The sequence below is a fragment of the Lynx rufus genome, unplaced genomic scaffold (assembly GCF_022079265.1).
Source record: "Lynx rufus isolate CCGP_SWC_20201006 ecotype Redwood Valley unplaced genomic scaffold, mLynRuf1.p SCAF_9, whole genome shotgun sequence".
Taxonomy (NCBI): domain Eukaryota; kingdom Metazoa; phylum Chordata; class Mammalia; order Carnivora; family Felidae; genus Lynx; species Lynx rufus.
The window spans coordinates 66354984-66407025 of record NW_025814897.1 but is presented as its reverse complement, the minus strand read 5'-3'; the positions used below and the strand labels follow the sequence as shown (position 1 = coordinate 66407025).

Below are 52042 nucleotides of genomic sequence, written 5' to 3'. Positions count from 1 at the left end.
CTGGTATCATTTCTGGTGGAGGAAGAGAGGTTATAGGAAACACAAAGGAACAAAACACTAGTAGCCATGCTCTCCATCAATGACCAAAGAGGATTTCACAGGCCAAGAGTCCCCAACTCAAATGCCTTTAGGGTTCAGGCAATTTCCGTGACTGAAATTGAGTGGAAGTGAGGCAGAAGGAAATGGTGATCCCATCTGCAGGGAGCACCTCCCCACTCAGACTGATGATGCTAATATGAGAAAAACCAACAGCTTCGGTGTTGCCAGATCTTCCCTTTTCCAAGAAAAGCCAGAAACCTGGATCATGTGAATTTTTAGACCAGGGCAACCAATTCAAGTTCAAAAACAAAAACAAGACATTGTGTAGCCAAACAGAACACATCTATAGGCTATCCATGGGCTGCCAGTTTGCAAACTCACCCCATACGTTTGCAGCATGTCCATAGAGTAGACAAGTGAAAAAGTTGAGACATCTGCCCTGTGTTGCCAGGGAGAGCAAACATTTCCCTCCCACAGGTGCTTTTTAGACATTTACATTCAGGGCCACATAGCTGGAAAGATGTGATTCCTAGCAACAGCCCAGCAAGAAGAATTACCTGCAAAACACAAGGCACCTACGGAGTGATCTGTTTACTTGGGGCTGTTTAAATGTTGTCCTCTGCTTAAATTTTGAAGACCGACAGGACACACAATTTGCATTTCAATCCTTGCCAGAGCCAAATTGGGTAACAGGGATTAGCCACCAATGTGATCAGTCCTGCTGAACTCCTTTGCTGTGTTCCTAGGCTTTCTAAACTAGGAGCAACCATTCACTTGCAAATGAAAAACTGAGAGAGACTGAGACTGCAAGCCCCAGTGAGATAGGAGTCTTAGGAGAGCTGGAGTCTCATCACAGGGGTCTGGAGATTCCCAGCATCACCCGGCACAGTCGGTGGTCTGCAGGGATCACACAACAAATATTCTCTGGTTTCTTGAAGATTAGAATAAACCCAAGGCCTGTGAATGTCTCTGACTCACAGAAAAGTGTGCTCATTTTCATGGGTCTATTTGTGTATTATTTTAAAATATGTGTGATATGACACATTATAGCAGGAGGAACTTAGGTTAGATATTAAGAACAATTTCCTGACTAACAGGTTCTGAAACATTAGAGCAGGTTACGAATGAGGAAGTAGAGGCTCCATCTCTGCTGGACATTTCCGCTAGGGTAAACGCCTAATTCTGTTGGTCAGATGTTATCACTGAAGTCAGTGGTGTTTGTGTGGTATGTCTTCTCTAGTCTGCTCTTCACTCTTTTTTTTTTTTTTTTTTTTTTGGTAAAGATTTTATTTTTAAGTAATCTTTATACCCAACTTGGGGTTCAAACTCACAACCCTGAGATCAAGACTCACATGTTCTACTGACTGAGGCACGCCCGGCTCTTAACTCTTTTTTTTTTTTTTTTAATGTTTACTTATTTTTGAGAGAGAGAGAGAGCCAGCAGGGGAGGGGCAGAGAGAGAGGGAGACACAGAATCTGAAGCAGGCTCCAGGCTCTGAGCTATCAGCAGAAAGCCCAATGCAGGGCTCAAACCCATCAACCATGAGATCATGACCTGAGCTGAAGTCAGATGCTTAACCGACTGAGCCACCCAGGTGCCCCCCCTGCTCTTCACTCTTAATAAGAGCTGCCATGTATAAAGGGTCAACATGCTCACTGTTGTAAGTCCCTTATCTTCCTAAGTCCTCATAGAAATCCAGTAAGATAAATTATCCCCATTTTACAGATAAGGAAGCTGAACCTCGAGAGATGAAATAACTTGCTGAAGTTCACCCTGGCAGGGCTAGAATTAGAACCTAATTCTGTGGCATGACTTCCAAGCCCAGGCCCTTTCTGTAAGGCCATGTTGCTGCAGGTCCTTTGGCAGAGCACCTATGACTACCTGAGGGGAAAAGAGACCAAAGGCAGGTTCAGGCAAAGAAAATATTATCCAAAACAGTTATGAGAGCACTGCTGAGGTCCAAAGAAGAAGCCAGTGTCAGGAATAAAGATAAGATGCCAACCTAGGAGGAGACAGAGACACAAAGGGGAGGCAAGGTCAGATCCTGGAAGTCAAGGGATATCCTTCTAGAAATGAGTTTGCACTGACTTGGACAGTCTAGGAAGTGAATTAGTGAACAGGGAGTTCCTTTTAAGCAACACCCAGCTTGTGTTGCCAAGCCTGTCAAGCACCAGGCTGGGTGCTGCTGACCCGCCCAGCTCAAATTTTCCTTTGGTGACTCCTGACTTGCTAACAATACCCTTAGACAATTCCCATTCCCACCGTCCCGCCCACTAGCAATTGTCTTTGATGTACAGGAGCTGAAACACTGTTTCCAACAATGACTCTGCAAGGTAGTCAGGTGCTTATGTTCACATTCAGAATACCTGTAACGGTGAAACTTCCCTTCTCTAAAACATTGTCCCTTTTGTTTCTGCCCTGCTAGGGCCCGGGTTCCCTGAATAGCATCATTGCTACAACATAAGAGAGGGCAGGCTGAAAATTAGTGGGCCCCTACAACCCCGATATATGAACGTTAAGCCACACTGCCTTTCCTACTTAACACTTGTGGCTGAAAAGAGTTTCTCTATTGTAGAATCAGCCAAAGAGCAGCTCCAAGAAAACTCTGGAGAGTTTTCAAGAGATAATCTGGGTCCCTTTTTCGTTCTATTGAAGTATAATGAACATACAGTGTTACATTAGTTTCAGATGTACAACATAGTGATTTGACAATTCTGTACATTCCTCAGTGCTCATCACCAGTGTGGCTACCATCTGTCAACATACAATGTTATTACAATCTTCTTGACTGTGTTTCCCATGCTTTACTTTTCATCTCCGTGACTTATTTATTTTATAACTGGAAGTTTGTACCTCTTTTTTTTTTTTAATGTTTATTTATTTTTGAGAAAGAGAGAGAGACAGAGCACGAGTGGTGGAAGGGGCAGAGAGAGAGGGAGACACAGAATTCGAAGCAGGCTGCAGGCTCTGAGCTGTCAGCCCAGAGCCCGAGGCAGGGCTGGAACTCACAAACTGGGAGACCATTACCTGAGCTGAAGTCGGATGCTCAACTGACTGAGCCACCCAGGCGCCCCTGGAAGTTTGTACCTCTTAAGAGCTTGTTTTCCCAAACTCCAGTTGGCCTTAGCAGCTCCAGACTCTGTGCTCAAATAAGAAATCTAAGGAAATGAGCTTAACCACAGAGACACAGGAGAACAGACTCACTGGGCTGAGCTTCCAGCCTTTCGACTAGAACTCATAGCCACTTCCTTTCATCGAACTCAAAACTTCCTGGAAACTCAGGCCTCCGGGATCAGGAGGCAGGCCCAAACCTACCCTTTGGTCAGTGCCTTTGGGAAGTTTCTTCATTCAGTCTGTGCTTTCCCGAAGCACATTCCTCTGTAATAAGGGCAGGGAGAGAAAAATAAAGAAGAAAATAAACAAACAAACAAACAAACTTTTCTTTTTTCTGACTGGTCTTAGCTTGGCCAGGTCAATAAATCAATGCAAGGACACATCTGCCTGAAATTATTTCTCTCACCCCACTCTCCACTCACTACGGAGAAAACCAGAGCTGTCTTATCTATGATTCCAGTGGAAGGCTAAAGCTCTCCAAAGCCTTCTCAGAGTTTGACCTATGGATTAACAGAATTCTGGGGAATGCTTTGGATTTAGGTTCATTCAGTTATCCCACAATCATTTATTGGGTAGCACCTATTTTCTAGGTGCTGAGTTAGGAGCGGTGAGTACTCCAGAGATGACTACAGCACAGACTCTGCTCTCTAGCTGCTCAGGGTGTGGGGGGAGACAAAGCACGACTTAGATGAGTGTAGATAGAAGGGAGAAAACGCTAAGTGCCACAAGAGAGCGAGAACCACATAATAATCATTACTTATATTTGAATGGGACTTTCTGAAGTCCGTTTCCTTCTATCAACTCATTTGTTCCTCAGCACACCCGTGGAGGACATCTGCTGTGATTCTTGTTCAGTATCCTCTCACTGTCCTGATAAATGTAACCCAACTTCTCACTGGAGAATCTCCATCTACCCACTGTCATCCCGTGTGCTGCTGCCAGGACAACCCCCAATATCTGAGGTAGGACAAATCTCCTGGGTCACAGCCAATCTGAGCATCCAATTCTCCTGGCTGTAGTGACCACCTCAGAGACAGGAAACCTAAGGAAAGCAACAAGAATTTAGTTGGAACTTCCGCAAAAGAAGTTCTCAGGCTTGTCCCCTGCAGTTGAAGCAGGAAGACTCTGGATTCTGGGACTACTGCCAGCCGTTTTGTCACTCTTTGAACTTGAGCCTGAAGGAGGCAGTAAAAGGCAGAGCTGACAGAACAAGAATGGAAATGTCCTGATGATATCATTTGAGCTTTGAATTCACCCATGCCTGAAGCCATCTCTGTCCCTAGACCTATGTAAACCAATAAGTGCACTTTTGTTAGAAGCAATTTGGTTTGGGTTTTCTGTCACTCCAAACAAAGAGTCATAAAAAAGGTTCTAACTCTGTGAGATAAATATTTCCATCTCCATGTTATAAAAGAAAAGTCGAAGGTCACATATGTAAAAAAGGGACAGCTAAGAAGTAGCAGAGCCCTGTCTGGAGCCCACAAGTCCTGATATCAATTTGCAGGACTTTGAAAGACAGGGTGGGGGCGCCTGGGTGGCTCGATCTGTTAAACATCTGACTTCGGTTCAGGTCATGATCTCGCAGTCAGTGAGTTCCAGCCCCACATCGGGCTCTGTGCTAACAGCTCAGAGCCTAGAACCTGCTTCAGATCCTCTGTCACCCTCTCTCTCTGCCCCCTAACTCGCTCATGCTCTCTTTCTCAAAAATAAATAAAACAGAAAGAAAGAAAGAAAGAAAGAAAGAAAGAAAGAAAGAAAAAAGAAAGAAAGTTTGGATTTCACCAGAGCTGATGGCAAAGGTATTATGGGTAAAAGGAGCCTTACATGCAAGATTGTGGATATGAGAAACTCAGGGTAGCTGGACAATAGCAAGTACTTCAATTTCTCAAATGCATGGAGTGTATAAGAAAAGATAACAGAACATATATTTATGAATAGAATGTTTGGGGAACTTGTAATTTATTCTGAAGCTCAAAAATTTCCAAATGACCAGAGAGAGAGAGAATGAGTGGGGAAGGGGCAGAGAGAAAGGGAAACACAGAATCTGAAGCAGGCTCTAGGCTCCGAACTTTCAGCACAGAGCCTGACATGGAGCTCCAACTCATGAACTTGGAGATCATGACCTGAGCTGAAGTTGTACGCTTAACTGATTGAGCCACCCAGGCACCCCTCCAAATTCCACTGTATTAAAGATTGACCTCAAGTGACCAGAACTCAATTTTGGCTAGCTTAGTTGTACAAGATCTTGAGGATGAGGTTTATTGGCCCAGGAGAGAAGACTCAAAAGAACCCAGTGAGGAGAAAACATCAAACTCTTTGCTTTGAGTTCCAAAATGGTAGCTTGAAACCAGGACAAGATCTCTCTGAGACTGAAAGCAAGAAAGGGAAATTCTCAGGAAGCAGAAATCAGAGTCAAAGCTAGCATGGTGAGCAGAATCTGAAGCTGGAACAGAATAGGCCTTACAGATTAAGGATGAGATTTTAACATTGATGTGGCAACAGAAGATGGGGCCTTGTGCCCTGGCAAGTCCTAGACTTGTAACAAAGGTCCTACATGCTCCCCATAGGAAGATAGAAAAAACCTGTTTACCAGCCAGGGGAAGGAGCAAGAAAACTTGCCATTGGCCTGGGTCACAGGGAGAAAAACAATCATCTGTGATAAATTGGAACCCCAGGGCTGTTTCTGCACTAGCATGGGACCTGAACTCACAGGTATATCAGGTCCTGTGCATTATCCATCAGGTGCAGGTCACAAGATGTTGAGCAATATACAAAGAAATTCATACTTAGATAGCATAATAAAATTGGAGAACATCAATTACAAGAAACAAAAATCTATCATCTATGAAAAAGGACAAGAGTACCTACAAAAGACTAGCAAACTGAATGTAGTAAGCTACTTATCAGCGACAGTTATTGCCAGAAGACAAAGAGAGATCTTAAAACTGCTAATCTATTGAGCTGCAAAGGACAACAAGAATGAGAATCAGGAGAGTGCCAGGTAATCAAGCAGAGTGATGTTTTAAGAACCAGGCAGTAAGGCAGCATTATTTACCATAACCAAGACATGGAAACAACTTAAGTGTCCGTCAGTGAATAAATAGATAAAGAAAATGTGATTCACAGACACACATGCATATATATACAATGGAATATTATTCGGCCACATAAAAGGAAATCTGCCATTTGTGACAACATGGATAGATCTTAAGGACATTGTGCTAAGTGAAATAAGGCAGAGAAAGACAAATACTGTGTAATTTCACTTATATGTGGAGTCTAAAAGATAAATAAATAAAAAACTCATAGATACAGAGAACAGAGTGGCTACCAAAGGTGAGGGTTGGAGGAGTGGGCAAAGCGGGTGAAAGTAGTCAAAAGGTACAAACTTCCAGGGGCATCTGGGTGGCTCAGCTCGTTGAGCATCTGACTTCAGCTAAAGCCATGACCTCACAGTCCATGAGTTAGAGCCCTGTGTTGGGCTCAGTGCTGACAGCCCAGAGTCTGGAGCCTGCTTTGGATTCTGTGTCTCCCTCTTTGTCTGCCCCTCCCTGGCTTGTGCTCTGTTTCTCTCTGTCTCTCAAAAATAAATGAATGTTTAAAAAAAAATTTTTTTAGAAAGGTACAAACTTCCAGTTATAAGATAAATAAGCCATGCCGATACAACATAGAGCATGATAACTAATTAACAATACTGCATCATATATTTGAAAGTTGCTAACATAATAGATTTCAAAGGTTCTAATTACAAGGAAAATATTGTAAATATGTGTGGAAATGGATGTTAACTAAAACTATTGTGGTAATCATTTGCAATATATACATATGTCAAATCATTATGTTGCACACCTAAAACTTACATGATGTTATACATCAATTATATCACAATTAAAAAAAAAAAAGGCAGTAACTTATGTCAAAACCAGCCAAATAGTCAAGAACGTTAGGACAGAGAAATGTCCATTAGGGTTGGCAACATAGAGATCGTGAGTGAATCTGACTTAATGGTTTCAATAGAGGGGTAGAGGACAGAAAGCAGGTGTCAGGAGGTTGACGTCAATACAAGGAAGTATATTTATATCTCCAAACCCCCTTTGCTTCAAACCCCTTTGCTTCACATAGCAATGACATTTAAAATGTAAAAAAATTTTTTTTAATTAAAAATAAAAATTATTTTTTAAAAAGACATAGCTAACTCTTACATATCTCCATGAACCAAAAATGGAATAGAAACACAGTACAATGAGTGGGGTGAAGTCTCAGGCTTAGGGATTCTAGGTCTAGAAATTGGACAGTGGCAGCTGGGCAAGAGTTCAGCTTCTGTGGGGATAAAGTGCTCCCCTCAGTGTAGGAGACTGATGCTCACAGCTTGAGACCAGAGGCTGATGTAGGCTCCACAGCTTATTTCAAAAAAAAAAAAAAAAGCTGAAGAAAATAGCTGTCAATTTGTGGGTGCTGACTTTATTTGAGCCCAAGGAGGTAAGGAACAAAGAGAAACTGTCAAGTCGTCTTGTCTACTGGCTCCATAACTAGATCTGCCATATCCCTAATATCCAGGGGTGGAAAATCATGATTAGGGGCCCTGGCTCTGGACTGATGACCAGACAGTCAGATGGAGGCATCCTGGGAAGGGAGGAGAGAAAGTAAGAGAAACAGAGAAAAATCAAACAAAAACAAATACTTTCTCACTCAAAAGCTTACAAATCGTAGTTCCAAAACATATGAAAGAACGAATGGTGAGGAAGCTAGACTTTGAAATTAACAATCCAATCAGACATTTTCTCAAATTTTCTCTGGAAATTTGGAAAAGAGTATAAAAAGACTTTAAAATGGTATGTTGAAAATGTTCAGAGATGAATGTACACCGTTTCAAAAAGGAAAGTGTGAAGCAAAAATAAGCAGAAATGAAACAAATATAAATGATAACCAATTAGAAATCCTTGAAATGAAAAATACCCTAGGAGTGCCTGGCTGTCTCAGTCAGTGGAGCGTGTGACTCTTGATCTTGGGGTCGTGAGTTAGAACCCCACGCTGGGGGTAGAGATTACTTAAAAAATAAAATGAGAAAAGAAGAGAAAAATACCCTAATTGAAATCTAAGAGGCCATAAATGGGAGAAATTGTAGAGTCATCTACTCTCAAAGAGTATATTAGAAAATTGGAAGAGAGAACTGAGGGACTCACTCAGAATGTAGCTTGAGATAAACAAAAAGAAACAACAGTTAAAAATATGAAGGGAGTGCCTGGGTGGCTCAGTCAGTTAAGAGTCTGACTCTTGATTTTGACTCAGGTCATATCTCATGGTTCATAGGATCAGGCCCTGAGTTGGGCTCTGTGCTGACAGCACAGAGCCTTCTTGGGATTCTCTCTATCCCTCTTTCTCTGTCCCCCCACCCCGCAAAATAAATAAATAAACCTTTTTTTTTTTTTTCTTTAATGGAGTATAGGGGCACCTGGATTAAGCATCTGACTCTCGATTTCTGCTCAGGTCATGATCTCAGGGTCATAAGACCGAGCTTCTGCATCAGGTTCTGCACTGAGAAAGAGAATTGAGAGGAATGACAGAAAAAAAACAATATTTGAAGAGAAAATTGCTGAGTTTCTTTTTTTCCAGAATTGAAGAAAAAGTCCTAGGAATGAAAGAAATTTACACTCAGCCAAATTATTATTCACACGTGTTGAGGGAGGGGGAATCTCATCATATAAAAACTAAGAAATGGTGGGGTGCCTGGGTGGCTCAGTCGGTTGAGCATCCGACTTCCGCTCAGGTCATGATCTCGTGGTCTGTGAGTTCGAGCCCCGCGTTGGGCTCTGTGCTGACAGCTCGGAGGCTGGAGCCTGCTTCAGATTCTGTGTCTCCCTCTCTCTCTGCCCCTCCCCTGCTCATGCTCTGTCTCTCTCTTTGTCAAAAATACATAAAACATTTAAAAAAATTAAAAAAATAAAACAAGAAATGTTTGCTACTCACAGGGCCTTACTAGATGAACTACTAGATTTTTATTCTAACACATACATCTGTTCATATGTTAGCATCTCCAAAATCATAATGTGTATTACAATCAACCGGCAACTTTTATTCTTAGTTTTGTTTTCTCTTTAAAATGTCTACATTTTTATTTGCTTAGTTTTCGATGTACTTATCCTAATGTGCCATTGGACATTCGATCAGCTGTGCAAATCTCCTCTCCAGGATATTTATTCCCCTTAGGGAATTTATTCCCCTCCTCTATCTGTTCCATCTACTTGAAGAAGTCTCCCCTGGAGGCTTCTGACTTGCTCCAGGACGTACCGGCTGTTCTCAAAGCCTGTGTCATCATCGTCACCTTAGATTTTCCACTCAACATCATTTTTGAGGTTTCCTTCTCTTCTCTCTTGTGATGAAGACCAGTTCTTCTGGTTCCCATTATTCCTCCCTCTTGGTTTATCTCCTTGTTTTGGTGTAGCTAATTCTCCTGTTATGTCCCAACAGTGCACTGGAAATAACATTTTTTGAGACTTTGCACATCCGAAAATATTTTTTTCCTACCCTCACTTGATAGCTTGGTAGGGTTAGAAATCTAAGTTGGAAATTATTTTTTCCTCAGCGTTTTGAAGGCATTTTCCCATTGCCTCATAGTTTTCCATGAGAAAACTGACAATTCAGAGGCATCCTGATCCATGAGCCTTTGTGGAAAACTGTTCTTTCTGTCTAAAAAGGTTTTGGAAACATCTCCTTGCCCACACTGTTCTAGAATTTCTCCACGGAGTACCAATTTTTATTCATTGATTTCTGGCACCTGGGGATTTCCCTTTCTTGCTCCCAAGCTGTCTTGCTGATATCGTCCTGTCTCGGGGCTTTAAATACCATCTATAATGACAACTAGCAAGTTCTATATCCACACCAGACCTCTCCAAACCTGCATAGTTAGCTGCTCCTTGACATCTTCCTGGGTATGTCCAATAGAAACCTCAAACTTATCATTTCAAATCTGAACTCCTAATATTCCCCCTAAACCTGCCTCTCCCTCAGCCTTCGCTTCTCAATAAATGTCATTTTTCCACGTGCTGAATCTGAAAACCTCAGAGTTACCCTCAACTCTCTGTTGTGGCACACCCGCATTCAGTGCTATCGGCAAATCCTCGCAATCCTACCTTCAAAACATACCCAGAAACCAGTGAATTCTCACCATCTCCATTGCCAACACCTGGTCCAAATCAGCATTGCATCTTGCCTCAATTATTAGTTTTCAATTCAGTGGTATTAGACTGTCACTGTGGTTGCCCCCAGTAAATTACAGCTGCTGTATTCATGTTCTTAAGGGGCCCCTCCCCTCAAATCTGGGCTGGCCCTGAACCCTGCTTTAAATAAGAGAATGTGGGGGCGCCTGGGTGGCTCAGTCTGATAAGCGTCCCACTCTTGATTTTGGCTCAGATCATGACCTGAGCTGAAGTCAGATGAGCCACCTGGCCACCTGGGCACCCCCAGACTTTTACATTTTTAACAGACTGTTAAAAAACAAAAAATGAGAAGAAGAATACATGACAGAGACCATGTGTGACCTGCAATGCCTAAAATATTTACTATCTTGCATGTTACAGAAAATGTTTGCCAACCTCTGCCCAGCACAGTCTGGCCCCTTGATGACTCTGGGTTCATCTCTTCCCCTTGCTCGCCCATCCCTGGCACTCACCTAGCTCCAGGCAGACTGGCCACCTGGTCATTCCTTGCAGTTTCTTGCAGTTACTCCAAACAGCCAGGCACGCCCTTGTCCTGAGGTCTTTGCTCTGCCTTTTTCTCTGTCTGGAATGTTCTTCCCCCAGTTAGCTGTCCAACTCCTCTTCCCTCAGGTCTTTATTTGAATACACCTTCTCAGTGAGGCCTTATCTGACCACCTTATTGAAAATTACTATCCCCCTGAATCCCTAACTCTCTCTGCTTTATTTTTCTCTATATCAGGTCACTGTTGAATATGTATTTTTTACTTTTTGTTGCGCTTATTTTCTATATTCTCCCACTAAAATGTAAATGTGTAGACAGGAATCTTTGCTTTCTTCACTGACGTATTCTCAGTGACTAGAGCTGTTCCTGGTGCATTGTGGGTACTCCATGTGTATTTCTTGCATGTCCTTATGAGTCATAAAAACAATCACATCCCTCTGTTTTCTGCATAGCACTTGTCACCAGCTGCAAATGCCATATGTCGTGGTCTGTCCATGAACTCCATGAAAAGTGGGAAATGCAAAGCAGCGCTCAACAAATATCAAGTGTCCAATGTAGTATTTATTCCATAAATAAATACACATCCCACACAACTTTTTTTTACAACTTTTTTTTAAAGTTTATTTATTTTGAAAGAGAGAGAGAGAACCCCAAAGCAGGCTCCAGGGGAGGGGCAGAAAGGGAAGGAGAAAGAATCCCAAGCAGGCTTCTGCGCTGCCAGCATGGAGCCCGACGCAGGGCTTAATCCCAGGAACTGTGAGACTGTGACCTGAGCCAAAATGAAGAGTCTGACACTTAACTGACAAAGCTACCCAGGAACCCCATCCCACACATCTTTTAAAAGAGTGAATGGGAGGGGCGCCTGGGTGGCTCAGTCGGTTAAGAGTCTCACTTCGGCTCAGGTCATGATCTCGAGGTCCGTGCGTTTGAGCCCCACGTCGGGCTCTGTGCTTACCGCTCAGAGCCTGGAGCCTGTTTCAGATTCTGTCTCCCTCTCTCTCTGACCCTCCCCCATTCATGCTCTGTCTCTCTCTGTCTCAAAAATAAATAAACGTTAAAAAAAAATTTAAAAAAAAAGAGTGAATGGGAAGTAAGGAGGTAGAAACATAGTAAGTTAACAACTTTTTTATTTTACTTTTTTTAAAAATTTATTTATTTATTTTGAGAGACAGAGCATGTGGGGGAGAGACAGGGGCAGGTGCAGAGAGAGAGACAGAGAGAGAACCCCAAAGCAGGCTCCACGCTGTCAGTACAGAGTCCTATGTAGGGCTCAACCTCACAAACCGTGAGACCATGACCTGAGCCAAAATCAAAAGTCAGTCGCTCAACCAACTGAGCCATCCAGGCATCCGAAGTCAACAACTTTTTCAAGAATTTTGCTGTGAATGGAAGTGGAGAAATGGAATGGTGACTGGAAAAGGATATAGGGTCAAGGGAGGGCTACAAATGGGGATAAAAGGAATAATCCAGATTGACACATACATTATTAGCATAGGAAAACGAAGAGGATTAGGGAAACAGTTCTTGAAGAGGTAAGCAACAGGATGCAGAGCCTAGGAGGAGAGGTTGGCTCGTAATGGGCAGAGATCTTTCCTTCCCTTGAACTGACGTGTGGGGGGTGAAATTAAGGGGTGGGTGGGAGATTGGAGATTTGAGAAGAGAAGGCAGAAGAGTGTGGAGACACAGACCTTCCTAGGGAAATGTGAAGGGACAGCCAGGCAGTCATCGAGGGCTCATCTGGGGTCAATAATAATGAATTTCAACAAAAGCAGTCACCCCATTTGTAATTTTTCTTAAGCTGCATCCAGCTACTTGGTTGCAGGTACAGAGAAGACAGTTTCAGTCAGGGTGACTGCAGCAAAGCAGTGATTCTCAGTGCATGGTCCCCAGACCAGCAGTGTCAGAATCATTAAAAGCTGGTAAGAAATGCATATTCCCAGACCTCACCCCAGACCTCCTGATTCAGAAACTCTGCAATAGGGCTCAGCAATCTGTGCTTTTAGAAGCCCTTCAGATGATTCTAATGCTACGCCCAGTCAAGGCTGATCAGCACTGCAATAAAAGGAAAGAAGAATGAGAGAGCTAAGGATTCTTATAAGGGAATAATTATAATGGCAGGCTATAGAGTCTAAATTGTAAAAGAAAATAAGGCATGAGGGGGCTGATCAATAATGATAAAGTGGTGACATCAATGTCTTAAAATATAATAAGATAAATAATTATAATATGGTGGATTTGTGTTCTATTGCTGCCATAGCAAATTACCACAAATTAAGTGGCTGAAAACAACAGCTATGGTGGGACACCTGGGTGGCTCAGTTGGTTAAACATTTGACTCTTGATTTTGGCTTAGGTCATGATCTCACAGTTCATGGGTTTAAGCCCCATATCAGGCTCTGTGCTGAGAGCTCAGAGCCTGGAACCTGCTTCAGATTCTGTGTCTCCCTCTCTCTCTGCCCCTCCCCTGCTAGTGCTCTGTCTCTCTCTCTCTCTCAAAAATAAATAAAAATAAACATTTAAAAAAAATCATCTCTTTAAACAGGAAACCTATAGTAAGGCTTTGTGTCTTCCCCTGCTCTATACATATTTCTGTTAGGTTTGAAGCACCACATTGGAAATGGGATAACTTGGCACATGTTGAGGTGTTCCGATTTAGATATATGTAGAATGGGTCCCAGGAATAATCACAAACTTTATTACTTCTTTCCGTTCCAGACTGCTGTTAAAGAATGGGCTGCTTCAGAGGCAGAATCCTGTGAGAGCAAAGCAAAGAGAAGTTTGGTAGGAAATACTAAGAGTGGAAGCATCTTCTATCATTGGGGTACAAACTCAGGGCAAGGCTCTCTTGCCTTACCTAGCCAGTCAATTTAGATCTAGAATTCAGGTGACATGTGTTTGATGGAAACACATGTGTATTGAAATCGAAAAAATAAAGCCTGGGGACACTTGGGTGACTCAATCAGGTAAGCATCCAACTTCAGCTCAGGTCATGGTCTCACAGTTCATGGGTTCCAGCCCCACATCGAGCTCTGTGCTGGAAGCTCAGAGCCCAGAGCCTGCTTTGGATTCTGGGTATCCTTCTCTCTCTGCACCTCCCCAACTTGTACTCTGTCTCTCTCTCTCTCAAAAATAAATAAACATTGGGGTGCCTGGGTGGCTCATTCAGTTGAGCATTGGACTCTTGATTTTGGCTCAAGTCATGATCCCAGAGTTATGAGATCAAGCCCCAAGTTGGGCTCTTTGCTGAGTGTGGAGCCTGCTTGGAATTCTCTCCCTCTCTCCCTCTCTCCCTCTCTCCCTCTGCCCCTCTGCCCTGCTTGCACAAACTCTGTCTTTCTCAAAAAAAAAAAAAAAAAGATACAGTTTACTTTTTATTTTTTTAATGTTTATTTCTGAGAGACAGAGAGACAGACAGAGCGCCAGCAAGGGGAGGGACAGAGAGAGAGGGAGACACAGAATCCAAAGCAGGCTCCAGGCTCTGAGCTGTCAGCACTGAGCCTGACATGGGGCTCAAACTCCTGAATTGGGAGATCATGACCTGAGCCAAAGTTGGATGCTTAACCGACCCAGGGGCCCCAGAGCATTTTATTTTTTTTAATTATATTGGCAGGGCACCTGGGTGGCTCAGTGGGTTAAGTGGCCGACTTCAGGTCATGAACTCGTGGGTTATGAGATCAAGCCCCACGTCGGGCTCTGTACTAACATAGCCTGCTTGGAATTCTCTCTCTCCCTCTCTCTCTCTGCCCCTTCTCCACTGTGCTCTCTCTCTCTCTCTCTCTCTCTCTCTCTCTCTCTCTCTGTATCAAAATAAAAATAAACTTAAAACAAGTTATATTGGCAATGCATATTAAAATTAATATTTTTATGTTCCAAATTCTGAGTATATTGGGTTAAATAAGATGCCTCTATGAAAGAAAAAGATACAAGTAACATTAATTTGTTAAGTCTTGGTAAAGCCTTTCTTGGTATGTTTCCCAGAAATTGAAAAGTGAATGAGTTTAACTGGGTAACAAATCCTTTTGAAAGTCAGGTGGTTTCCAATTCCTTAGCTTTCAACAAAACTGAAAATTGAGTTATTAGCTGATAGGTTATTAAAATTAATTTTTGATAATAGGTTGCCATGTGATTTTTGGCACATAACTCAGAAGGGGCACAAATAATCGAGAAAGACTGCAATAATAAAACCCTTTCCATTCTCATTTACTTATTATTTTATTTATTTTGAGAGAGAGAGACAGGGCAAGCAGGGGAGGGGCAGGGAGAGAGGGAGACAAAGAATCTGAAGCAGGCTCCAGGCTCTGAGCTGTCAGTACAGAGCCTGATGTGGGGCTTGAACTCACTAACCACAAGATCATGACCTGAGCTGAAGTAGGATGCTCTCAACCAACTGAGCCACCCAGGGACCACTCATTTACTTATTTATGTAAACAAGGTAATATTTAACCACCAATATATGGGCTAATAAAAACACAGGCCCAAGAGAGACATTTTCACTAAAATTTTGTTTTCTTGTTAATAATTATTTATAATTTATAATATATTGCTTTGATCAATTGTGTACTAATAATAATTATAATGCTATTCAGTCCAAAAGAAATTTAGCACCTGTAACCTAATGATCATAGGATATTTTTTTGATTTCAAATCTTATGTATTTTGTTATTACAAACAAGAATAATAAGGTAATCAGTAAAAGACTTTCAAGGATAAGAATATGTTACATCAAGATAAAATATTGTGGGGAGAAAGGCAATGGATTTTACAAACTCAAGAAAAAAATGGCACAAGATAAAATTCCAACTTTAAAGAAGAACTTGTTTGTCTGTTTTTTTAAAAAATGGATAATGGTAGGGGTGACTGGGTGGCTCAGTCGGTTGAGCATCCGACTTTGGCCCAGGTCATGATCCCACCCTTCATGGGTTTGAGCCATGTGTCGGGCTCTGTGCTGACAGCTCAGAGCCTGGATCCTGCTTCAGATTCTGTGTCTCCCTCTCTCTGCCCCCCCACTCTGTCTGTCTCCCAAAATAAACATTAAAAAAAAAATATTAAAAAAAAATGGATAATGGTAGGCACTGAGCTGCCATGGTATTTAGATTCTTTTTTTTTTTTTTTTTTTTAAGTAGGCTCCATGCTCAACATAGCGCTCCAACTCAGGACCCTGAGATCAAGAGTCACATGCTCTGCCAACTGAGCCAACCAGGCACCCTTACGATGGTATTTAGTTTCTATTAGATACATTTTTTATTTAAAAAAATTTTTTTTATATTTATTTATTTTTGAGAGACAGAGCATGAGCAGGGGAGGGGCAGAGAGAGAGAAGGAGACACAGAATCAGAAGCAGGCTCCAGGCTCTGAGCTCTCAGCACAGAGCCCGACATGGGGCTTGAACCCACGAACTGTGAGATCATGACCTGAGCCGAAATTGGACACTTAACCGACTGAGCCACCCAGGCGCTCCTCTATTAGATACATTTTTTAAAGGTTTTATACCAATTTTATTTTATTTAAAAAAAATTTTTTTAATGTTTATTTTTGAGAGAGTCACAGAATGCAGGTGGGGGAGGGGCAGAGAGAGAGAGGTAGACACAGAATCTGAAGCAGACTCCAGAGTCTGAGCTGTCAGCACAGAGCCTGATGCAGGGCTCAAACTCAAGAGCCGTGAGATCATGACCTGAGTCAAAGTAGGATGTCCAACAAACTGAGACACCCAGGCACCCCTGTAATAGCAATTTTATTTTTTTTATTTTTTATTTTTTTTAAAACATTTTTTTTTAACGTTTATTTATTTTTGAGACAGAGAGAGACAGAGCATGAATGGGGGAGGGTCAGAGAGAGGGAGACACAGAATCGGAAACAGGCTCTGAGCTGTCAGCACAGAGCCCGACTCGGGCTCAAACTCACGGACCGTGAGATCATGACCTGAGCCAAAGTCGGCCGCCCAACCGACTGAGCTACCCAGGCGCCCCTGTAATAGCAATTTTAAATGTCAGTATATGAAATAAGCCAGAAATTATTATATCCTTTGAAATTATTCAACCTTATAATACAAATTCTAAAACTGATTTTGGAGAACACAGAAACTCGAAAGTTCAAAGACTGCTGGCTGAAGACAATAGCAGGAAATATCTGGCCTATAGGTGCATCAACGTATCTTTGCTGAATTTAATTAGCAGCAAAGGTAAGACTAGAGGCAGGAGACCAATAGGAAATTGTTACCATAGTCCATTCACTCTGAATATTAATTGATGGCCTGACTGGCCAGTCTGTGCTGGGAGCTGTACTATGCTCCTGACATCAAATAATAACCATGGCCTTGCCTTCAGGAGTTCACAGGCCTGGAGAAAGAGAATGAGGGCTAAACATGGCAGGAATATCGAGGGTGGAGTTCAGCAGACAGGTGTCAGCAATACTGACACTGGCTTATCTGCCATGTCTGTGTTTTTACCCATATTTTCCTTTTTCTTAAGTTTATTTATTTTTGAAAGAGAGAGAGAGAGAGAGAGAATGCATGCAAGCAGTGCAGAGAGAAAGAGAGAGAGAGAGAGAGAGAGAGAAAGAGAGAGAGAGAGAGAGAGAGAGAGAGAGAGAGAGAGAACCACAGCAGCTTCCCAGCTGTCAGCACAGAGCCTGATGTGGGGCTCTTAGATCATGACCTGAGCTGAAATCAAGAGTCCAACTGAGCCACCCAGGTGCCCCAACCACCAATTTTTTAAAAACAAAAATAAGTCCTGCTCATTTTAAGAATTCAAATAACACCAAATATAAAAAGTGAAAGGTCATCTTTGTCCCACACCATCCTTCTTCTGCAACCACAGTTACATAACGGGATGATTTTTATGATAACACACCCCAAGTAGGAAAGGATGTGGAGTAAGTTATGCACACAGGCACATGCTCAGTGTAGGTTAAGGATGAAACTGCTATACTCTTTGTGTGTCCAGTTGCTTCTGGATTCCGGGGCCCAGTGAGCTTTGTGCATAACCCCTGCAGGCAGATTTTTTTCCTGGGGCAGTGCTAACCCTAGTTCCAATTCGTCTCACCCCTTTCTGAAACTTGCATGTTTGAAAACCCTGCTGGTTAACCCAGTTGAATCTCTAAATGGTCTAATTAGTAGGTCTTCCCAGCACCCCCTCCAGGGGCCAGCATGTCCTGTCTCAGAACTTGACAGACCTCAGTTCACAGGAGGTGAGGGAGGGAAGGGAAGGCTGAGTAGGCTCTCAGTCTACACAGCTGCACTACAGAGCTGTTTGGGAAGCTTTGAAGCTCGGAGCCCACATCTGCTGCCCTCTGGGCAGGAAGAGAGCAAGCTGTATTGGCCAGGGGAGCACCAGCCATTCACTTCACTCTTTTTTCACTTTTCTCACTTCTGAGATGTTTGGCAGTTCATACAACAAAGGCAGATGATAAAGTGTGCCTATAGAGTGGAAAAACGTGCAGCCATTAAAAACACAGATTGTGGAAGCGCCTGGGTGGCTCAGTCGGTTAAGCAGCCAGCTTTGGCTCAGGTCATGATCTCCCAGTTCATGAGTTCGAATCCCATGTTGGCCATTTGCTGACAGCTCAGAACCTGGAGCCTGCTTTGGATTCTGTGTCTCCCTCTATCTCTGCCCCTCCCCAGCTCGCACTCTGTCTTTCTCAAAAATAACAACAACAACAACAACAATAAATTTAAAAAAATTAAAAACGCCGATTATGAAGGCAGTAAAATGTTTATGGTATGCTAAGGAAAAGTAGTAAATTGTAAGAACAGTTCTTAATATACAATTACTGTAATTACTATACTGCTACAATCACATAATCCTATGTGTACACATAGGAGAGCTGATATTAGAAACAAAATTAGTTATTGTTGTTAAGCCTATTAGTGGGATTATGAGTGGTTTTGCAGGTTTTTTTCTTCACACACACACACACACACACACACACACACAACTTGCATTCTTTTTTTCCTTAAAAGGAACACGTTTTAACTTCCTGGGCACATCGGCTGAGGAAAATCCCAGCCCAGTGAAGTCAGCACCTAAGTTCCCCCAGAGACTCCGATGCCTGAAGGGAGAGGTCCTGGGCTAAGCATGTGCAGAGGGCTGCCCCAGAGGCCGAAACCAAGTGTAAATGAGACATGTGGTATTTGCATGACTAACCCAGGGAAAAAACCCACCAGAGAGTTATTTCTATTTAAGCACAGAAAAATGCAGAAGTAAATCTCCTTGAACCTAACTTGACTTTAAAAGGAAACCAAACTTGCCCCTGAAGTTTTTGCTAGGTGGGGGGTGGGAAGACCTTTTGTAAGGAGGGAGAGTCAAGTTCAGGCTCCAGCGACCTTCACCAGAGAACCAAACTCTTTCAAGGGGGGGGTCTAGATTCCTAAGTTAGTGCAAACGGTTCTGAGTTCATAAACCCACTGAGCCTTCACTTTAGACCAGCCCTGCTTAACCAAGCTAAGTTTGTGAACTTTGGTAATCATAAAAGCTACAGAACTTCTTCCAGAAAAGTGTACATCAGCCCAAAAATTTGAAACAATTTCAGGGTTTTCATTGATCCCACTCCCCAAAATCCTAAACAATCCTACTTATCCCCCAGATTAAGAACCCCTACTGGGCCCGAGTAAATACGATGTCTCACAAGTATCTAACATGAGCACTATTTTTCAAGCCTGTTAATAGGACTGTAATGAATAAATACAAATTCATTTAAAAGAAATACTGGATTCAGAGAGTTGTTGTTATGTTTTCCAGAGAGACAGTAAATGGGTAGGTCCAGGAGCATGTTGAAAGTGTTCTCCTATCCCAGGTGTCCTTCATCCTGCAGAAAGACTGTCTCTTGCTAGCGGGTCCCCTGCCCCAGGACCCAGGCATTGGAGGGCGTGGGACTCCGGATCTCAACCTTGGAGGATCTGCCAAAGCAGACCCTGGCTTTTCGGGATTTTTTTTTGTCCCACCGAAATGCTGCAGCTGCTGGTTGGTTCACATGTGTTTAAGTTTTATTCTCCAATTATGACCGGGTTTTCCGGACGTGGACTGTCAGCCCGAATCCAAAGAGTTACGGGCGTGGGCCTGAGCTCGAGGTGCAGCCACTGAGGTCGCTGCGGGCGAGCACCCCGGGGTGAGCCGCTAGGGGCCCTGGCGTGGGCGGCACGTCCTGCCCGCGAGCTCCCTCCCCTGGGCGCACCGGGGCGCCGGGCCCTGACCCGGGGAGTTCACCGGCGTCTTGCCGGAGGGGCGCGCAATGCGGGGCAGCAATGGCGCTGGGAGCTCTGGCTCCAGACTCGCCGTGACCTTGCGCTGGACCGCGCGGGGCCCGAGGCTATGCACTCCCTGAACATCCTCGATCTTCGCGGCTGGCGGATTAATGGGAAGAGGCAGGAGAAGGGTGCATAGTGCAGCCCATTCCCCATTGCTGCCAGCTCCAGGACCATCACCCCTCCCGGCTCAGCACTCATTTCCGGAGAAGTTCAAAGACCCTGTCCAATGATTTCGACACTGGCAACCAAACAGGGCTGGTTCTAGGCGCCTGGGGCTGGCTCAGTACGGGGCTCATCTGACAACAGTATCTGGCACACAGTTAAGTGTGTGCATCTGTTGAATAAATCAATTATTTTATTTTTCACGTGTGAACCGTGTCTGCTTCAACAGCACTTCCAACAGCGAGCCCCCTGTTAGGAGTGGGTATAGTCAGTGATGTGCGAAGAAGGGTGAGGAAACAGCTGGGGACGTGGAGGGAAATGTGCGGGCCCAGAGAGCAGCTTCTCAGCGCGCCCGAAAAGTCAGCTTCCACAACCTGTCCCGGCGTTGCGCCTCGGTGCGGCAGACCTCCGCGCAGAAAGTCAGAACAGCAGGCCGCCAGTCCTGGGGTCAGGGGGGTGGAAAGATGCACAGAAGAGAGGCCCAGGGGTGACACTCCTCACTCGACAGCAGGGTACAGGTCCGGCTCTACTGGGTACTAAAGACGTGGGATCGGAGAAGCTCAAGGCCAGGAGTCCTGGTCAGAAGGAAGCCCCAAATCTTCCCGCGGGGTGCAGAGCGACACTTCCACTTGGCTGGAAAGGCAGATACCACAGTGGTGAGCGCCTTTTGCTGACCGGTCTCGGGCTTCCCTGGTCCTGGAGGACAACGTCCGCCTCCAGGGGGCGAAATGTTCCTTCCTTTCTTCCGCGCAGGGGTTGAGATCTAAATTAGAAGCTGAGCTCAACGGAAAAGAATGAGACTGAGCCAACAAAACGTGTATATACATAATCCTGATGGGACAAAGAATAAAGCAGTACCACCAAACACGGCAGTAAGGAAGGATTACTTAGTAAGGAATGAAAATGGGGGGGGGGGGGGGAGGACCTAAGCTCCACATTATGCATCAAAATAAACTCCAAGAGGATTAAAATGCGAAATATTTTAAAGAACATAGAAAACACTACATTAAGTGGGATAAAACAGTTAAGTTTGTGGCTAAACGTCAGCGTTCTCGAGGCTTTGTAACAATAGAAGAAACTTCAAAAGAAAACTAACGTTTACAAACTGAAAACTGGATTTTAAAAAGACAAAAGCTTGAGAAAAAAAAGTTTGCGCCAAATAATAATCAGAAAATGCCAAAAATGTATAAAAGTTTGTTTGAATGTAGAAACAATTAAGATAACAATAAATAGACAAAGAATGTAAATAATGCAATTCACAAGGAGAAATAGAATTAGTACCCAAGAACATGGGGAAATGTTTGTGGTTCTTGACAATCAAAAATTATACATTTAAGGGGCCCCTGGGTGGCTCAGTCGGTTAAGCACCCGACTTCTGCTCAGGTCATGATCCCCCAGTTCATGGGTTCAAGCCAGCCCCACGTTGGGCTCTGTGCTGACAGCTCAGAGCCTGGAGCCTAGTTCAGGTTCTGTTTCACCCTCTCTCTCTGCGCCTCCCCAACTCACACTGTCTCTCTCTCTCTCTCTCTGCCTCTCTCTCTCTGTCTCTCAAAAATAAATAAACATTAAATTTTTTTTAATTTTAAGTTTAAATTTTAAACTTAAAACAACCTGACATTTACTAAAGTAGCAAAGATGTTAAGACTATAATGCATAATATTAGCAAAATGGTAAAATTAAACAAAGTCATGATAGCTTCATACAGTTCTTTTGAACAGCAGTATGATGATCTTCATTCATCCAGCAAATAGCTATTGAGGAGTAATGGAGAACAGACAAGAAACATACACTGCATGAGGTGGTGATCACTTTAAGAAGAAAAACTGCTAGTGATGGGACGTGCTGTTTGAATCTGGTGAGGGTAGACTTCTCTGATAAGATAGCATTTGAACAGAGACGTGAACAAAGCAAAAGAACAAATCTTGTTCATATTTGTGGGAAGAGTGCTCCAGGTTAGAGGGAACAGAAAGTACAAAGCCCCTGAAGCAAGAGCATATGACTGGTAGGACACCATCTGATTCCTTTTCAATCATGCAGAAATACTTGAAATTTTTTTTTTAAATTGGTTTACTTTATATACATATTACAGCAATGATGAATTCATTACACTGAGATGATATATATAGTAACCAACAAAACCTTAGCCTCCATGGAAGCTGACATTACAAAAAGATTGCCTCACCCCCATCCTCTTCCATAAGATACTACTCCTTCATTTTCAGTACACTCAGCACTTTTCTAAATGAAGTATCCAAAGATATGAGTATTGCCACAGTTCATGGAAAAGCTCTTCAAAGTAAAAACAAAACAAGTGTTGTTTTTTTTTTTTTAATGGGTTTATCCTCTGCCCTGAATTCCATACTCAAACATCTGTCTGTCCACTTGACCTCTCCAAACGGATGCCACACTGAAATGTCCAAAACTGACCACCTGTTCTCCATCCCCCCATCACACATACTTCCCCCACACACACCACAAAGAAGACTTTAACAGTCTTCAAGTCTTTGTCTCAGTTAATAGCAAGTTAATTCTTTCATTTGCTCAGACCAAAAACATGGAGTCATCCTTGACTCTTCTTTCCTTTAAAATCAAGTCAGGCCATGTCAGTCCTCTATTTAAACCTGTTCTTGTCTCCATCAGATGTAAAAGCTGAAGTGCTCACCATGCCCTAAAGGTCCAGTCACCTTTTTGACCTTTTCACCTTATACTCACTAGCCTTTCCATCACTCCCATCTTTCAGACCAGCCTCCTTGCTGCTCCTCAAACACACCAGGCGCGTGCCTACCTCAAGCCCTTCGGACTTGTTCCCTCTACCAGGAATGCTTTTCCCCTCCAGACTCTTGTGTGATCAGTGCCTCACTTCCTTCAGATCTTTACTCAGAAGTCAAAGCAACTTTCTCAGTGAGGCAAACATATAAAAAACACCCTGCTTTGGATCTTCCAGTTTATCAGAATCTAAAAATCTATCTATATCTATATCTATATCTATATCTATATCTATATCTATATCTATATCTATATCTATTTCTATATCTATCTGTTTTTTCACTGACATATCCCCAGTGCCCAGAACAGTGCTTGCCACATGATAGGTGCTTGATAAATATTCACTGAATAAATGAGGGGGGAAGGGAAAGAAGATAACAGTGTGGTAAAGATAAGAGACAAGGAGAAACATTAACAGAAAAGTAACTTAGGGATACTGCTTAAGAATACAGGTTGATAGTGCAAAAGATTCTGCAAAATATAAATGAATGCCTGGGTCACCAAGATAAAAGCTATGAGCCATATATTCTCTGACAAAGATTGGCTCCCTCCCTGGCTCCTAGTTTATTTACATCCAGCTCCATCGTCAGAATCACGGTCTTCTGAGGGGTAAGAACACCAGAATCTACACCATGCCCTGCCCCACAGACACACATTGGCCCTGAAAGGTCATGTGGCAGAGCTGATGGGACAAAGGGATGCCCAAGATTTGTAACAGAAAATTCAACTCAAATTAGTTTAAATCCTAAAAGGCCTTTATTGTCTCAGAAGCAACGAGTACTTGACTAATGGTTTGATCCAGAAATTCCCAACATCTTCAGGAGCTTGGACTCTCTTGAGACTCCCTCAGTTCTGCCCTCTGCTGTGTGTTGGCCTTGTCCTTACTCTATTTTTCCTATGGGTACAGAAATGGCTGCAGTTCTTTCAGGTGGTACATCCTTATACCACACCATCCATACAGATTACTGGGCTTCAATCTATTTGGGCCAATGTCTGTCATGTGCCCATCCCAAAGCAACTGCTGTGGCCAGAGAAAAGCCAACAGGCAGAGGAGGGCAGAGTTGGCGTAGGTCCTTCCCTGCACCAGTCAACTGGGCGAGGAGAATGAGGTCTCTCTAACTGGTTAAGGACGTACTGTTGGGGCTGGAGGTGAAGTCAATCCTACCTAGAAAGCGTGGCTCTTCTATAGACAGGAGAAGGTGGCATGGATGAGGGACCTGCCACAAGATCCACAACAAAGGCATATCCATTCAGGGCTGGAGGTGCTGGATACCACTGTCTATTTCTATTCTTACTGGGGTCTAATTACCCATCCCTTCACCAGGGCCAAGCCCTGTAAAGGCTCCCAAATAATGTCACTAAATTTCTTTTGGGAACCTGGTACAAATCCCTAAATAGCACAATATGGAGGTCATTTCAGTCATGGTCTCCTTTGGTTCCTGGTCAATCAGTCGCACTGTGCCCCTTCCCTCCCTGTCATCCCAGGCTAACTCTCCAAATGCAAGTGAGTTCAGTAACCTAGCTTCTCCTGCACTCTTGGGCTGATGCTGCTCCCTGCCCTGCCTGCCACTACCCCCAGCCTCCTGAGCCCATCACCTGGAACCTTTGTTCACCTACAGAAAGGAGCTCCTTCTACTTTCTGCCTTAACTGAAATCTGGCTGAAGATATGGCTTCCCTTGCTGACCTCTTGAGACATCCCAACTCATTCCAATAGCCCACTTTCCATGGGACAAGGATCAGCATCCTTCCACCCCTCACTGCCTCTCCTGGATCACCACTCTTCTTTGAGACTGCCATCTCTTCCTTGGCACCGCCATCTACCTACCTCCAGATATTCACCGAGGACTTGAGCCCCTGGCTCTCAGAGTTCTCGGGGGAAATATTGCCACCATCTTAGATGACTTAGTGTCTCTGCGGATAACACATTCTACATCTTAATTTTAAAGTCTCTGACTCCCTTGTCTTCAACGACCTTTGCCCTTCTTTCCACTTGGGGCACTTATCCCCTTGGCCACACTCTGAGCCTTGTCATCATTTAGAAGTGCTACGCTCTCTGACAAAATCCCATTCTCCAAACATAGTTGCTCTTGCAGCTCTCCTTTCCTTACTTCACTGCCTCATTTGTCTCCTTTCCTTCCAACTTCTTGTCATCACATACCACTGAGCAATAGTGGGGAAAATTTCATCCACCTCTGGACTGGGGCCAGGGTCTCCAGTTTCAGCCCACTCACATTTGGATTCTCTCTTTACTATATCCCTGAAGCTGCTCTTTCCAATGTCACCAGAAACTTCATATTGTTAAGATAGAGGGACACTTCAAGCCTTGTCCTATTAGTCCTCTTCTCTACGTTGACCAGTTCCTCCTCATTCTTGAAATTCTCCTCTCCTGCACTACTGAGACACCAGTCACTCCTCATTTTCTTTTATCTTCTTAGAGGCTCTTTCTCCATCTTCCTCACTAATTCCTTTTCCTCCATCAATCCCATAAATATCGCTGTTCCAGGGTGTTGCCCTGGGTTTACTTCTCTCATTTTACAAATCCTTGTCAGCTTATCTCACAAAGGTTTCAATAACCACTCACTCAAATACCAATGATGCCCAAGTCTACACCTTTGGCCTTGCTCCATAGCTGACTGTCCTTTGGATATTGCTACCAGTGTGCCCCTCAAAGAACCTTAAACTCCACATGTCCAAAATTGAACTTTCTATTCTGTAACCTCAATTCCCCATTCTCTTCACTAAAACATCAGACCCTGTGTGAAATAGCAGAGTCTACATTAAGACCAGCAGGTGCTGCCTCTCCCCTGGACAGAAAAGGAAACTTGAACCATATTCATTATTATGAATTTAAGATGCATTAAAATGTCCCAAACATTCTTTTTAGTCAGGAGGTCGGTAAATATAAAACATGCATAATCCTGAGTTGCTCAACAGTGAATTCTTCTCCCACGAATGATTTCAGAAGGAAACGTTCTGCCGTGGCCAGCTACCCATCTTGGGTCGGCAGTTGACCCAAGTCATGAACTGTGGAAGATGACCTAGGTGAGCAGGTCCAGTGCAATTGTCTGCATGTTCACAAATGAGTTTTGCTTTATAGCAAATATTAACCTTTCTATGAGAAGAGACTGGGTCACACATAAAGCTAAAAATAGATGGACACTCCAGGAAGGTGCCTAGGTTTCTGGGTTTCATAGCCTCTCCTGAACTGTGGATTCTCAGAGTAAGGGACCAGCTTTTACATAAGTGAAGTTTCCTAGAAATGTGGATGCCAGCTCTGGTAATGGAGCTCCCAAAAATGGCTGGAGGGCAAAACAATCCCTATTGACACGATTCCTCTGACAGATGCAGTGTAATCTGAGGTCTGAGGATGAACAAAGTTTTGGACAACATTAATTTAACCTATTTAATTTGTCATCTGTGTGAGAACTCTTGGTGCATTATGCAAGAAACTAAAATCTAACCAACTGCTTTAAGAAAGAAAGAACAGGATCATTGAGTGTTTCAAGCATCAACTAAACTAGAGGAATGGGAGTTTGACCTTGGTCAGATACAACTGGCACTGAAGATTCAACATCTGGTTTTCTTCACACCCTAGGTTCAACTTTCCTCACTACAGACTGGATTCCTTGGTGTGACTGACTGCCAATAGCTCCCAGGCCTCTCTCACATCCCACCTGTCCCCAGCAGACAGGGACTAGACTATTCTCTCTTTGCTCTGAGGAAGGATTCTGGCCTGGCAGAGCCTGCTTGGGATTCTTTCTCCCTCTCTCTCTGCCCCTCCCCTGCTTGCTCTCTCTAATAAATAAATAAACTTAAAAAAGAGAGAGAGAATAGCATCTTTGACAGAGCAGTATTGTGTGGCAGACAGGCAAACAAGCTGTACATTTTAATTATTGCCCAAATCACCTGGCTGCATACGCCCCTTTAGCTCTTAATGGAACCATGTGATGTAATCCTGTTCAGTAGAGGTCAAGTTTTATCAGTAGAATTCTTTCTGGAACTGCTGTGGTGTTACTTTGCACAAAGTGGTTATTAGAAAGTTGATGTTCTCACCATAAGGAACCAGGAAAATGAAGCAGGTCAGGAGGAAATGCTGGGAGTCTGCTGCTGCTGTCATATGTCAGTCTTGACACACCAGGAACCTCACAAAGGGATTAATCCAGGGACCCTAGGATCTTTGGCATACATTTTCCAATCACACAACACCTAGAATATTTATGGCTGCCAGTTTAGAGAAAAACGTTGCACCAGTTAAACTCTTAATTGCAACCAATACCTCAAACTCACCTCAAAATAGCTTACTATTTTGTAAAATTGCAAACTCACCTCAGAATACCTTGGAACCGAACCAGGATTGGCTTCAGGGATTGATACACTGTCAGATCATACTGTCCTCCTTTCTCAGTTCTATTTGCATGTTGATTCACTCTCTTCTCCTATAGATAGGCCTTTTCTAAGCAGTGGAAAGCTTGACCAACATAGCAATTGGAGCATCTGCAAGGTTCCAGGGAAAACTGCATTTGGCTCAGCCCAGATCATATAAATGCCCCTGTATTCAAGGGAGAGGTCTTCATTACCAGAAATGTACAGGGATGATCACTGGACGAACCTTTGCCAGGTAGGTGACTTTTCAATTTGTGTTGACTGCCTATTATCAGATATTTTTAGGTTTATTTTTTTCTGGTTATAAAATAAAGGCTCAGTGTTTAAAATCCATAAAGTTCTGGGGCACCTGGGTGGCTCAGTCCGTTAAGGTTCCGATTTCAGGTCAGATCATGATCTCGCAATTTGTGAGTTCAAGCCCCGCGTCAGGTTCTGTCCTGACAGCTCGGAGCCAGGAGTCTGCTTCTGATTCTGTGTTTCTCTCTCTCTGCCTCTCCACCACTCACACTCTGTCTCTCTCTCTCTCTTTCAAAAATAAACATTAAAAAAATTTTTTTTAATACAAAAGTTCAGAAAGGAAAAAGGGGTAGGAAATATCCTATAATTCCACCACTTAAATGACAGCCAATGTTAGCCTTCTGTTCTTTGGTTTAATGCTTTAAAAAAAATCGCTTATATATAATTTTGCTTCCTGATTTTTCACTTTAACATGCATTTCCCCAAATCATAAAAATTCCTTGAAACATTGCTTTAAAGAGCCATATCCTATACTCTGAAAACTTTTTAACCACCTCATTCAGAAGGAAAGAAGGCAGTGGAGTGAGTCAGCATTCCTCCCATACATGAGCTCTGTCCTCAGGCACTTCAGTTCATAGGATTCAGTTCTTTCAGAAAAGGAGCCATCATACTGGAATTCCCCTCCCCCATTTCCTGCATTCCTCTAAACACTTTCAAACTTGTCTCATCCACATCCATCTGCTCTAGGCTTAGAGGATTTCCTATGAACTTGGTTAGTGGTTCAAACACTTTATTTACTTTCTTTTTCTTTAATGTTTATTTTGAGAAAGAGAGTGTGCGTGTGCAAGAGTGGGGGAGGGACAGAGATAGAGAATCCCATGCAGGCCCTGAGTTGTCAGCACAGGGCCTGACACAAGGCTCCATCTCAGGAACTGTGAGATCATGACATGAGCTGAAATCAAGTCAGACGCTTAACCAACTGAGCCACCAGGTGCCCCTAGACAAACACTTTTTTATTTTTTTTAATGTTTATTTATTTTTGAGAGAGAGAGAGGGAGACAGAATCCAAAGCAGGCTCTGCACTGTCAGCACAGAGCTCGACCCAGAGCTCAAACTCACAGATCATGAGATTGTGACCTGAGACAGTCAGATGCTTAACTGACTGGGCCACGTAAGCGCCCCTTAATTTTTTTCTTTATGATGCTTTATATTTTTTTAATGTTTATTTATTTTGAGGGAAAGAGTGTGAGCAGGGGAGGGGCAGAGAGAGGGAGAGAGAATCCCAAGCAGGCTCTGAGCTGTTAGCACAGAGCCCAATGTGGGGCTTGATCCCACGAACCATGAAATCATGACCTGAGCTGAAATCAAGAGTCAGAGGCTCAACCCACTGAGCCACCCAGGTGCCCCCCAAGGCAAACACTTTAAATTTGAATCCTGAAACTTTGTAGCAGTATCATCTGGGAAATTCCTTTTACCTATCTAAATATCATGTGCAAATGGGGATTTTGTCATAGTTTTTATGAGGATTAAATTATATGTTTGTAAAACACTTAGCACATAATAGATGATCAACAAGTGGTAGTGAAAACAGCAAAACCCAGTTCTCCTCTAACTATAGTCCTCTCCTCCCTTGCCCTTCTCTCTCAAGCCATGTTCCTTGAAAATGATTTATACTTGTTGTCTCTATTTGCTCATCTCCCATTTATATCCCCATTCACTGTAATCTGGCTTTTGTTTACCCCTCTACTGAAACTGCTCACCAAAGATCTCCACTCTAGATGCCTTCAGGGACCTTTGAGTCACTTCTTAATCTTTTCTGTATATAGTCACACTTAATTTCTCCTTCAAACTTCTCTTTTAGTTTCCATGACACCAGACTTCCCAATTTTCCCAATATTCAGACTGCCCCTTCTTTCTCTTTGTTGCCTGCACTCTTTCTTTTAAATAGTATTTATCAACTTCCACATGTCTTGAAAAAGCAGGCTTCTTTGCTATAATGTCTGAGTCAGAATTCTGTCTTTTCTACTTACCAAACTGAGTTCCTAAGTTATTTAACTTACCTCAGCCTCTTCATCTGCAAAAAGGTGACCCCTCTCTGGATAATCATCCTAATGGAGGCATTGTACACTGAATTTCCCATTGGCATAATGGATTGGTAGGCATAAATTGGAATTCCAGACCTGGAAACCCGTTTCATAAGAATGTCAAAACTCAAAACAAATATAATGCTCTTCAAAATATTTATTAACCATATGAAACTAAACAATATGAACTATGATATAAATGTTCCTTGAGGTATTTTTCTTCATAGGCTGGACTGGCCGAGGTTTCTTAGACTCTTAGTTTAATGAAGTTTGGACAGAACATGTCATCTTTTCCTGGTAAATCTTCCTAGAGCATACATAGATATTTTTCCTTAGTCCAGAGACCTTTGAACTGCATTGAAAATTAGGGTCATCTGCCACAAAGAAAAAAAAAGTTCAATGATGTTCAGATGAATGCTTCTCAAAGTTTTTAAAAGCTTAATGTTGGGAAAGGGTAAGTTTCAATGATGTCTTACTCCTCCAGTTTTACAAAAATCTACCTTGCTGAGCTTCTGAGAGATTTCTAACAATACAACCAGGTTTGCAGGAGAAACTTCTAGATCCACTCACTCTGCAATGTCAAATCAGTTCATTGATGCTTTTTACGGTTCTACAAATGCCTTCAAAATACTGAATGAGGCAGGTTCCTCCAAATTCCTAGTTTCAGGCTTCACTTAGGATTTTCACAATATCCAAAACACTTTCAAAATTCTTTTTTGATCCATCCTCCTTGTCGACCGCTTTCATTGGTCTTTAAAAATTTCACAAATAAATATACCTTAAGGATGCAATGACTTATTTGATCTGTTGGCTAAAGTCAGGGAGATGCTTTGTGGAGATGAACTGGGGAGGAAAACTACTCTAATGTCAGGATGCTGCTTCTGCTTTAAGAATTAGAAGACAGCTTAAAGCATTAAGCTGTTAGCAATATTTTAAATACCATTATTTCTTGACCTCCGGAACAGAGTGAAAATGAAAACCAAAGCTTCAGAATTGGCCCTTCAAGACATTAGCTCACTAATTAAAGGGGACTGCCTTGGATTCGTGGCAAGTTAATGTAAGGCAACAATTCCATTTGCACTCAACTGCAATGTAGGATTCCTCCTACCCAACTGCATAGTCAATATTTAAAATGCTTCTTCCTTACTAAAGTAAGCTTTCCAAAACAGTTTTATCTGTTACATATGTCTCAAAAAATAACAGGCATTTAACTTTGCATTCAACTTTTCTGGAAAATTCTTCAATGCTTCCATATTAGCAGTTGTAGCTTCCTCCTGGTGTTATGCTAACAAGTTCTCATTCTGTTATAAAAACAAACAAAACCTGTTCAGTGTGCAGTGTTCCCAGCTAATGAAAACCCTATTCCCATGTGTCCATCCACATGTCCATCCCATGTGTCCTAGTTCAGGCCCTCTTTACTCTTACCCTGAGTCAGAACAATAGCTGTGAAACCAGTCTACATGTAATCCCCTGCATCTACTCACTGCTCTACCACCAGCATCTTCCCAAACTATGGAATTGTCCTTTGAGCTACCACTCTATCTGTAGAATCCCTCCAACATAGCACTTACTACATTTTACTGTCATTTTATGTTTACCTGGGTCTCCCCTATTTTATCCTGAGTACCAAGGGGCAAAGACTAGTTTTTACTGGTCTTTGGGCTACTAATTAGCACATAGAAGGCACTCAATGTAAGTATCCTGTGGTGAATGAATATAAGCCCAACTCTCCTCAGCTTTCAAATGGTAAGAATTCCTTCTTAGAAAACCAATTTTTTCCTACTTAATCTAATATTCTTAAACAATATGTGAAAATTTTACTGCAAATATCAACTTGATGAAAAACACCTGATTTTTTTTCTTTGAAGCTAGTGCACTTGAAAAATGCACCTTGACTTTGAGTGATCCCAATATACACCAATTATACTTTTTATAGCTTTGTCGTCAGTGACTACTGAAATGTGTTACCTACTCCAGTCTTTGCAGCTTTTTAGGCTGTCACCCACACTGATCAGCTTTCTTCTCTACTGTTCCTGCCTACACTAATTCCTTTCACACCTCTAAAATGTGCTTTTTTAGCATGCCATAGGCTTAAAAGCTGAATAAAGTTATTAGAAATGTTTATAGTGGGAAGAAATAGACCCTAATCAAACAAATTGTTTACCCATGATCAAAAAGCACAAGGATCTTGTGACATCTTTGTGTGTGTGTGACCTTACTCTGGTTCTAATCTACATCAGAAAAAGATGTCACATAGAATTAGCACTGTTTATCACTTGAATCTGCACTCTTAATTCTTAAAAAAATCCAGCCTAGTTCAACTGAGTTACAACCTCATTTTAAAGCTCTCTTCTGTGACTCAGCTCAAATTAGAAAATTATGAGTCATTACATCCACCTAATAATCTAAAGCTATTTTAACCTACATTATATTACATTTCTAGCAGATGAAATGTATAATATACAATGTGATGAACAAATATTAAATATGACAAATGAAAAACATTTATGATTGATGGACAAATTTTTCTTCAATCACAAAATGTAACTGATGTAGACTAAAGCTCATCATTAAACAATAAATGTTTCATATTCTATCAAAAATGTGTCCTCTGCTTTTAGTACTTTATATACATTATACTCTAAATGTTAAAATGTGATAGTAGACATAAAATAGTAGAAAACAGGCATCACAAGATTTAGACAATTATGGTAAGCTCAGAGTGACTTTTAATATGCCAATCAATGTTAGTAAAACACAAGTCAAGCAGACATGTGCAAACATGTTTCAAACCAAAATTAATAGGCAAACATACGACAGACAAATTCTATGTTGTTTTTGCTTCTGCAATGTCTGGTTAGCCAGTATTATTAGTCAAATGGCTAATCATTGATAAAATATATTTTGTGAAAAGCTTGGAATAGTCAGAAGTCATTCTGGCATTACAAACAGCTATGTACACTATCGCCAAGATTAGTTTATATACACAAATATTGAAGAGAAACCGGGGAAAACATTTAAAAACAGACTAACAATACAATCAAGTACAAAACTTGGGTGGAGGGAGAGAACACTTTTAAAAAGGGTCAGGGAAGGGCATTATCAGGAAAAATTACAAAACCAGTAATAATTATACTACATTAATACAGCAATCCAAAAGGGAAAAAAAGGTGCATTACTCCAATGCACTAGCTTCAAAGTTCAAAGGAAAAAAAGGCAAATAGCTGCTTGTCATCAAGAGCAGCTACATATTTCACATAATTGTTTTCCAAAAAAAGCCTATTAACAACAATGATTGTTTAATGCTACAATTTTACAGCAAGGACAAAACTAAAATAGCAGCAAATTCACAAGGCAATACTTCCACAGAATTATCATTCCATGGTTCATGCAGTGCCTACAAAGTGCTCCCAGTTGGATATACAAGTATAATTCACAATTAAAAAAAAAAGAAAGAAATATAAGATTGACACACAGGTACACTGAAGGCTGAGTAGTACTGAGTCTCTTAGCATTTCCCTTTTCAAAGGGAGAATATGTTTGTAATAAAGCCCTTGAGTCCTTTTTACAGGTCACTACAGGGAAAGTCACCTTTTATTACAATGCAACAGCAAACCATAAGCAGCACACCACCACAGTGGTTAACCCTGGAAAGGCTGGTGTAACATCCAACAGTGACTGACATCCTACAGAAGACAGACTAGTAAGACTAGACGAAAGCCTGATATAGCACTGGTCAAAATACAGCTTTCAACTGTAATTCACAAGTAAAAGTCCTAAAGGTATTTCAGTAAAACTACTGACACCGATTGAGAAAGTAATTTGCAAACTGGATTCTAGCAGTGATTTCAACCTAGCTTCCTCTTGTCACAGTTTTTTGGGGGAGGTGGGAAATGAGTAGTTCAGTATATGGTAAGGCTGACAGAGCGGTTCATTTTCTTTCCAATAAGTCGAGATGTTCTATTACTCTGGGTGGTGGACCTAGTGGTCATCCGATCAGTGAAGAGTGCTCTTTCCTCAGCTGCAGCTTTTGCCATCTGGGCTTTCTTGAGTTCTCTAAGAACATAAAAATAGGAAACAAGACTTTTCACCTATTGTTTTAATCCCAGGAAGGGATCATAGGAGGCCAAACATATAACTATATTGTAAGTTGGGAGATCTTAGCATGTCATCATTATTCTAAAGATATAACTGAGGAAAAAACTACAATATTAACTTTGCTTTTGCTCAAACAACTTAAATTTATGATTTTATTTTGTGCTTTCAAAATTAAAATATCATATACACTTGAACACAAGTAATAAAAATGCTAATAAAGAGGACACTGAATCTTAAATAATTTCAAACAACACTACTAATTCATATTGTGAAACTATCTCTATATAATAGAGATAAAAGGAAAATTCTACTTCCTATTTGTATGAACTATGATGGCTATCAAACTAGTGGCAAATAAACCTTTTAATATTTCAAGACAGTTTTATTAGATTAAAATCAGCAATAAAGCAAATGAATTAGAATTAACATTCCAATCATTTTAGTGAAAATATCAAAGGTCATTCAGATCAAATATGAGACTCATTTACTAACCTAATTGACATGAATTTAATCCTTTCATAAAAATAAATAGAAAAAATGAAGGAAAATGTTGATTTATGGTGAGCGTTTAGGGGGGAAAAACCTGTACAGGCTCACTTAGCTTTTGCCAAAGGGATTGGGGATTATTACCACTTGCAAATACTTGCTAGTCTTAAAAATTTTTTTAAGTCCAGGGGTGCCTGGGTGGCTCAGTTAAGCATCTGACTTCAGCTCAGGTCATGATCTCACAGTTCATGAGTTTGAGCCCCATATCGGCCTCAGAGCCTGGACCCTGCTTCGGATTCGGTCTCCCTCTCTCTCTGCCTCTCCCCCACTCACACTCTGTCTCTCTGTCTCTCTCTCTCAAAAAATAAAATAAAATAAAATAAAATAATTAAAATTTAAAAAATTTCTTAAGTCCCTAATTTCAAAGTTGAGGAACAATACAAATTAATAGATCACAAACACTAATTTAAGGCAGAAATCCCCAAATTTTAACTGTATAGCATACCAGACCACCAGAGCCTTCACTGACAAAAAGCCTAAGTCATCTCATTAAAATATGAAAATGAAAGTTAAAACATTCCAAAAAACCCTCACTTACTTCTGCAAAAGTGAATTTTTGAATTTTTCAGCATTCAATTCTATTCGTAATTGTTCTGCACTTTTTCTAGAAGCAGATAGCAATACTGAATGTTTTACCAGTGCCATTGCTGAAGGTCTTTTCTCTGGGTCTGGATGAATCATAACCTTAAAAAAGATAAGTAAAATTAAGGTAAAGACAGGCAATTTAATAAAACATTAAACCATTTCAATAAAAAGTGCTTTATATAAAAAAAAAAATGCTCACTTTTAGCAACTCTGTAAACTCTTGGGAAAGCACTTGTGGAATGCGAGGTAATCTACCCTGTCTGATTTCATGCCATTGATCTCCATTTCTAGGAAGAGGTTCAGCACCAGCAGCACATACCACTGTGAGGGCAAGGGCAAAAATATCCGCTTTTGGTAGATGGGTATAGTTCTGTAAAATTAAAAAAAAAATTTTTTTTAATATAAAAACACCCAAAATAAGGTAAAATTACAATGATGGCTTAAGTGAGAAATAGAACTAAATTGAAATATCCAATGCCACATTTAACTTTTAAGACCTATTCAGAGAAAAAGCTAAATTTGAGGGTTTTTTTAATTACAAAGTAATACATACTTTGGGAGGGGAGTGGTAAATACATTTCTAAAAGTAAATGCCTTCTCTTTTTCAGTGGTTTGATTCAACTCTTAGAAACTCCTATCCTTCTGGGGGCATTCATATGAAAACATAAAACACGTATATATGGACAGGCTACAAATATACATACACGTATAAAAAGAACAATGGGATCGTACAATTTATTTGTTCTACATGTTCCACTTGCATTCAAAACTCTTACCACGAAATATTTTGTCACCTTTTTTTTTTTTGGTCACACTCTTTTTGAAACAGTACTATTAACTACATGTCATTATTTATTTTTGTTCCCTTACTGCTAAACACTTATTTACATTGTTCCCAAATGGGAATTCTGGATCAAAGGGTACAGGATTTTAAAACATTGATACAAACTCTTTGATCTCCAAAAAGGCTATGGCATTTTATAGTTCTAATAGTAATGTATGAGAAATTCTCTTTTACCACAACTCCACCATTGTCGAATACTATAAATCTCTGCCTTTACTGAATTTTGCTAAATTAAATACCCAGCTAATGGTTTAGGCTTTTTTTTTTTTTTTGACCATTTTACCTATTATTAGCTTAAAAATTTAATGTCTGCATTGTTATAAAGCAAACAGGATTATTAAAGAAAAAAAACTACCTCCTGCAAAACTTCATTAGCAAGAAAACGGCTATCACCCTCTTCAACTTGTGGACTAGAGATCCTTGTTACATGACCAAGATCACCTATAAGTATTAAAAAAAATAGAGTCAAGAGTTAAACAACCTCTTACTTTATTTTAAGGTAATAATCTGGTCATCTTTTTTTCTTACCTATTTTAAACATTACTTTGTTTGATGCCCAGTCATCTTCATCTCCTTCTTCAGAGGCAGCATTTGGGATTGAGGTTCGAGATATGAAAATATTACCTGTCAAACAATTAATTATGTAAGCTGCACTAACAATTAATACTATAACCAAAGCTCAAAAAACAAGGCCGTGCAACAGAATCATCACAAAAGCTTTCAAATACAGATTCTCATATGTTCTACCCCAAAAGCCAATGAGAGTAAGAATCTCAGGGGATAAGAACTGGGGTTGTATTTTCTAGGAACATATTTTCTTGCCGAGTACTGATCTTTGAACACTTGGAAACTATTGCATTAGACCCTTGTCATCTACACATTGATCTTCGGCTTTAACTACTTAGAAACAATACAAAAAGTAATAATGTAGTAATTTGTGATGCTACAAAATTATAAATTTTAACCTAATGCCACAGGCTGGTGCAAAACATACAAATAATGGAACTTGAGTTTGGCTAACCGTACAGCATCTACATCCCAATGTAGCTCTGTGGTTCATTTCTGCTGTACACATATTTTTCTTTAAATTCTAGTAAGTTTATAATTGACATAAGTTTCAGTGACAGTTTTCACTTTAACAGTTCTACCAATGTAATACTGAGTTCATAAATGTTATATTTACTGAAGTCATCTTTCCAACTTCACTTTATTTATAGGACAATTTTTACTTTACGATGGTATTTGTGAATTTGAAATTTTAAAATTCACAAGCCTTAATGTTTTCAACTTTTGGTACTTATAAGGGTCCACTGTGTTCATCTGACACTTAATACAAGGTGTGAGTGATTTAAATCTTACTAATTCATATTTACTGCCTTCAGTCCAAGTATTATATTTTCCCTTTTGAAAATAAAAATCTGAGTTGTTTACACATAGGTAAGAAATTCTTCATGTAACTTACAGAATTAAAGTAGGTTGTGTAAAATGATTTAATTTCTCATAAATCACACATTTCCACAGACAAAAAAACAAAAACCAAAAAACTTCATTAAAGTCAACTTAAAAACACCTAGCTATGGGGTGCCTGGGTGGCTCAGTCAGTGAAGCATCAGACTTCAGCTCAGGTCATGGGCTCATGAGTTCTGTGCTGACAGCTTGGAGCCTTCCTTGGATTCCGTGTCTCCTCTCTGCCTCTCTCCCACTTGTGCTCTGTCTCTCAAAAATAAATAAACACTGGGGGTGCCTGGGTGGCTCAGTCGGCTAAGTGTCCGACTTTGGCTCGGGACACGATCTCACAGTCTGTGAGTTCAAGCCCTGCATTGGGCTCTGTGCTAACAGCTCAGAGCCTAGAGCCTGCTTTGGATTCTGTGTCTCCCTCTCTTTCTGCCCCTCCCCTGCTCTGTCTCTCTCTCTCAAAAATAAAAACATTAAAAAAACTTTAAATAAATAAACATTAAAAAAAAAACCACACACACACACACCTAGCCTAAAATTCATACTTGAATTCATCAACCTTTTATAACTTCCACTTTGTAGGAAATACAGAGGAAAGAGGAATAAGCTAAATGATGCAAGGGAGGGGCACCTGGGTGATGCAGTCGGTTAAGCGTCTGGCTTTTGGTTTTGGCTCAGGTCATGATCTCATGGTTTTGGGAGTTCAAACCCTGCACTGGCTCCGTGCTGACAGTGTGGAGTCTTCGTGGGATATTCTCTCTCTCTCTCTGCCCCTCCTCAGCTCATGCTGTCGCTCTCTCTCAAAAATAAATAAGCTTTAAAAAATTATAAAAAATTATGGCGCCTGGGTAGCTCAGCTGGTTGGGCATCTGACTTCAGCGCAGGTCACGATTTCACAGTTTGTGGGTTCAGGCCCTGCATCTGGCTCTGTGCTGACAGGTCAGAGCCTGGAGTCGGCTTCTGATTCTGTGTCTCCCTCTCTCTCTGCCCTCCCCCATCCACGCGCTCTCTCTCAAAAATAAACATAAAAAAAAAAAAAAAAAGGATAGAAGCAGATGCAACACATAGTCCTGAAATGGATACTAGTATAGACAAATCAGCCATCAAGAACCTGGGACACCTGGGGAAAATTTAAGCATGATCTGGGTATTAAAGGAGATGAAAATTTACTGAAACAAAAAGGTAGAGGTGACATATGACAAGTTTTAAAACAGTATGTACATTATGAGTTATTTTAACAAAATGAGAGGGATTTGCACTAAAATGCCATTGTAGCATGCACTTGCATCTTTTTAATATAAGATAATCATACTGCATGTGCCATTTGTTTTCTGCATAATACAGTAACACTTTCATGGTATATAGGCTAGAAATACCACCATGTTTGTATAGCACTTAAGTTTCCAAAAGCATGTTCACATATCTCATTTGATTCTAACAACCCCATTACCAGTACCAGCATTACTTTAGGATTATGGTTCATAGCCTAGCAGAAGAGAAGGTCTTTAATTTTTTTTTTTTAATGTTTATTTATTTTTGACAGAGAGACAGAGCATGAGCAGGAGAGGGGCAGAGAGAGAGGAAGACACAGAATCCAAAACAGGCTCCAGGCTCTGAGCTGTCAGCCCAGAGGCTGACACAGGGCTCGAACTCACAGACTGCGAGATCAAGACCTGAGCCGAAGTCGGACGCTCAACCGACTGAGCCACCCAGGCACCCTAGAAGAGCAGGGCTTTAAACAACAGATTCTCGGTCTCCCAATCAGAGTACTACCTAGTTCATGACTATACAGTTCCCATAAGACGTGGCAAATTTTTCCAACTTTTAATAAAAATTAGTTTATTGTCTCAAATATTTTGGGATAACAAGGGAAAAGGTGTCTGGAAATCATAAAACAATACTTACATGTGGCTCAAAGTTCTTTTAAAACTAACAATGAAAAAACACAGTAAGATAGATGTATATATACACATACATACATATAAAGTTTATTTATTTTGAGCGAGAGAGAGAGAGCGCGAGCTGGGAAAGGGCACAGAGGGGGAGAGAATCCCAAGCAAGCTCTGTGATGACAGCGCAGAGTCTGATTGTGGGGCTCAAACTGACAAACCATGAGATCATGACCTGAGCCAGAATCAAGAGTCAGATACTTAACCAATTGAGCCACTCAGGTGCCCCATGGACGTGTATGTTTTCATGTTGTTTTAATGAAATCATTTATTCTCTATAACACTAAAGAACACAGGTCAGAGAATTTGTAATACTTACTAGGCTTTATATCCATGTGAACCAAAGACATTGAATGAATATACCTCAAGCCCCGGCCAACTTGCAAAAGGAGATCCTTCAACTCTGCTTCTGTAAAGTAACTCATGCTTCTATAGTTTTCACTTATGGCATCAGCTAAACTTCCACCTAACGAACATGGAAAAAATTAGCAATTTCTTCTTTCTGAAATATTTTTCTCCATCTTTACTGAATGGTCACAAACTCAACAAAGAAAGTGACATTTTATAGGACCTATTCCCTCCTCCTTGTTTGTGATATCAAAATCTTACTCTTTCAACAGGTAATATACTCACATAGGTACAAAATATAAAGTCTCTGTGTCATCCAGATACCCCAGCATCCTACCTGGTTCTTTTTCCCAGAATAAACCAATGTTATTTGTTTCTTATATATCTTTTTCAATTCCTTTTTACACAAATGGTAACATTTTCATGATCTTGAAGATCATTCTTTACTAATACACAAAGACTACCTTGTTCTTTCCTAAGTCTCTATACAATTCCACTGTATAACTGAATGGTAAGGAACTAACCAATCTCCTGAGGAACATTTTAAAATAATTTCCTTTGCTACTATATACTACGGTCTAAGAAATAACTTTGTACATTGGTCATACAACATACATTTAATATATCTCATAGAAAAAAAAACTACTGGCTTTTAGAGTATGTATAATCATAAAACAATACTAGTATGTGGCTCAAGCGTGTGTGTGTGTGTGTGTGTGTGTGAGATACTATCTTACATACAGGATAAATTTTTATAGCTAAGAGGGTTTTGGAAGACAAATCTGGGGCAATTTTACTTACACACACACAATCCCCCATAGAGAAGTCTGTACTAATGTATACTCCCATCATTAATATATGAGAATACTTGTTTTCCCACACCCTTGATAGTAGTCTATAAATTTTATAGGTAAAAACCAGTGTCTTAGTATAGTTTTAACTTGCTTTTATAGAATCAAACCAACCAGCTAATTTGTTTATACTTTTAAAAAACTTTGTAAGTTTATACAAGTTTGATTAAAAACATTATAAGTTTATAACTTATCTCAAAGGAAAAGAGGAGTTATACAAAGCAAAACAAAACAAAAACCAAAACAAAGCACATCTGTTTAAAGCTTAGTTAGGAATAATAAAATCAGAGCCAGGGTAATAAAATCAGGGAGGTATACTGATACATGTTGTTAGTCAGGAAAGGCTAAATAGCAAAATGTCCAATGTGTTTTAAAAATAAAAATAAATCACACACCTCGATATTTTAGGCTTAAGTATGTTCTCCATACTTGTACAAATTTTGAACTTCAGGAAAAAGAGGGCTTAGAAGAGAGGTCAATAAGCTTGTCAGACAAGTGGGCTTGAAGTCCTAGACCAAGTTTAATAAGATAGAATACAGCTGCTTTTTAGTGGGTCCAGCACCTATAGCTAGGCCAGTTCCTTCTATCTCATTGCTGAAAGAAAGAGAGAGGTGAGAGAAGAGCAAGACACTCAACTGATATTTCAGGTTCTCTTCCCCTATCCATCAACATTTTTCCACACTTGTTTACCATGGGTAAAAATTTCAGTCTCTCACCAAACCCAGACAAAAGACTTAAAATGCAAATGAGTGTTTGAGATAATAAAGAAATTTAGTCACGGTAAAGGATATCAGTTAATCACCATGTACAAATGAAATAACAGAATCATTTCCCTGTGAAACTATGGAAAAGGATTTGAAGATCAGGTCTATTATTAGGACACTCAAAGTTTTATGTGGAGAGAAGAATGGTGGCAAAAGGACACAAAAAAAGTTTACAAATGTATCTAGATCGCCTTATTTGCTTTCATCTACATAGAATGAACTATACTGAGGCAATCCTGTTTCACACAGGTCTATTTATTTTTTAAAGATCTGTATATTCTTTGTTTTATACTGTTCCAAAATAATAAACTGCTTCAGAAGATTATTTTATAATTTAACTTTATACCAGGACAAAGTTTTGTTTTTGTTAGGACAAAGTCTTCATAATGAGAGGTTAGCAAGACAAATCACCTCTCCCTATCCCCCCAGGACCAAGAGTTTTCTCAAAATTATTTGAATTACACCACCACATATTTATTTGGTAGATTGTTACAAATTTGTGATCCCGGACTGCTACGGAAATCCTTGTTAAGAGGACCAGCCACATCAAAGTGAGAGAGAGAAAGAAACTAGAAGATGGCATCTAGCAAACAAGGAGTAGAGAAGACATGGTCAGACAGCCCTATATTAAGTACAGTAACTGAAAAATGAAGGTTAAAAACCGGAAGAGTCCACAAGGCCATGAGAGACAGCTACACACATATTTTGATGATATGAATAGAAACATTTCAAGAGATGTGTGAAACATGGGGCGCCTGGGTGGCGCAGTCGGTTAAGCGTCCGACTTCAGCCAGGTCACGATCTCGCGGTCCGGGAGTTCGAGCCCCGCGTCGGGCTCTGGGCTGATGGCTCAGAGCCTGGAGCCTGTTTCCGGTTCTGTGTCTCCCTCTCTCTGCCCCTCCCCCATTCGTGCTCTCTCTCTGTCCCAAAAATAAATAAACGTTGAAAAAAAAAAAAATTAAAAAAAAAAAAAAAAGAGATGTGTGAAACAAATTAGCAGCAATGCTGTATACTGAGCACTTAATTCTTTCAAGTGTAGAGAATAAAATGACAGTTCAGTAAGAAATAAGGCATGAGAAAAGGCTCTTTTACTTCTGTTTTGTTCAATGTTTTTAAATACTGAAAATCTGAATCCACTACCTACACCACTTATTTATTCACAAGCTATGAGATGGCTGGTCTTATTTAAGGAAAAAATAATGAAAGTCAACAAAAATAAGTAACACAAACATAAATCATTGTTAATCACCTCTCAACTGTTCACTAAATTCTAAATTCTCTACTATTCAAATATACAGAAATGGAAATCCAGTGTATATAATGATTTACCTATTTACTATTTAATAACAGGTATTTACAAGAATCAGAATTGAGACCAGGGTTTTGACTAAGGTTTAATGAAAAAAGGGGGAACCAAGTTGGTCCTTGAAAGACTTGCTGAAATCAAAAGCTCTCCAGAAGTCCAAAATTGAACTTCTATAGATGCTTGTTTTGTTGGTTTGGAGGGGAAATGAGGGAGAGAGGCGAACGAAGCTAGAGAACTAAAAGAGTTTAACATAATAAAAAAAGTCTGAGTGGATTCTAGTGGTACACTAGGCTGGATAAACGGGAATGGGGGCAAGATTATAGAATACTTTGGACAAATGGCTGAAGTCAGAACAATGGAGAGTCACTGTCACTGGTTTAAACCAGTATCAGTTTTAATAGCACATAAAATGAAATGGAAAAGGAAGACTAGATGCATTGAACCTGCGTTATTAACTACTATATCCCACATACACTATGCTACATGCTAGGGATGCTAAAATACATATGGCAAGTCCACTGTCCTCTCCAAATCAGTGTGACTAACATGCACACAATATGCACAATTCTACTACTAAGGTAAAAGGGACAACGTTTACAATTTTTACTTAACATCAAGGTAGGCAATGAACTTGAAATTCATGTTAGGCTCCTTGATCTTTGCATTTTAAGAAATAAAAGGGGGGAGCGCCTGGGTGGCTCAGTTGGTTGGGTGGCCGACTTCAGCTCAGGTCATGATCTCACGGTTTGTGGGTTCAAGCCCCGCATCGGGCTCTGTACTGACAGCTCAGAGCCTAGAGCCTGCTTCGGATTCTGTCTCTCTCTCTCTCTCTCAAAAATAAACGTTAAAAAATTTTTTTAATAAAATTTAATTTAAAAAAATTTATAAAAAAAGAAATAAAAGAAACACAGAGTTAAAGTAGGATTTCAGATAAAAATAAGCATTTCCTCGGTGTTCATTTTTCTGAACTCACAAGTTTCAAACAGAACAATGTATTACTCACCATTACAATACTCATTCTGTATAAGCATATGATCATCTTCTGCCCATGCAGAGAAATATCGAACTACATGAGAATGTTGTCCAAGCACTGCATGGGCATACACTTCCCTCAAAGCGTTCTGCCTAGGAGAAATTTGACATTGATAGAATGGTACGTCATTTTTATTCAAGCCTAAACTGAATTAATTTATCTGAAACTTCATAAAAGAAACTTGACTTGTTATCTATCATTATGCTGAAGAAATAACTTCCTTGAGAGGGAGGGTGTTAAGACTCTGTACCAGATTTTTCTAAAGGCTTCCATTAAAGAAAAATGCTAGTTACAAAGAAGGAACCTTGCTGGCCCTAGGACTCGGGAAAAACAAAACTCCATTTTACTGTGAATTCATGGATGCTCCCAGAAAAAAATTTAAGTTAGCCTTCAAAATCAGACTACTCATATTATTTTACCAAGTTCAGTAAGAATTAATGGCACAAAATGAAAAGGATCTGATTAAATTATTATGGCTTCTCAAAAGTGAGATAATTAATTTCACTACTTGGTTATGTAAAATCTTAACATTTGCAACACCATAGGGAATAAGAGTAAAAGACAAAACTTTTAATACGTACTCATCAACGGAGCCAGCCAATGGCTTTTTTGATCGCTTAATGGCATAAACGCATCCATCCAGCCTCTTCACACACTTAAACACAGAACCAAATTCTCCAGAGCCAATTTTCTCTAGCTCATGAAATTCTGTTGTATACCGTGACTTCATATTGCTTTCGGTAATTGTGATTCTCTGCAATAAGGGGTATATTCACAAAGACATGAAAATGATTTTTTGCTATAATAATAGCCCTATGTGTGAAATTTAAAAATCATTACGTTTTGTTGAATGCGTATTTAACATGTATATATGGTTACTTGTTAAGTAAGAAGTCGAAAATGAAATTTCAGAAACAAAAAAATAAAAAGCTATTTACTTTAGCAGGTCTTGTTTCATCTTCAAACTCATAATCACTGGCTTCCATATCTTCACCACAAGAACTGGAAAACATTATGTATGTTTCCATCAGTAGATCTGACAGACACATCAACTAGAGATCCAAAACTTTATCTGATAGATGTACAGTGAAAATGCATTTTAATGAATAAAAACAGACAAGAAAGCACTTAATTTTGTAATCACAAGATATACCTCAGCTGATTAAAATGCTGTCCCTACTGAAAAAAAATGCAGATTAACTACAAGCCAATACCACTGCACATATCAAAATTTAAGTCTTTCTAAATAATAAATAACTCTCTCTGCCTGCTTCATTTTGACACCAGATTTCCTACAAGCCATCTAGGCTTTTTATTCCTTCCTTTCTTACACTACTTCTTCTCCACAGCTGATTACTTCCTACCTGCCTCTCCTGGGAAGCAAGTGCTAGTAACAGAAAAATTTCAGAGCATAAATTTCCATGTCATTCAGATGAAATTAAATTTTGATAAGTACCACAAATCAACCTTGGATCGTTAGGGAACCAAACTAAATAACTTACTCATTCCAATGTGTTCGCTTTCTTCTACGACACTGTCCTGAGGAATGAAGTAACACAGAATCTGGGGTAAAAGGATTAATATTCACTTGAGGAGTCTGTCGCATGTCAAATTCCCTTTTTCCTGATTTTTCTGTATCCATGAACAAAGAACCACCTCGGAGTTTAACAGAGCTGGAATCGATTCCTCGAGCTTTGGAGAGCAAACTCTAGGGCAGGAAAAGTAAAATTTTAGTATCTAAATTCTATAGACCGCTTTCTCAACTCAACCTTCAACAAGCCTTTCTCATGGCTGATAGTGTAGGTCAAAGCAACACACAATCCACCACATCTCAAGCAAAATAAACAGTGCTTAACTTGAACAGTGAAAGGTGGAAACCAGTCACCTTTTCTGAAAAAGACAGCCACATAAAATAGGTCTCTAACACTAGAAAGAATAGAAATGCAGACTAAAATTAAGTTTAGAGTCTAAAAGTTAAACTCTTTCAATCCATCTAAAAATACAAAGCAGTCAGGGAGCCCCATAAAAGCTCCCTCCCGCCCCCCCCATCCAAATAGGGCTTTCAAAACCAACTTCGCTGGACTCCTCCCCACGCTTCTAAAGGGATCTTGCCTTGGGCATGTCCTTAATACACAAGAACACTCAAAAAACAAAAAACCAAAAAAACCCACACTTCTTCCCAAGGTCTAGGATTAACCGCACTGAACCCGACTCACTTACAAGGTCCATTTTCCATATTACTCTTATAAACATGATACTTGTCCTCATTTCAGGTAGGGTTCATTTTAAAATCTGTTACTTCTCAAGTTCCACAAGTGGCAATCTGCATACTCACTTGCCACTCAAAAACAGGTGCTGAACACCTCCTTCATTGTGATACGTTATCAGCAGTTTGAAAGCACAAGGGTCCAAACAACACCACCACTGCTGGCTCTAACAGTTGGGTTGTCCCCAATCATTAGTCAGGCTGACCACACATAGGCACTGCAAACCCAAGGGTGTAAACAAACGCTTACCCGATAAATATGCACGGATAGATTCTTAAAAGCTACCCTGAATTAAGGAATCTTTACGACTGGAAATGCTTGGAAGGCCAGCCTTTCCTCCCAAGTCGAAGCGCAGTCACCCTGCATACCTCCAACTTAACCCCTTAAGGCCACATGACACGAAACGGTAAGCGCATGAAAAAATTTTTTAACCGAACTCCTGAGTGTGCCGCCCAAATTACAGGGCCCCTCACTGCGTTTAAAAGGCACCATATGGCTGCCGCCCTCGGGAGTGTCAGGTGGCCGCGCCAGCACCGCTCCAACATCTTTCCAAACCACGTTATATCAGTGCCACACTCCGGGCTGACACGCTCGGCACGGCCCCGACTCGACCGGCGTGAAATCGTCAGCCACCTGGACGGCGCCGATCTTGAAAGATGAAGAAGTTCCAGAAGAGGCCCATTGTTCAGTTACATAATCTTAACGGACAACTTCTGGGCAGGGCCAAAAAGAGGGGCTGCCAACTTTTTGTTGCGGCTCAGGGGAGCGAGTGGGGGTGCGGCCGGGCGGTTATGTAACCGAATCCGGGGAGCGCCGCGCTCGGCTCCTGGCGCCGCGGCCTTTTTAAAAGGCTGGGCTGGGCGGGCGCGGGCTCGGGGCGCCCGGGCCCCGCGTCCTCTCACCTTGGGCGTGTGCGGCGTGTCGAAGAGCCGCAGCTTGCGGAAGGTCTTGTGCGGCGGGGTGCCGGGGTGGTCCGGCGGCGGCGAGCAGGGGCCCTCGCTAGCCCGGCGCGCCCCGCAACCGCGCGGGGACGCGTCCCCCGAGCCGCCGCAGCGCACCGGCGAGAACGAGCTGCCCAGGAAGTAGGCGGCTGCCGGCGACTTGACCGGCGATGAGGAGCCGAAGCCCTCCTCCTCCCATGAGTCGCCCTCGGCCCCGCCGCCCGCCGCGTCCGCGCCCGGACAGGCGCCTCGCAGCAACATGTCCTCCTCCAGCTCCCCGGGGCTGCCGGGGGCCGGGCCGGGCGAGCGGCGGCGCTCGGGCCCGGGCTCTGTGGGGCTCCGCGCGGGCGGCAGTGGAGAGTCAGGCTCTTGAAAGGCCGAGTCCTCCCCCGTGCTGTGGCCGCTGCCCTCCTCCTCTTCCTCCTCCTCCTCCTCCTCACAGTCGCTACAGGGCGAGAAGATCAGCTTCTGCCGCAAAGTGCAAGAAGCCCCGGGACGGCGGGGCGGCGGCGGCTGCTGCCGGCTTAGGAAGCTCATCTCGCCCTGGGGCCGGGGCCGAGGACCGGAGAGTCGAAGCCCGCGGAGTCGAGGACTCGGGACGGCCTAGGGGGCGGGTCCGCCACGTGCGACTGGGCGCGCCTGGTCGCCGCGGTGGCGGACTTGCGCGGCGGCGGGCTGCGGCTCCGGAGCGCTCGGGACTGCGGGCGGCGGTGGCGGGGGTCGGCAGCGGCGGCGCGGACTGTCCAGCGGAGGCGGGGCGGCCCGGGCGCTGAGGCTGGTGTCCCCGCAGGTCCAGCCGCAGGTTCGGGCTCCGCGGCTTCCCGCGACCGTTAACCACGTGAGTGCCCAGCCCACCAATCCCCGCCCAGCCCGGGGTTTGAAAAAAAAGGAGGGCGCGACGTAGCCCGCGGGGGAGGGATCAGCTACGCGATTTTGGCGCGAACCCGCTGGCTCCGCCCGCCCTCGGCGGCCCGGCCTGGGCGGGCGGGGCGCCACGGGCCTATGGGAGTCCGACCTCCGGGAACCCAGCCGGGCACCGCCCGGTGGGGGCCGGACGGGGCAGCCGAGGCGGCCCTCTGGGAGGAGCGAAGGGTGCTAGGCTCGACTAGGCCCAGCCGAACGCCACCCTGGAGGCGGCTTGCTCGCGGTACCTCAGCGCTCTCGGGTCTGAGGTGGGGGCCAGGGAACACTCCTGGGTTCCTCTGGGTCGGGGCGAGCAGGAAACCACCGTGGCTCTCCTGCCAGTCCCGTGTCCTTTCGGTGCGAGCCGCTGGGGACGTTGTAGGCGTGGCTGTAGGCAGTCACGTTCCCCGGTAGAGGTTTGAGCCGGAAATGGTGACTCGGGCCTCTGGAGCTTTGCGAACTGAGCGCGTTGCTTAGGCCGGACCCAGAAATCAGCAGGAAGGCCCACAGACGAGAGTCGGAGGCGGGGAAACGGCTGTGGGGAAGGCCTGTGGAGCCTCAGTTTCCCCCCAGGGTGGCTGTTAGGGTCGGGTGTGTCCCCAGCGAGGTGAGTTCCCCCAAGCTGTGGCAGTCCACCCGAGAGTTGTCCAGAGTAAACACCAGCGGCACCAACAGTCGGCCCCAGCACGAAACCAAGCGCTCACCACGCGGCCACGGTGTTTATATTTGTTTGCCAGCACGTGGGCAAGTGTTGGCAAAACGGATTGGCCCACCTCACAGCAAACTTAAATGCACCTTGAGAAGAAATCACTCTAGTGCCCGGTCAAACTGTGATCTCATCTGCCCTTTAGAGTCGCACAGGAAAGTTTCTGGAATTTTTCAGTTGTAAATAACCCCGTGATGAATATTCTGACTCCTCGCGTGGTTTTTTGTCTCTGTGTTGTTTGAGGTTTTTTGTTGTTTTTTTTTTAAAGATCGATTCATAGAAGTGAGAATTACTAGGTCAAAGGATATAAACTGCCAGACTGACCTCCAAAAGAAAACAATTTACGTTCTCACTAGCAGTGGATTAGTGTACGCTGCTCATGAATTCTGGACATAAGTGGATATTTAATGTTTGTTAATGTAATTTTTTTTAATGTGTTGTTTGTTTTTTGAGAGAGAGAGAGAGCAGGGGAGGGGGAGAGATGGGGGACACAGGATCTGAAGTGGGGTTTGTGCTGACGGCAGAGAGCCTGACTCTGGACTTGAGCTCTAGCCGTGATATCATGACCTGAGCGAAGTGCATGGTTTAACTGACTCAGCCATCCAAGCCCCCTAATTTTGTTGCTTTGACTCATATGGTTGGACAGTTTTCATGTGCCAGTGGCCACTTATGTTTATTTCTATTGTCTGTTTTCTTATTGTAGCACTTTATGAATATTAACACTTGACCATATATGTTGTTCTAACACTTTTCAAAGACTGAACTCAAGCTGAATTTTTAATAATGGAAACACATTTTAGTACTTACCACATGGGCCAAGAGCACAGTGTATACATTGTATGTTAGTCAATTTGACAATAAAGTGTATTTAAAAAAATACCACATGGGAAATTCCCTGATACCACATACTTGAAGATGCAGTGAGGGGAAAACAGCTGTCTTCTCCAGACATTTGCTTTTGTGTCTTTTTTGTATGTTAATCCAAATTTAGCGTTAAGCTCTTGAAAGACTGGAACTCTACCCTTTTGTTATGTTTCAAGGGGAGGCATTCTCTGATCCCTGGTGGCCAAACCCAAGGAATGATTTTTAGCACTCTTCCTAGAATACCGCCTCTTCTTCACTCCTCATGGAATATAAGCCTTTGATGTGGATAGTTGACCATATTGAATTGCTTTTCTTAATTTCATGTAAGTGTAAATAAAAATAACTTTAGGGGCACCTGGGTGGCTCAGTTGGTTGAGTGTCTGACTTTGGCTCAGGTCATGATCTCACAGTTCATGAGTTCAAGCCCCACAACGGGTTCTCTACTGTCAGCACAGAGCCTGCTTCAGATCTTCTGTTCCCCTCTCTCTGCACCTCCCATGCTTGTACTTTCTCAAAAATAAAACATTTTAAAAAACTAAAAAAGTAACTTCAGAAAACTACTCTTTATTGATCATTAGCATGAGTTGTATGTAAAACTAGTGTGTTTCTTTTCCTAAGAACTTTAAGGGGCACCTGGGTGGCTCAGTCAGTTAAGCGTCCGACTTCGGCTCAGGTCATGATCTTGCAGTCCATGAGTTCGAGCCCCACGTCGGGCTCTGTGCTGACCGCTCAGAGCCTGGAGCCTGTTTCAGATTCTGTATCTCCCTCTCTCTCTGACCCTTCCCCATTCATGCTCTGTCTCTGTCTCAAAAATAAATAAATATTTAAAAAAAAACAACTTTAAAGCCCAGTAGATAACTTCTCCCCAACTAGAATGTTGCTTCTAAGCCCCTTCTATGTAGGAATTCTGTATCCTCTGAGGCTATCCATGCAAGCTCACTTCCCCTCCCCCCTCACTCTTTCACAACACCCTGTTATTTCCTTAACAGGCTTATATCTATCTCAAAGTGTGTTGGTTGTTTATTTATTACTATCCCCTTCTAGAAAATGAGTTCCCTGAATATAGGAACCTTTTCTATTTTGTTTATTGCAGTATTCTAACATGGCTTACGTGCTCAATATCTTCTGAGTGATAATAGAGCCCTTATTTAAATATTTGTTGATTGGCTTACTTTTCTATCTCAATATAAATTCAAATGGTACAGAAGTACCCCAGCTACCTCTTCTTGGAGGTAAATACTCTTTTAACATTTTTTTTTTCGACTCTTAACCATGCCACCTGTCTGCTTCCTTAAACTGGGAGGTCCTTGAAGTAGATTAGAGCAAAAGGGCCTGGCTTCCAAACAACGGGGAGGGAAGAGTTCTTGGTCCACAGAGCCAGTACTTTGAATTCTTGGCACCAAGTTCTGCCCACAGAATGGGAGAGGTAAATTTCCATAGAATGACTGAAGGAAAGAAAGAATTTCTTTAAAAGTTGGAAACAAGATTCAGTGGGAGAACGATTTCTTCTATAAAGCCTTTTCTTAAGTTTCTCCACTTCTAGGTAAAAGAGACACTCCGGTAACCAGGTTTTCTAACCACACTTGGCATGGACTCTGTAACAGTCTTTGTTTACTGGTCTGTCTTCCCTTCCACCCAGGGCTGAGATCAAGTTTTATTTGTCTTTAGAGCACCAGCGACCAGCAATGTGCCTTGGCCCCTGAGAAGGTACTTAATAAATGTTTCTGGAATAATTGAAAAAAAGCTGGTGTTCTTTAAAACAAAAGTGCCAAAATGAGTACGAAACCAAGGCCCTACCTCCTCTAGCTGAGAACATGGCACAATGTTATGGTTTAACTGCAGCAATGCCCTAACTGAAATTCTAAATGATTGTCCTGATTTTTTAAATTTCATGCTTCTCTGAGTACAGCACTCACTGTACTGGAGGGATGGAGTTATGCCCACCTGCCCCGGGCATATCTAATTCAAATTTCCTGTTCTTTCACCACCCAATGTTCCTAACTGTAATGTTGCTAGGCAACCTTTGCAGAATCCACAAGTTTGTGGTAATGTTGTAATAACTGAGTAAAAATCTTGCCTCTAGGTGTTGGGAGAACAAACAACCTGTTTATCCCCTTTAGACAGATGACTTAGCAAGTATAAGGCTTTAATGCCACTATTGTCAGCCCATTCACCTCCCTTAGTGGCAAGATAAGCAAGATTCCTGCCTTGAAGATTTATAATTGAGATTCTAAATCACCCTCTCAAATACTTTTTTTTTTTTAAGTTTATTTATTTATTTTGAGAGAGAAAGCTCAAATCCTGGAGGGCAGAGAGAGAGCCAAGAAGGCTCTGCACTGTCAGCACAGTTTGGGGCTCGAATCCACCAACCATGAGATCATGACCTGAGCCGAAGTCGGATGCTTAACCTACTGAGCCACCCAGTTGCCCCTCAAATTCTTTTAATATATGCAAGTACATAAATATATGTTCATATTCTTATTAACATAAGTCTTGCACTTTGAATGAACTATCTTTTAGTTCTTAGAGACTAATTTTTCACAGTCTGCAGACGTGTTTCATGAGAATAGCTAGGCTTTACCCAAAGCTGAATCTTTTCTAGTTTATGCTTTTGATTCTGGAGAAATAATAACTCTCTCTAAATAGGAGCCTATTCTGATACATTTCTAATTTTTTTTTAAAAAGAAGCCATGTTGGGGCGCCTGGGTGGCGCAGTCGGTTAAGCGTCCGACTTCAGCCAGGTCACGATCTCGCGGTCCGTGAGTTCGAGCCCCGCGTCGGGCTCTGGGCTGATGGCTCAGAGCCTGGAGCCTGTTTGCGATTCTGTGTCTCCCTCTCTCTCTGCCCCTCCCCCGT

General features: G+C 41.9%; 1 protein-coding gene across 3 annotated transcripts; it reads right to left on the bottom strand.

The window, feature by feature from the left end:
* Positions 1-29702: 29702 nt before the first annotated feature.
* WEE1 (WEE1 G2 checkpoint kinase) lies at positions 29703-47398 on the bottom strand. 3 transcript variants are annotated; one of them, XM_047071585.1, is made up of 12 exons: positions 46675-47398; positions 45008-45213; positions 44444-44507; positions 44087-44259; positions 43476-43597; positions 39523-39669; positions 36328-36423; positions 36155-36240; positions 35155-35325; positions 34909-35054; positions 33694-33782; positions 29703-30100 (listed from the first exon to the last, which is right to left on the bottom strand). In XM_047071585.1, the coding sequence occupies exons 1-12, from the start codon at positions 47248-47250 to the stop codon at positions 29982-29984; spliced, it is 1995 nt and encodes a 664-aa protein (XP_046927541.1). In that variant the 5' UTR covers positions 47251-47398; the 3' UTR covers positions 29703-29981. The 3 variants fall into 3 exon arrangements, with proteins under 3 accessions (XP_046927541.1, XP_046927543.1, XP_046927542.1); XM_047071587.1 differs by having other exon boundaries at positions 30008-31027; XM_047071586.1 differs by lacking the exon at positions 29703-30100 and having other exon boundaries at positions 33462-33782; positions 46675-47393.
* Positions 47399-52042: the final 4644 nt, after the last annotated feature.

What these genes read in the sequence shown, in the direction of transcription:
- WEE1 (XM_047071585.1), bottom strand. Translation starts at nt 47,250, where the DNA reads ATGAGCTTCCTAAGCCGGCAGCAGCCGCCGCCGCCCCGCCGTCCCGGG. An exon ending in ACACGCCGCACACGCCCAAG is followed by an intron (nt 45,214 to 46,674) that starts GTGAGAGGACGC and finishes TTCCTGCCCTAG; the next exon opens with AGTTTGCTCTCCAAAGCTCG. An exon ending in TCACATGGATATAAAGCCTA is followed by an intron (nt 36,424 to 39,522) that starts GTAAGTATTACA and finishes ATTGTTTGACAG; the next exon opens with GTAATATTTTCATATCTCGA.